The sequence below is a fragment of the Bubalus kerabau genome, chromosome 11 (assembly GCF_029407905.1).
Source record: "Bubalus kerabau isolate K-KA32 ecotype Philippines breed swamp buffalo chromosome 11, PCC_UOA_SB_1v2, whole genome shotgun sequence".
Taxonomy (NCBI): Eukaryota; Metazoa; Chordata; class Mammalia; order Artiodactyla; family Bovidae; genus Bubalus; species Bubalus kerabau.
This window is the reverse complement of record NC_073634.1, coordinates 106,030,183-106,098,742: the sequence shown is the minus strand read 5'-3', so window position 1 is coordinate 106,098,742 and position 68,560 is coordinate 106,030,183. Positions and strand designations below refer to the sequence as shown.

The window sequence follows — 68,560 nt, the reverse complement described above, 5'->3', positions numbered from 1 at the left end:
GCTGACCCTACCCTGCCCACCGTGGGTCCTGGGGTCCTCGTCTGCTCTACTGACATGTCCCATCTGCTTCCAGGGTCCCTGGAGGGCAAAGGCAGCGGCGCCCCTTCTCGGGTGGCCGTCAGGAACAGCCCGCTGGACAGGCTCGAGCCGGGCTTCCTGGGAGACCCCGAGTCTGGCCCCCAGGAGGAGCCCCCAGACGGGCCCCTGGAGCCGTGGGGCTCAGATGGGAGCTGCCCCAGCCCGGTCCTGCGGGACGAGGTGGACAGCATCTTCCCTGACTTCTTCGCCTGCTGAGACCTGGGGAACGGGACCTTTTCGGCAGCACGTGCCACACACTCGGGTGGGGTTTTATTCTGGGTTTGGGCTGCAGCTGTGGTCTAATTCCAGCGAAGGCTGGCGCAGAGCGGAGGCTGAGTATTAAAGAGGAGAGCGCTTTTCCTGGAGGAAGCAAAACTTGTGTAGCTTTTGTGCAATTGATGCGATTCGCTGGGCAGATGGCACCAGTTCCGTTCACAGTGCAGGCGTCTGCCTGGGTTTTGTTTCTGTGAGGCTCCTGGCCTGTGCGATCTCTAAATAATGGTGCTGGGGGTGGCGGGGGCAGGGGCTCCCTGGACTGAGACTCCTGTGTCCTGGGCCTGCTCCCCGAGAGGTGGGTGTGGGACGCCCTGCCCCTGTGATGCTGGTCCCGGGAGCTCCAGAGATGCCCATCAAGGAGGCCTGTCTCTGGGCCAGGAGGTGCCAGGGCAGGACGGACCTCTGTCTTCGAGGTGGGGGCCTCGGCGCTCCCCTCACAGGGCCTGTTGGGGGCCCGGGACAGAGGCTGCCTGGCTTTTAATGCTTGGACTCCTAGCTGTTCCCGTCCACCTCGGAATCTGGGAAGCACTGGGTTCCTGGGAGGAGTGCCCCTCCACTCCGGTATGGCAGGGTGACCCTGTCCGAGTCCCACTACCTTTCGGCCACCGTGAAGGTGGTGCCAGTCTCTGAGCCAGGCTGGTCAGGGGCTCACTCCTCCCTGGCCTCTGCGTGTCCCTTTCTGGAGACCCCGGGTTCTGGGCCCACTTGGAGGAACCCTATCTGAGCCCTGGGCAACCTTAACCCAGCACCCCAGGAGGGAGGCGGGGGGCCGGGGTGGGGGCTCAGCTCTTTCAGAAGCCTGATTGAGGCCCCAGGGGGACAGGTGGACCCACCCTGGGGGATAGGACCCTGCCCCAGGTGGTAGGCAGGGCTCACCTGTGCTGCCTCGATCCCACGGTTGGGGGCGGGGGGCTGAACCCGGTGCCGGGAATGGTCCCGGGTCAGGGTTGACAGCGGTGCCTGGGCTGTCATGGGAGGAGCGTGGCAGGAAGGGCAGCCGCCAAGACCCGCGCCCGCCCCGGGCCCCGGGGCCTGTCCTGTTGGCCCTGGGGCTGCATACATAAAGCTCCTGCGTTGAACGCTTTAGATGACCCACCACCCCCACCCCGGGCTGGTGGCTGGGACCTGGCCTCTCTCGCTGCAGCTGCCTGGGGGAGTGGAGAGAAAGCCCCTCCACGGTGGGGAGAACCCAGGCTGTTGCCTGGCCTGGTCAAAACTGCTGGAGCCAAGGAGCTGGGGTCCACGAAACTGCTTGCTTTCCGCCCCCTCCACTTCTCTGGCCCTCGCTGAACCAAATCAGCGAGGCTGATTGCGTGTCTTGTTGGCTGTAATTGTGTGTCTGGGGGTGAGTTTAGAAAACCAGCAAGCCGGTGATTACTAATTCTGTGAGTTGGGGAGGCCTCAGCACAATCCCGCATCTCTCAAGGTGATCCACTCTTCTTCCCCCGACCCCAGGGGGTCCTGCTTGCCTGGCCCCAGGACACAGCAGGCTCTGCCAGGCCCAGCGGGACCCCAGCACCCTGGGGCTGCACCATCTCCCAGGCCCACCCATCCCTCAGCTCGGGCCAGTGCGGCCAGGCCTCGGTGGCAGGCAGCTGGCTGTCCTTGGAGCTGACCAGCCGTCGGCCAACACCCTTGGTCCGGCTTGCCTCCCCTGCCCCTCTGTGCTGCCCACCGTGCTCCTTGAACTTGGCGGCCACCACAGATCAGTACTCGCTGGTGTTGTGGTCGAGGTGCCCAGTGCCACCTGGGACTCTCACGCCGTCTCTGGTCACAGGTCCTGCCCTGGAGCATGGCCTGCTTGGGGCCTCCCCACAGAGCTAGGAGGGGGCGGGTTCTGCTGCCCTCCAGGGTCTGGAAGGCTCCACTTACTGGGGAGGGGGCTGTGGTCCCAGGGTCCCTTGCCCACCACTAGGCTGTGACCTCTTGGCAAGGACACATCCATCCGTGAGGAGGGAACCCTCAAACTCACACTCCAGTGAACATGGGGAGCCCAGCAGCTCTCCTGTTGGGGCGCTCTCTTAGGTTGAATGACAAAGTCCGGTGGGGACCAGCTTGCGTGAGGGAGGCTTAAAGTGGCTGCCGATGGGGGAAGCTGGGAGTGGTCGATGACTGCCAGGAGCCCGAGTCATGGTCCCACGTGTGGGGCATCGGAGCTGAGCCCGCTCGGGCTTGCGGAGTGCGGTGCTGTGAGGGGGCCCCGAGCCAGCACGCTGGCACCGGAGGGGCCGTGGAGGGGCCAGAGTGCCACGAGCTGGGCTCACTGCATCCCTGCCTGTTTTCCTAGATGTGGGGCGAGGCCTGGTGGGTCACGTGAGGTCGCGCCTGGAGTGCTGGTGGTGGGTCGGGTCCCGGTCATGGTCCCCTCCTCCGGCGCTGCCCTCCCTGTCCTCCCCAGGCCTCAGGGTGTTCTCTGCAGGTGGCCAGGGCTCAGCTGGCTGCCTCTGTTTCCAGTTCAGGCAGGTCTCCTGATGAGGCCACCGTGCTTCCAGACATCAGCTCCTGACCGCTCTGCATCACAGCATCAAACTTGGGGCTCGGCTGACTTGGGACCTGGGGTTTTACACCCGATCACCCGGTTCTGTGCTCAGTGGCCTCCTCCACAGGGGCCCCATGGTGAGAGCACCCCCACTCAAACCCCCAGAAGGGGTCCCTCCTTAGCCAGGGGCTCCACAACAATCACATTGCCCAGGGCCCTGGGCAGGCCCCTTGGCAGAGTCACAACAGCTTCCCGAGATGCGAATTTTCCGCAGGAACGAAAGCTCTTGTGGAGGCCGCCTCCTGAAACAGACCTGTCTGAGGCCCCTGCACCCCTGTGTCCTTGCCCACATGGCAAACAGCTTCCTCTTTGTCCCAGGGCCTAGGTGATCTCAGCCATGTGCGGGCATTCATGTCAAGAGTGCCCAACTTGCTCAGCCACCACAGAGACCACGGAAGCCAGGGTAGCCCTGAAAATGCCAGCCCATGGGTAGCTGTTTAATACCACAGCCAGCTCTGCAGCAGCACGGGAGCCGCCCCTGGACAGGTGGTCAGAAGGAGACCAGCCTGTCTGGGGGCTGGCTGCGGGCCTTCCACGGGTGTTCGTCCAAGTGACCCTGCAGGCCTCCAGCCCGGCGGCCCTGAGGTCCAAACCCGGGGCTCCCTCAGCCCTCCACCTTGCAGGTTGGTAGGATGGAGACTCAGGTGTTCTGCATGCGTCTCATCCAGCCCTGCATGCTGGCCCCAGGCTGCCCGCTTGCCCCGGCCCGTGCGTGAGTCTGATCTTGTGTCTGCAGGCGGCTCCCCGCTAGTGGGTTGTTTTTGGAGGGGCTGGTCCACCCGCGTTGCTCATGTCCTCCCAGTAGGAGCCTTTGGTTGCCTTGGACCTTGCTGTGTCTTCCAGTGGTGTGGGTGTGAGTGTGGCAAGCGTGCAGGTGGCCGAGCCACTGACCCAGTGGACCTTAGACCAGGAAGTGAAGACCTGGCTTTTGCATAGAGACGCCTGCCACCAGGATGCATACGGCTTCCCGGGGTCCCTGGCACGGCTGTTGGAAGGGCTCTCATGTGGTGGAGTCTCATACTTTGATTTTAGATGTATTTGAAATTCACAAAAGCAGTATCACAGGGCATATCTTTTTGTGTCCAGTTATTCTGTGTGGAATATTATGTTTGTGAGATTCATCCACATTACTTTTATTTATTTATTTATTTTTTTTTTCCACATTACTTTTAAATTCATTTTCATTATGATACGACATCCCTAACGTAGAGTTTACGGTCTCAACCACTTTCTAAATATGTATATGTATTTTTAAATTGGAGGATAATTGCTTTACAATGAAGGTTGCAGTTCTAGGGTATCAGGCACACTCACGTCATTGTATAACCACCCCCACATCCATCTCCAGAACTTTCTTATCTCCCCAGAACTTTCTTATCTCCTCAGACGGACCCTGTGTCCCCACAAAAAACTGTCTCTTCTCTCTTCCCCCAGCCACTGAGCTCCACCGTCTACACTCGTCTCTATGGATTTGACTCCTCTAGGGACCTCTTGGACTGCAAGGAATTCCAGCCAGTCAATCTGAAAGGAAATCAGTCCTGAATATACATTGGAAGCACTGATGCTGAAACTGAAACTCCGATACTTTGGCCACATGATGCTCATTTGAAAAGACCCTCATGCTGGGAGAGATTAAAGGCAGGAGGAGAAGAGAATGACAGAGGATGAGATGGTTGGATATCATTACCAACTCTATGGACATGAGTCTGGGTGAACTCCGGTGATGTTGGTGATGGACAGGGAGGCCTGGCGTGCTGCAGTCCACGGGGTTTCAAAGAGTCGGACACGACTGAGCAACTGAACTGAACTGAGGGACCTCTTACAGGCCCTGGTGGCTCAGATGGTAAAGAGGCCTGTGTCAGAGTTTCTCACTTTTTATGTCTGAATGATATTTCATTGTGAATATTTTATGAATGAATATCGTTAGATGTGACATGGGCTCACCTGTCTGTCTGTGGCCATCTGGGTTGCTGCAGCCTTTTGGTTGGCATGACCACTGCTGCTATGAACCTGGGTGGGCAAATATCTTTTTGGGTTCCTGCTTTCCATTATTTGGGGTGTGTACTCAGATATGTAATAGCTGGATCAATTAAAAGCTCTTGTGTTTATTTGTGAAACGGCCATACTGCGTCCCACGGCAGCTGCACTGGTTTTCACTCCCACTGATGCATGAGGGTTCTAGTTTTCTCCACGTTGTCATCAACACTTGTTTTTATAACAGCCGCCCTAATGGGTGTGAAGTGATAGCTTGATTTCAATTTCCATAATGATTATTGATCTTGACCCTTTTTTTTAAAGTACTTATTGGCCATTTGTATGTCTTCTTGGGGAAAATGTCTATTCAAGTCCTTTGCCCATTTTTAAATGTTGTTGTTGCTGTTCAGATCAGATCAGATCAGTTGCTCAGTCGTGTCCGACTCTTTGTGACCCCATGAATTGCAGCACACCAGGCCTCCCTGTCCATCACCAACTCCCGGAGTTCACTCAGACTCACGTCCATCGAGTCAGTGATGCCATCCAGCCATCTCATTCTCTGTTGTCCCCTTCTCCTCCTGCCCCCAATCCCTCCCAGCATCAGAGTCTTTTCCAAGGAGTCAACTCTTCGCATGAGGTGGCCAAAGTACTGGAGTTTCAGCTTTAGCATCATTCCTTCCAAAGAAATCCCAGGGCTGATCTCCTTCAGAATGGACTGGTTGGATCTCCTTGCAGTCCAAGGGACTCTCAAGAGTCTTCTCCAACACCACAGTTCAAAAGCATCAATTCTTCGGCGCTCAGCCTTCTTCACAGTCCAACTCTCACATCCATACATGACCACTGGAAAAACCATAGCCTTGACTAGACGGACCTTTGCTGGCAAAGTAATGTCTCTGCTTTTGAATATGCTATCTAGGTTGGTCATAACTTTCCTTCCAAGGAGTAAGCGTCTTTTACTGAGTTGGAAAAGATCTTTATATATTCTGGATATTGGTCTCTTATCAGATACAGAATTTGCAAAAGTTGTCTCCCATTCTGTGTTGCCTTGTTAGCATAGTTCAGTTTTTTTTCTATTATCTGTGCTTTTGGTTTCATATTTAAGAAACCTTGGCGTGACCCACAGGTACAAAGCTCTCCCTGCGTTTTAGCACCCAGTGTGCAGCAGTGTGAAAGTGCTTGATGCCATGGAGCCGTCCCGTTAGAAGTGGTGGAGATGGTAAGAGGTTTACAGTTTAGCTCTTCTATTTGAGCTGTTTTGAGTTAACTTTTGCATGTATGTAAGGTAAGGGTCCACCTTTATCCTTTTGCATGTGGAGATCCAGTTTTCCCAACACTGTTTGGTGAAATGACTGTTCTTTCCCTGTTGAGTGGTCTTGGCACCCTGGTCAAAATTCATTTGACCATAGAAGTGAGGGTTTGATTCTGATCCCTCTGTTCTGCCGCATTGCTCTGTAGTCTGTCTTTATGCAGTGCCACACTGTTTTGATGACTGTAACTTTGTAGTAGGTTTTGAAATCAGCAAGTGTGAGTCTTCCACTTTGCCCTGCTTTCCAAGGTGGTTTTGGCTACTTTGCATCCCTGGAGTTCCCATAAGAATTTTTAAACGGGCTTTTCTATTTCTTGGGATCCATATGGGTTTTAAAATGGGTTTTTCTATTTCTGAAAAAAAGAAAACTTTAGGATTTTGATAGGGGTTGCAATGAACTGTTGATGGCTTGGGCGGTACTGACATCTTCACAATGTGAAGTTTTCCAATCCTCAAACCTAGGATGTGTTTCCATTTGTTTGCATCTTGAATTTCTTTCAGCGGTGGTTTTCAGCGTCCTAGTCTTTGTCTCCTTGGTTAAGTTTATTTCTAAGTATTTCACTCTTCTTGATGCTATTGTAAATGGAATTGTCTTCACAATTTCCTTTGCAAATTTTCTTTATTGTCCGTGTACAGAAACACAGTGGATTTTTATGTGTTGACTTTGTGTCCTGCAAGTTTGCTGAATTCTTTTTTTAGTACTCAACTTTTTTTTGGTAGGATCTTTAAGGCTTTTCTGCACATAAGATTATGTTATCTGCAAACAGGTAGTTTTACGTCTTCCTTTCCAGTGTGGGTGGCGTTCATGGGCGCACCCACATTCCTCTCCGTCACACAGAGCTGTGGTCAGCCCATCCTCACCGCTGAGCAGCAGTCCTGTGCTGTTGCTCGGATCATCTTGCTGTCAGTGGACGTTTGGGTTCCTTGTGGCCTTTGACTCTCGCCCATAGAAGTCCTCTGGTGTTGTTCAGTCGCTCAGTCGTGTCCAGCTCTTTGCAGCCCCACGGACTGCAGCATGCCAGGCTTCCCTTTCACCATCTTCCCGAGTTTGCTCAAATTAATATCCACTGAGTCAGTGATGCCATCTAACCATCTCATCCTCTGTCACCGCCTTCTCCTCCCGCCCTCAATCTGGAAGTCCTTTAGTGACTTACAACTCCATTTATTTGTGGACCAAAACTGAATATTTAGTGTTGCATACTAAACAAGCATTCAATGCTAAAGGAATGACTAGATAGTTAATTAAATATTTAAAGAGTATAATCGTTGGATCCTGAGCAGGTGTGCTTCTATTAAAAACTACAAAAGCTTTTCCCAGAGTGGCTGTACCATTTGGTATCCCCACCGAAAACACTCCAGAATGCTCATTTTGCATCCTTGCGGAGACGGGGTGAGTCAGCCCTTAATTTTAGCTGTTCCAGTGGGTGTGACGTCGGAGGACACCTTGGCTTGGATTAACCTCTCTGGTGACTAGTGATGGCAGGCACCTTCTCACGGGTTGGTTGGCCATTCGTCTGCCTCCTGTTGCGAAGTGTCTGTTCCCACTTGCTGCCCGATTTTAAACTGGGTGGTTTGTTTTTCGCTGTTGGCTTTGTAGCAAGGCCTTCAGAGAGGCCTCTGGAGCCTCACTCCCGGATTCCAGCTTGCGGCCCTGGGGGACGGGCGAGAGCTGACGGCCTCTATCACGGGGCCCTGTTCCTTGGAGGACGCTTCCTGGGTTAGAACTCTGGCTCAAGGTCTGTTTACCCCATCGGCACTTTCCAGGGACGGTTTCTCATCCTCCGTCCTCTGTCATTTCGGAGGAAAAGCAAAGCCAGAGTTTCCTGCGTGATGCTACCTTTGAGTTTCAGGGAGCCTGACAGTGGTTTGCATTGCTTGGAGTTTGTTGAGTGTCTAGAATCCAAGCATTGTCTTTTATCAAGTTTGGGTTTTTGTTTTTCCATTATTTCTTTACAATGTTCTGGTTGTTTCTTTGGGGTGTGTGTGTGCTGGCCTGTGTCACTCCCTTCTCTCCACAAGGCTCCAGTTCAGTGTGTATCAGGCCTTTGGACCCTGCTTGTGGTTGCTGACATGCTCTTCATTTTTTGAAAAAAAGATTTCTCTGTTTGGCTGTGCTGGGTCTTAGTTGCAGCATGCGGAATCTTTAGTTCTGAGCATGTGAACTCTTTGTTGTGGCATGGGACGTCTAAATTCCTGACCAGGGATCAAACCTAGGCCTTTCCAACTTGGCCCTCTTTCTAGCAGCCGTGTCTGCAGGGCGGTGTCTGGAGCTCAGGTGTGGCCTGGGGCGGCTGGCCTCTATTTCCTGGCCTCTCTCCCCCAACGCGGGGCTTTGCGATGCCTTCCGTGCCCTCAGGCCCGCCTACGTGGGGCCCAGCCCTCCGCACCCTGCTCCTGCTCAGCCAGGGGCCCCGTCGGGCCGGCTCTGGGTCTGGACAAAGCCCACCAGAGGGTCCTTCCTCCTGCCCTCTGCCGCCCGAGGCCGAGAAAAAAGGCTGCTCCCTTCCAGAGAGGAAAGGCGTGGGGGATCGGGGATGAAAGAGCTGCATGCCTGGGTGCCTCTTGCCCAGCTGGGTGGGAGGGCTCAGCCGTCCTTCCTTCCTGTCCTCCCCCGGCCAGCCGTGCTGTCTGACCTGCCGCACTCCACCGGCCCCCGGGGCTGCCTCCGCCCTGGAGTCTGCCCACACCCGCGCTGGACTGGCAGAGTCCCGTCCAGGAGTAACTCATGTGGCTCAGTGGACGTGGGTCCCAGGGACCCCTGCTTACAAGTCCAGAAAGCTCAGGACGTCAATGCCCTCTGCCTCTGCCGGACCCAGCCTCCAAAACTGCCGCTGGCGTCCCGTCCAACGCTCTGGGTGCTTGACTCTGGCCCAGCTGCCTTGGCGATGGGCACCTTCAGGTGGGGCCACATAGGGCCGGATGGGGGTTTGTCAGGGCTACCATTGTCTTTCTCTCCTGGAAACAAAATCTTTCACATCGTAGCAGGTAGAACGAATACAGATGCTGAGAAGAACATTCCTGTTTAAGACCCCACTGGCGCTCTGGGGCAACCGGATGTCTTTTCTACCTACTGTTCCTCAAGCCTTTTCATACTGTTCAAGGGGACGACAGAGGATGGGATGGTTGGATGGCATCACCGACTCGATGGACAAGAGTGTGAGCAAGCTCCGGGAGATGGTGATGGACAGAAAACCTGGCGTGCTGCAGTCCATGGGGTCGCAAAGAATCGGACGCGATTGAGCGACTGAACTGAACCATTGTCAAGCAACTTAGTTTTTAAAAATTGCAGTATAGTGTATTTACAGTGTTTTGGGTAGACAGCAATGTGATTCAGTTATATATATATTTTTTCAGTTTTTTTCATTATAGGTTTTTATAAGGTATTGAATATAGTTTCCCCTGCTGTACAGTAGGTCCTGGTTATTATCTGTCTTATATATGCAGCCAATATAAGTCAGTCGTGTCTGACTCTTTATGACCCCATGGACTGTAGCCCACCAGATTCTTCTGTCCATGGGATTCTCCAGGCAAGAATGCTGGAGTGGGTTGCCATGCCTTCCTCCAGGGGATCTTCCCAACCCAGGGATCAAACCCATGTCTTATATATAGTTGTTGGAGGAGGAAATGGCGACCCAGTCCAGTGTTCTTGCCCAGAATTCCCCATGGACAGAGGAGCCTGGCAGACTGCAGACCATGGAGTCTGTAGAATTGGACACGACTTAGCCACTGAACAGCAACATGCGTAGTTGTGTGTATATTTTAATCCCAAACTGCTAAATTATGTACCCCACTTTCCCCTTCAGTAACCACAAGTTTGTTTTCTATGTCTGTGAATCTATTTCTCTTTTGTAAATAAGTTCATTTATTTTTTTAGATTCCACAAGAGATACCATATGATATTTATCTTTTTCTTACTTCACTTAGTATGATAATCTCTAGGTCCATCCATCTTGCTGCAAATGGCATTATGTCATTCTTTTTAATGGCTAAATAAGTATTCCCTTGTATGTGTGTGCATCTTGTTTATCCATCCACCCGCAGGGGGACATTTAGGTCGCCTCTGTGCGTTGGCTGCTGTAAAGAGTGAGGCAGTGAACGCTGGGGTACGTGTATCTTTTCAAGTTAGAGTTTCCTCCGGATATTCACCCCTGTGCTCTGACTGTGGACTGTGGGCTCCAACTTTGCTGCCCGCTGCACCTGTTTCCTTCTACCTGGGGGTCTCTGGGTTTGTGTTGGGCAGTGGGCAGCCCCAGTCCCACACAGAGCTCCAGAGCCTGGCTCAGACAGCCAGCAGCTTGGGGACACCCTGCTCTGGGCTCAGCTCCCCTCTGAGCCTCCTTCTGGAGCAGATGCTGCTTCCCTGTGGTCCAGAGTCATGAGCCCCCACCCAAGCATCCCTCTGGGCTGCCCCAGTTCTCCCCAGACACCAGCTTTCCACACCAGCAGGCCCCAGCCACGTGGGGAGCTTCCTATGTGTCCCTTGCCATGGCCCAGCAGGCTGGAGTGGGGTTCCAGATAGGGAGCCGGAGGCCGGGCTCATGAGAATGTGGGCTTCCCCAGGCTCCAGGCCATCCAGATGGCGTCTCCTTGTCCTGCATTTGGCTCCTTAGGAAGGGACTCAAAGCTCTCCATCCCCGCCGCCTGGGGCCCGTTCCCAGGGCAGCTGACTCAGCGACTGAACAGACAGTGGTCCTGGGCAGGGTGGGTTTCCTGGTCCTCCACGCAGCCCTGGCCCCCATCCGCAAGGTTTCCAGGGCAGAGGCTGTGCGCCCCTGCAGGGGGAGGGATGGGGCCAACTCCTCCTCACCCTGGAGTGGTGCCCCCTGACCCGCCTTGCAGCTCCCCCTTGAGCTGCACTGCAGGCGGGTAGGGGTTTGGCAAGCACACGGGGGTGGTCTGGTCCCTATTCAGAGGGCAGGTTGGGGAGGCGGAGGGAACCCTGGGGTGGGGGCAGGGGCCCTGGGGGTGGCGGGGGCTGGGCCCCAGTGAGGCCAGGGCTGGTGGGAAGCGCCCCAGGCCCTGGGGAGGGGGAGGAGCCTAGTAACATTTTCTGGGAAGGAAGGACCAACTCTCTCTCTTTTTAACCGTTTATTTTGGAGCACTGGAGATTCACAGGTAGATGTGCAGAGAGCTCCGAGTCCCCTCATCCCCTCTCCTGATGCCGACCTCCCCCGCTGCCCCCACCCATGCTGGGGTGGGTACCACCCACCCTTGCAGATTCTCTGTCCTTCCTGCCCGGCAGCCATGTCCGCCGCTGCCCAGAGCCTCCGGCCCCGTGAGAGCCCTGCCCTCCTCCAGGGCCCCCCCGCCGCTGCCCCCTGAGATGGCTGCGGTTTTGTCCCTGGAGACCGAGCCCTGGAGGTTGGCTGCTTTCTCTCGACCTGACTCCCTGGAGGCCCGTCGTCTGCGTTGTCTCTGGTGTGAGGCCCGACCACACTTTGTTCGGCTGCTGGCCCGCGGGGAGCCCCGGGCTGTCACAGCTGGGGGACGCCGGGCAGAGCTGCCCAGAGGTCATGGTGTGGACATGATCTCACGTCTCTCTGGTGGATGCCCAGTGGACAGTCAACTTTTAACCCACGAAGCAACTGTGGGCTGCTCAGGACCTCCCAGTGAACTCACCAAGAGGTGGGGTGAGGGCAGGGGTCGCTGGTATCAGAGGGAAGGGAGTGAAGAGGCGCATGGGCTGGTTGACGACCTTGGGGACCCCTCCCCCCCAAACCTCGCAGACCCTCATCAGAGGGGCCTGCAGGCCCCTGCTTCTCAGAAGAGATGCTCTGGCGGGCCAGTCCCTGCAGGAGGAGGGGGTGAGCTTACGGGGGCCAGGCCGGTTCCTGCGAGGGGAGGTCAGCTGGAGGAGGAGACTTTGTGTGGTGGACAGTCCCCCCGACCCCAACAATACGTCTGCCCTCAGATCTCAGTGTCCGGAACCTGGGAATGGGATCTTGTTCAGGGAAGAGCTCTCTGCAGAAGGGATAAGGGTGAGGATCTTGAGATGAGATTGTCCTGGAGAAGGCCAGTGGTCCTCGCTCCAACAACGTGTCCTCAAAAAAGACCGAAGGAGAGAGACACGGACCCAGAGGAGGAGCAGTGCGACCAGGAGCTGAGACTGCGTGATGTGGCCACGGGCCCGGGGAGCTGGGAGATGCAGGTGGGGCCCTTCCTTGGAGCCTCCAGAGGGAGCTCAGCCTTGCTCACGCCTGGATTTCAGACTCTGGGCTCAGAACTGCAAGAAGATGAGCTGCTGCTCTTTGGGGCCTGGTTTGCGGTCCAGCATCACAGCCACCCCAGACCTGGAGGCAGGCATGTTTGCCGAGCCCCCACCACCCCAGGAGGCTCCCCGTTTTGGGGGCAGGATGAACCCCGCATGCAGGGTGAGGGATGGGCTTGGAGAGGGGGCCCCCACCGTCCCTCCAGCTTCTTCTGCCACCCGGCCAGCCCCCAGCTGAGCTCACGCACCAGAAGGCCTGGATGGGCGCCTCTACCTCGTGTAACAAGGATCTGGGAAGACAGTCAGGTTCTCAGACAGGGACTGCCTGAGGTCCCCGCCCCACCCCAGGCCCTGGGCTCCGTCCCCACCCCCCCATCCCCTTGAGTGCCTCGCTGGCCCAGGCTGCTGGCATGGAAGGGAGTGATGCCTACCCTGGTTGCTGAAGGGGACGATCTTTTCTGGGCCAAGTCCGTGTGATTTGCAGGCTTTGTGGAATCTGTCCAGGAAGCTGGATTTCAGCTCTGGGAACCGTCCTGTGGACAGAACAGTTTGGGGCCAAGTGGGGAGGGGAGGCGAGGGGAAGGAGTGGCAGGTGTGGGGCACCTGGACGAGGTGGGTACCCGCCACACGATGCCACGGGCTGCGGGCACCTCAGGGCATGGCCAGACCCGCACCTCCCCGGGGATGGGGCCGCGGGAAGCAAGGAGGGGCCCTGGGACGCGGTACCGTAGAGTGCCAGCACTTGCGTGGCTGTCCCATTCCTGAAGTTCCGCATGTGCAAGATGACGTAACGCTGGTAGTCGGCCTCCAGGATCCGCAGGCTGTTCTCCCCCAGGTCTGCACAGAAGCTCTGCTCAGAGCCTGCAGCCCCTGGGGCCCACGCCACAGACTCTCGAGGGTGCAGGGGCCGGCGGGGTCCCCTGATGCTCCAGAGCTCCCCATGCACACGCCCCCACTTGCCCTCCCGCCGCCCTTTACAGGCCAGGCCAACCCCTCTCACTTTGGGGTCGGCTGTCAGGGGGTCCCATAAACCCCTAAATCGGGGCTCACCGGGAGTGGGGCTGTCAGACAAGGGTCCACTTACAGTTGATGGTGTATTCCCCGCTCTTGCCTGTTTTGCCACAGACCACGGCCACGTCCGTGCACTCTGCATGCAACCTGGAGCCCGGGGTGATGCTCACAGCGCAACCCCACCCAACCACGCGTGACCAGCGCCCCCCACCCCTCCCCACACCTTCACCCTGAACCCCTGCCCCAGCCTCAGCACTCTGCTGCCCCCTACCCAGTGCCCCCTGCCCCACATACAGCGCCCCCTCACCCCCAGCTTGGTCAGACACCAATCCACATGGGTAGGGGCGGGGGGTGAGACTGCAGGGGGCAGGGTGGGCAGGGGCCTCCGTGCTCCCCAGTTCCAGAGGATGGGCACAGCACTCACATGAAGTGGAAACTGAGCTTGAGACCACCATCCTCCACGACCTGAATGCCCTCTATGAAGATCCTCAGGTCTCCATCTTCCTCTATCCGCTTCTTGTTGTCTGCAGCCATGGAGATGGAGTACCAGGTCCCAGAGACCTGGAGGGCAGAGGTCGCGGTGGGTGCAGGCGTCCTCACTTCTTGGTGCCTGCTCCCTCCCGGGGCCAGGTCCTGGGCATGCGGCTCCCACCTAGCATCCAGACCCCCGGGGAGAGCCCGGACCGCAGCCCCACCTTGGAAATATCATAGTTCCTCTGCACAATGCGCCGGGGGTTGAAATCCTGGGCGCAGACCAGGCCCAACCCCAGGCTCAGCAGGAGCAGCGCCATGCCCTCCAGTGGGTGGGCGCCCGGCCTGCCTGCTGCCCGCTGCCTTTATCCCCCTCCCTGTGCTGTGGTTTCCGGCCCCAGCTCTTCTGCATCCTCTGCACAGGCCTCCACTTACTGGGAACTCGGCCAAAAGCCGCCATGGCCACCCCCGTCCTCCGCAGGCAACGACTGGCTCTGGCTGCTGCCCAGATGGGGGCCTGGCTGGGTCTGAAGTCGCAAAGGGAAGTGGGGACAGGCTGGTGTCTTGGCCTGAAGCCCCGCCGGCCACAGAGGCGGGTGGCACCAGGGCCTATCGGAGCCTTCGGATGCGAGCGGCAGAGGACGGCGCCCCTTCCAGCCCAGCCTGCCTGGGTGCTCTGATTTCAGAGCACTGAGGGGTCCTGGCAGCCACGCGTGCAGGTCAGGGTCCTAAGCTTCGATGGACAGCTCCTCACTCCCCTGGTGCATCCAGGCACAAGGCGGGCTGGTGGTCAGGGTGCAGGCTGAGCTGGACCAACTGGGGCATCAGACGCTAAGTCCTATTTTAGAGAACAGACACGCTTTATGTGTTGATAGAATATTTTTTTTTATTGGGCACCTACTGTGTCCAGGCTCTAGGGTTAGAGTGAAGCACCCAGTCTCAGGAGGTGCCTCTGGTCCACGAGCCAGATTCCTGGAGGCTGGGCCGGGAGGCACTTTTTCACAGAAGTGCTCTCTGCACACCGACAGCCCCCGGGATCTGGTTGGAAGGTCACAGGCTCTGTCATGGAGGACGGCTGTGACCACAACACAGCTCTGACATGCCTCCCGGGGTCAGGGCGTCTGTGACCCCACGGGACAAGTTGAGGGGTCGGTGCTTTGGCGCTGGGGCCCTGTGACTCTGTCTAGGGTGACGCCTGCTTGAAGGGCCCTTCAGGGCTGCTGACGGGCTGGATTCTTGAGCCCAGGAGAGGAGTGTCCACGGCCTGTCCCCACCACCCTCGCCCCCGTGCCTGCTGGGGTCACCTTCCCATCGAGACGCAGCCATGGATGTTCGGCTCCAGGAACAATGACAGACATGGACACACAAGTACATACATGCAAACATGCATGTGTCAAAGCACACCCATGCACACTCATGTGTGTGTGCACACACGGCCCCATCCCATACCCCAGATGCTTTAACGCATCTGACAGATCTTATAACTTGAAGGTGTTATTTCTATAATCAGAAAGATGTACTTTAAAAATGTGCTGAAAAGCAGAAGGAGGGGTTTGCTCTCCTCAGGGAGTCCATGGCCTGGAGATGACAGAGGAGAGGGCCACCCTTCTCTGTCACAACCGTGCACAAACTACTTAAAACTCCTCTGTAAGGTCAGTCTCTAGGAAGCAGGGAGGGATGACAGAGGAAGTGAGATGCAAAAGAGAATGTAAAATAAGAAACTCCCCTGATGGTCCCATGGCCAGAACCTGCCTTGCCAGGCAGGGGACGTGGGTTTGATCCCTGGCTGGGGAACTAAGATCCCACCTGCCCTGGAGCAGCTAAGCTTGTGCGCTGCAGCTACTGAGCCCGTATGACAGACACAGCTAAGGACTCCGTGCACCGCAGAGAAAGATTCCGCACGAGCAACGAAGATCTAGCATGCCACAAGTAAGACCCGATGCAACTAAATAAATAAATATTAAAAAAAATACCCTTTAGTTTTTCAAACAGGACAAAGTCCTGTCGTCCAGCAACCATGAGGAGCCCCGGGCAGCGTCATTGTGACCCAGACTTTCTGGGGCTTACATCATCAAAGGGGGTGCTGACATCACCACCCACAGAAGGCTCAACGCCACACGAGCCCACCTCGGTGTCTGGCCTGGGACTCTACAAAGAGAGACCCAAAGAGACACTTGAAAAGCATCCAAGCAGGTGAGCTGCCTTGGCGCCTGCCTCGGGAGTGTTGTCACTGAGACGCTCTGCTGGAGACTCCCTCGCCATGGTACCCTGCCCGGTGGCATTGCCTGGGTTCACGGGGGCGGGGGTGGGGGAGGCAGTGCCCCCTCGTAGGGCAGTGGAAGCCTGGCCGGTGTCCAGCTGGAGTACAACGTGACCAGCCTTTGCTGGCTTTCAAAGTAGGAGATCAAAAGAGATAGGTAGAGTACGTTTCGTCAGACGTTTGCGATTAGCTCAGCAAATCCACGTAATCGCTATCAATTTACTGATGAGATAAAGTTCTTTCCTTCGTCTTTAAGGCCTAGTCTGTGTTGAGCACTTGCTGCACATCCCAACTCAGACCGGCCCCACTTCACGTGCTTGACAGCCACACTCGGCTACTCCTGGTCCGTGCAAGCTAAGGCCGCGTGCTGGTCAACCGGGTGCTGGCAGCGGAACCTCAGCGTCTCCATTCTGCTCAGGGCACAGCCCACAGCCCTGCAGACATGCGCACAGCGACCCCGCGGAGAACACGTGACATAAGCCCCAGCGTTGGCTAGAGCCAAAGTCTCCCTGTTAGCACCTGACAGCTTTTGTTCAGGTCGTAATCCCCGTTCCAGCATCTGCCTGGAGAAAGCTCATTTGTGCTTAGCCTGCTGTAGTCTTGGGGCAAATGGTGCATCTTACTATCGCTGGGGGAGAAAGAGGAAAAGGTCGACTTTGGGGGCAGACAGCATCCTCGTCACGGCCTGGTTTTGCTGTCCCTGCTCTCGAGGGCAGGGTCTGTCACATGTCTTCTACGAAGCCAAGGTGGACATTGCTAAGGCCCAGGGGTATCCAAGACAGCACTCCGTCCCCAGAGGAGTGGCCAGCACTCCCAGGAGACCTTAGTGGAGCAGAGGTGTCCCTGTCTCCCCGCCCTCTCCCCAGGGCTGAGCATCCTGGGACCAGACACCTGGGTTGGCGCCCCAGTGTGTCTGAATGAGTCCACCAGTCCGTCATCGGGAGGCGGCAGAAGTTTTCAACTGTTTAAAACTGACTTCTCTCTCATTCTCCTCTAGGAGACAATGAACTGTAAAAGGAAAATGCTGCTGTTGATTCTGGGTCTTTCATTGCTCCTGTTGTTTGATCATTATTCCAGGTAAATAGAAGACCTCGGGGAATCGACGCCTGCAGTGCTTGGCAGAGCTGCTCGAAACCTCCCGAGTTTTGTCCAAAGCTGTTAATAACACTTTCGAAATGAATCAGATGTTACCTCCCCTCTCTGTGGGACCAAGCCAAGTATACTTTCATTCTTTCATTTTTAAACATCCAGCACATAGTGATCAAGCCCTGGCTGGGCCCCAGGCTCTGTCCTAGGTGCTCAAGGAGCCACGGTCATAGGGGGAGAAGGTCGCAGGGGGAGAAGGCAGAGCAAACAGAGCAGAGTGTCGGGGATAACTTTAGAGACTATTTATTTGTTTGGTTACGCTGGGTCTCAGTTGCCGCACTCAGGGTCTTGGATCGTCACTGTGGCATGCAGGATCTTTAGTTTCGACAGGCAAACCCTTAGTTGTGGCAAGTAGGATCTAGTTCCCTGACCTGGGATCAAACCCAGGCCCCCTGAACTGGAACCGCAGAGTCCTAGCCACTGGACCACCAGGGAAGTCCCTGGGATAGCCTATTTTACATAAATAAGGTCACCAAGAAAAACTAAAATGAAGTCATAGCACCGAGTTGCTATTTCAGACAAATTACAAGTGGTCCCAAAGTTCCATCTTGTTCTGACATAAGCAGGACAGCGTGACCTGCCCTGTGAGCCTGTGTGAGCCTGTGAGAGCCTGTGAGAGCCTGTGTGGGCCTGTGTAGGCCTGTGGGAGCCTGTGGGAGCCTGTGAGAGCCTGTGAGAGCCTGTGTGGGCCTGTGAGAGCCTGTGAGAGCCTGTGTGGGCCTGTGGGAGCCTGTGGGAGCCTGTGTGAGCCTGTGAGAGCCTGTGAGAGCCTGTGTGGGCCTGTGTAGGCCTGTGGGAGCCTGTGTGAGCCTGTGAGAGCCTGTGAGAGCCTGTGTGGGCCTGTGAGAGCCTGTGAGAGCCTGTGTGGGCCTGTGGGAGCCTGTGGGAGCCTGTGAGAGCCTGTGAGAGCCTGTGGGGGCCTGTGTGGGCCTGTGTGAGCCTGTGTGAGCCTGTGAGAGCCTGTGTGAGCCTGTGAGAGCCTGTGAGAGCCTGTGTGGGCCTGTGGGAGCCTGTGTGGGCCTGTGGGAGCCTGTGTGAGCCTGTGAGAGCCTGTGAGAGCCTGTGTGGGCCTGTGGGAGCCTGTGTGAGCCTGTGAGAGCCTATGTGAGCCTGTGAGAGCCTGTGAGAGCCTGTGTGGGCCTGTGTGGGCCTGTGAGAGCCTGTGAGAGCCTGTGAGAGCCTGTGTGGGCCTGTGTGAGCCTGTGAGAGCCTGTGAGAGCCTGTGTGGGCCTGTGAGAGCCTGTGAGAGCCTGTGTGGGTCTGTGTGAGCCTGTGAGAGCCTGTGAGAGCCTGTGTGGGCCTGTGTGAGCCTGTGGGAGCCTGTGTGAGCCTGTGAGAGCCTGTGAGAGCCTGTGAGAGCCTGTGTGGGCCTGTGTGAGCCTGTGAGAGCCTGTGAGAGCCTGTGTGGGCCTGTGGGAGCCTGTGGGAGCCTGTGTGGGCCTGTGTGGGCCTGTGTGGGCCTGTGGGAGCCTGTGAGAGCCTATGTGAGCCTGTGAGAGCCTGTGAGAGCCTGTGTGAGCCTGTGTGGGCCTGTGAGAGCCTGTGTAGGCCTGTGTGGGCCTGTGTGGGCCTGTGTGAGCCTGTGTGAGCCTGTGAGAGCCTGTGTGAGCCTGTGTGAGCCTGTGAGAGCCTGTGAGAGCCTGTGTGGGCCTGTGTGGGCCTGTGTGGGCCTGTGGGAGCCTGTGTGAGCCTGTGAGAGCCTGTGTGAGCCTGTGAGAGCCTGTGTGAGCCTGTGTGAGCCTGTGAGAGCCTGTGAGAGCCTGTGTGGGCCTGTGTGGGCCTGTGGGAGCCTGTGTGAGCCTGTGAGAGCCTGTGTGAGCCTGTGTGAGCCTGTGAGAGCCTGTGTGAGCCTGTGAGAGCCTGTGAGAGCCTGTGTGGGCCTGTGGGAGCCTGTGTGGGCCTGTGGGAGCCTGTGTGAGCCTGTGAGAGCCTGTGAGAGCCTGTGTGGGCCTGTGGGAGCCTGTGTGAGCCTGTGAGAGCCTATGTGAGCCTGTGAGAGCCTGTGAGAGCCTGTGTGGGCCTGTGTGGGCCTGTGAGAGCCTGTGAGAGCCTGTGAGAGCCTGTGTGGGCCTGTGTGAGCCTGTGAGAGCCTGTGAGAGCCTGTGTGGGCCTGTGAGAGCCTGTGAGAGCCTGTGTGGGCCTGTGTGAGCCTGTGAGAGCCTGTGAGAGCCTGTGTGGGCCTGTGTGAGCCTGTGGGAGCCTGTGTGAGCCTGTGAGAGCCTGTGAGAGCCTGTGAGAGCCTGTGTGGGCCTGTGTGAGCCTGTGAGAGCCTGTGAGAGCCTGTGTGGGCCTGTGGGAGCCTGTGGGAGCCTGTGTGGGCCTGTGTGGGCCTGTGTGGGCCTGTGGGAGCCTGTGAGAGCCTATGTGAGCCTGTGAGAGCCTGTGAGAGCCTGTGTGAGCCTGTGTGGGCCTGTGAGAGCCTGTGTGGGCCTGTGTGGGCCTGTGTGGGCCTGTGTGAGCCTGTGTGAGCCTGTGAGAGCCTGTGTGAGCCTGTGTGAGCCTGTGAGAGCCTGTGAGAGCCTGTGTGGGCCTGTGTGGGCCTGTGTGGGCCTGTGGGAGCCTGTGTGAGCCTGTGAGAGCCTGTGAGAGCCTGTGAGAGCCTGTGTGAGCCTGTGTGAGCCTGTGAGAGCCTGTGAGAGCCTGTGTGGGCCTGTGTGGGCCTGTGGGAGCCTGTGTGAGCCTGTGAGAGCCTGTGTGAGCCTGTGAGAGCCTGTGTGAGCCTGTGTGAGCCTGTGAGAGCCTGTGAGAGCCTGTGTGGGCCTGTGTGGGCCTGTGGGAGCCTGTGTGAGCCTGTGAGAGCCTGTGTGAGCCTGTGTGAGCCTGTGAGAGCCTGTGTGAGCCTGTGAGAGCCTGTGAGAGCCTGTGAGAGCCTGTGTGGGCCTGTGTGGGCCTGTGAGAGCCTGTGTGGGCCTGTGTGGGCCTGTGGGAGCCTGTGTGAGCCTGTGAGAGCCTGTGGGAGCCTGTGGGAGCCTGTGAGAGCCTGTGTGGGCCTGTGTGGGCCTGTGTGAGCCTGTGTGAGCCTGTGAGAGCCTGTGTGAGCCTGTGAGAGCCTGTGAGAGCCTGTGTGAGCCTGTGGGAGCCTGTGAGAGCCTGTGAGAGCCTGTGTGAGCCTGTGAGAGCCTGTGAGAGCCTGTGTGGGCCTGTGTGGGCCTGTGAGAGCCTGTGTGGGCCTGTGTGGGCCTGTGTGAGCCTGTGAGAGCCTGTGTGAGCCTGTGAGAGCCTGTGTGAGCCTGTGAGAGCCTGTGTGAGCCTGTGAGAGCCTGTGTGAGCCAGGGACGCATCTGTGCCAGCTCAGTTTCTCGTGGAGAAAAATGCAAGTTCTTCCTTCATTTGTGCCCATGTCTCGTGCGCTCCTTCATGAGCAGTGCAAACTTCCCAGATGCCATTTGAAAAGCAGTCTTATCATGAAAGACAATGTCTTTAAAAACAAAACCTTTGCAAAACGCAGATCTGATAAAAAGGCTTGTATCCAAAATATGCAAAGAACTCTTAAAACTCAACAAGGAAAAGAAAAACTTTATAAAATGGGCAAAATCTCACCCAAGAAGACATAAAGATGGCAAGTAGGCATCTAAAAAGATGCTGGACATCATTTGTCATTAGATAATTGGGCTTCCCTGGTAGCTCAGCTGGTGAAGAATCTGCCTGCAATGCATGAGACCCTGGTTCGATTCCTGGGTCAGGCAGATCCCCTGCCTGGAGAAGGGATAGGCTACCCACTTCAGTATTCTTGGGCTTCCCTGGTGGCTCAGCTGGTTAAGAATCTGCCTGCAATGTGGGAGATCTGAGTTCGATCCCTGGGTTGGGAAGATCCCCTGGAGAAGGGAATGGCTATCCACTCCAGTATTCTGGCCTGGAGAATTCCATGGACTGTTTAGTCTATGGGGTCAACGCAGAGTCGGACACAACTGAACAACTTTCACTTTCAATTGCAAATTAAGACAACGACCAGGCACCACGACACGTCTATGAGCACAGCCCTATGGTATAGCCACTTTGAAGACAGCGTGATGGTTTCTTACAAAGCTAAATATGGTCTTTCCGGTGATCCAGCTTTGGTGTTCTTAAGTATCATTAATCCACGTAGTTTGAAAGCGTATGTTCACAAACAGCCCACATAAGGTTTTATAGCAGCTTTATTCACAATGTCTAAAATCTGGAAGCAATCCAGATGTCCTGCAGTAGATGAATGGGTAAATAAACTGTGGTGCATCCAGATAAATGAATAGGATTCAACGATGAAAAGAAACAAGCTATCAAGCCAGGAAAAGATACAGAGGAAGTATCAGTACACATTGGTAAGGGAAAGAAGCCAGAAGCCAATCTGAAAAGACTACCTACTGTATGATTCCAACCACATGAAATTCTGGAAAAGGCAAAACTGCAGAGACAGTAAAGGGATCAGGGGTTTGGGGGTTTGGGGAGGAGTGGCTGGACAAGCGCCGAAGATCTGGGGGCAGTGGAACTGCTTATGGTGGACCTGTGGCACTACACCTTTTTCAAAACCCTTAGAATTTTCTAATGAAGAGTGAATTTTAACCTAGACAAATTGAACTCTCATTTAGGAAGTCGAGGGAATCCCAGGAAAGATTGCTGTATGTGACCAAAGTCATCGAACTGTATCAAACATGCCAGAAGTAAGCTCCCTGAGGGCTGAGGAAGGTGCTGAGAGAAGTCACCTTGGAAACCAGTGGAGTCTGTAGTTTGTTGTTTCTTAGCTGCTCAGTCGTGTCTGACTCCTTGTGACCCCATGGACTGCAGCACGCCAGGCTTCCCTGTCCTTCACCAACTCCTGGAATCTGCTTGAATTCATGTCCATTGAGTTGGTGGTGCCATCCAAGCATCTTATCCTCAGTTGCCCCCTTATCTTCCTGCCATCAATCTTTTCCAGCATCAGGATCTTTTCCAATGAGTTGGCTCAGCTCTTTGGAGTCTGTAAACATAAGGGGAAGACAGCCACGCAGGGGACTGTCTCCAGTGGATAACATCACTTCCCCACAGGAGGGCAGGATGGCAGCTCTGATGCCAGTGTGCATGCATCTGGGGACGGAACAGTTGAATGAGTGGACGGTGAGTGACCGTGCGTGGGTAATCAGGGGACAGTTAGGTGATCCCTGCGGTGATGCATTAAAGCTGGAGACACCAGTCTGCACTGATGTGTAGCTTCGTGGAGCAGGGGAGAGTTACCTGGGGAAGTATTTCCAGATACATGCCTGTGTGCCAGTTGGCACAACTACACACACGCCTTCCGTGCTTGCCCAGCTGAGAGGACCTGGAAATGAGGAGCCCACAGGAGCAGCGAGCACTCCCAGCCCCAGACCTTGGTTTCTAATATTATTCTACAAAACAAAGCAAAACCCCAAGCCAGGCTTCCTTGGAGATATGTGGCTGTTTCTAGGACGGGGGACAGAACGTATACAGGATGAGCCTGGAGCAAAGGGACAAAACAGCCTGTGAAAGAGCTTCCAGCGGATAAAGTGGGAAGAACCTGAGCAAGAAAAGAAAGTTGTATTGGGTTATATCCCAAAGCATAAAGCAGATCTTCCTGAGTGCACATTGATATAAATAAAGGACTGAATCAACAAGTACATAGATGACAGAGAAGAGACAACACCCCGTTCATAAGAATCCCGAGTAATCGATGGAGACATTGCCCCGCAGGAGGCGGAATGTGTGGGCTGCCATAGCGATTCCCTATAAAGATTACAGTGTGGATTTTAAGTGAAGTCACTCAGTCGTGTCCGACTCTTTGCAACCCCATGGACCAGGCTCCTCCGTCCATGGAGTTTTCCAGGCAAGAGTACTGGAGTGGGTTGCCATTTCCTTCTCCAGGAGATCTTCCCAACCCAGGGATTGAACCCGGGTTTCCCACATTGTAGGCAGATGCTTTACCGTCTGAGCCACCAGGGAACTCCTCAAAGAAGGCTTAGCGTTGAAGAATTGATATCTTTGAACTGTGGTGCTGGAGAAGACTCTTGAGAGTCCCTTGGACTGCAAGGAGATCCAACCAGTCCATCCTAAAGGAAATCAACCCTGAATATTCACTGGAAGGATTGATGCTGAAGCTGAAGCTCCAATACTTTGGCCACCTGATGCGAAGAACTGACTCATTGGAAAAGACCCTGATGCTGGGAAAGACTAAAGACAGGGGGAGAAGGGGAGTACAGAGGATGAGATGATTGGATGGCATCACCGATTCGAAGGACATGAATTTGAGCAAGCTCCGGTTGTTGGTGATGGACAGGGGAGCCTGCCTGCTATGGTCCACGGGGTTGCAAGAGTTGGACATGACGGAGTGACTTCTTCTTTTCTGCCCTCTGTTAGTGCATTAGCTGTGTGTACCATGGGTATAAGTGCAAGGACTCTGGTGTTGATCCAGGAAGAGGCAGGACACCGGATGGTGGTCCCGCACCACTTGCTTCACTGGGCAGAGACCTGGAGACAGTGGTGGGGGGCGCCTCCAGTAGACAGCGGGGGAGGGCTGCCTTCTGTCTGGACACAGCTCTAACCTGCTGCTAGTTTTCCCAACCACACGCTCCTCCCTGCCTTCCTCCCTGGCCGTCATCTCCTTCCCCTGCACATCTCTCCCTTCCAAACCCAGGAAGATGTCTCCTCCCCAGCTGGCTGTCCCTGGTCCCAAATCAGGGCTGGACGTGCTGCGTTCAGCAGTACACTCCAAGCTCTGTGGCTCCCCTTGGCACCAACCCCTGGGGCTTCTTTAGAGCCATCTCTCTGCCCCAGGTGCCCGGGGGGTGGAGTCCAGGGCTGCGGGTCCACTGCTGTTGGACCAGCGCCTAACAGCACTTCAAGGGCTCTGCAGATACTTGTTGAATGAATGCTTGACTCATAATAACTTGGTGTTCCCTTCACATCCAGGAAAAATCAAGAAGAAGAACTTCAGCTCTCAGACTGGTTCAACCCCAGGTAAAGATGAAAATGTCTGCCTGTGAACACATCCACACACACACCCATGCACACATGCACAACAGAGGCACACACTTGCACACACGCACACAGACCCAGACCCAGACACACAGGAATTCAATCTGCGGTAATGAGGTCTTTTCTTTTTCCCCAGTCACCAAATTACAGCCATCCTGGGAGGTCCCAGTCGCTGGAGTTCATGCTGACCCGCTCCACTTGTTGGAAGCTTCCTGATTTATTGAAAATTCGATGAGCGGCTTCTCCTGATTTTGGCCTCAGCTCTCAGAGAAGAGTCCTGTCCCCTGTTGTGATTCTGGGGTACCTTGCTTCCTGATTACGTGTCATCATCCATTAGCCAATTCCCTCCTGGTTTTAGATTGTTTACCTTGCAGCTCTTGCCAGGAACGCTCCAGTGACTAACTTTGTACATATTAATACACATTCTGACATTGTCTGGTGAGTTCATCTGTGGGGTAGATTCCCAAAAGAGTCATTAAGTCAAACAAGGCAGATATTTAAATTTTTGTTTACATTATGCCTCTTTAAAAATTGAAAAAAAATTTCCACGGCATGCTCACGGCCCAGACCGCAGGAGCCACGGTGTCCGGCACGCAGAAAGGGACTCTACAAGTCTTACCTGTTATCACTGGTGCAGCCTCTGCTGCTGTCCTTGTAAAGGTACCCGTTCCACCGGTTTCTCTTTTGTTCAACAGAAGACGCCCCGATGTGATCACGACCACAAGCTGGCTTGCTCCTGTTGTCTGGGAAGGCACTTTCAGCAGAAAGGCGCTGGAAAAACACTACAGAAGGCAGAATTTCACAACAGGCTTGGCCGTCTTTGCTACTGGCAGGTAGGGGTCGCCAAGCCTGTGCCACACTTTATTTTGAAAAAATGCACACCACTGTCCATGGACCTCCCACCTCCAAAGGGCCACTCATTGGCCTCTGTAACCACTGTTTGTGGATGGCCTGTGCAAAGCAGGACATTGTTTTTCTCTCCTTCCTTGTTGTTATTCTTGTTCAGTCGCCAAGTCCCGCCTGAGTCTTTGCAACCCCATGGACTGTAGCCTGCCCGGCTGCTCTGTCCATAGGATTTCCCAGGCAAGAATACTGCAGTGGGTTGCCATTTCCTTCTCCGGGGAATCTTCCTGACTAGGGATTGAACCTGAGTCTCCTGCATTGCAGGCAGATTCTTTACTGTGGGAGCCCTCTGTGAAGTCTTTCTCCTCCCTTAGCTGGATCATTAATATCACTTAGCTGTCTTTCCACTAATATCCAGTTAGCTCTCACACTCTTTTTTTCCAACAGTCGTTCCAAAACTTCAGAGGCTTTTCTCAGACTCCCCAGCCCACTACCTCCCCCTTCTGTAACCATTGCAGCTGAAATACAGGCCCGACCTCCTGCCTTCCTCCATGGGAATTCTGCAGCGTCGACCTGATGCCCCCCCATGTGGATAGTGTTTGGTGATGCCCTTCCGAAAACGTTTAGGGAGGCGAGCGTCCTCCTCTGCACTGTGTTTCGCAGGCTTGCAGATCCGTACCTGGAGCTGTTCTTGAACTCGGCAAATAAGTACTTCCTGACCGGCTACAGAGTGATCTTCTACATTATGATGGACACCTTCATCAAGCTGCCCCAGATCAAGTGGGAGCCCCTCCGACAGTTCAAAGTGTTCATCGTCACTGAGAGCAGATGGTGGGACAACGACCTCGTGCGCATGAAGAGCTTGGCCAAGCACATTATCTGGGACATCCAGGGCGAGGTCGACTTCCTTTTCAGCATGACCGTCACCCAGATCTTCCAGAACAATGTGGGCGTGGAGGTCCTGGGCGAGTTGGTGGCTCAGCTCCATGGCTGGTGGTACTTCCAGGACCGTGCGAGTTTCCCCTACGAGAGGAGGCCCAAGTCGGCAGCTTACATCCCGTCTGGCCAGGGTGATTTCTACTACGATGGTGCATTCGTGGGCGGCACACCCCTGGAGGTCCTGAACCTCGCGGAAGAGTACCTGAATGGCGTCATCCACGACCTCGGACTCAGGTTGAACAGCTCCTACGAAAAACACCTCAACAAATACTTTTTCCTCCGGAAGCCCGCCAAGCTCTTATCCCCAGAGTACAACTGGGACACCGACTTCTACCCGCCGCCCCAGGTACAGTACATCAAGGTGGCCCAGCAGTCCAAAAGGAGACACTGACTCCCCGGGACCACAGGCCCCGCCAGCAATGGTTCCCCCTGATAGGTGGGATGTCTTCATATGTCCCAGGTTTGAAAGACACAGATGTTTATACTCACCCACAAGACATTTTTCTCCCTGCAATTTTGGGCCATCCAATTTGGCCACTGCAGGATAAAGAATAAAAGGTTGCTTATTGAATGTTTAACACATGGTGATGTTAATATCTATACATTGTAGATAACCTGGACATAATTGGAGGCATAAAATGATTTTTTTTTAATGGAGAAAAGCTCTAGTTCAGAAAAAAAAAAATATATATATATACATGGACACAGAAGGGCAAAGGATGATGTGTGGAGGAGAAAATGAAACTTCATGGCTCGCAAGTCCATCAGGGGCGTTGCTTTTCAGGCTGAGGAGGCATATTGCTGTGTTTAAGCACCTGGAACCGTCTCACCCTATCTAGCTTGTGACTAGACATGCATGAACTAGAGACTTCCTACCAAATACATGTCTTTCTCTTATTGTTTACACAGAGAAGTGTCAAGTTCATTTCTAAAATCTTTCGGCATTTTACTTATTTTTGAGAAGACAGGGGCTGAGCACAGGGGTGGAGGCAGATGTCTGCCAGGTGCAGGGACGGTACCACTGGCCCGAGTCCTCGAGCAGCTGCAGGGCAGCGGGGAGATGCGATTCTGTGGCGCTCCCTTTGCACATTCGAAAGGGCTCGACATGGGCAGCTCGGAGCGCCATGAGGCTCAGGATGGGAAACCAGCCCCCATGGGTGGTGGGAATGGGGACTGACGTGGCTAGCAGAGGTTTGTTCTTGGCAGTGAGCGTGAGGGCCGGAGAATCCCATATCCTAAGGAGGCAGCCGTCTTCCTCCTCCTTCTCTTGGCTGCACTGCGAGGCACATGGGATTTTAGGCTCCCAACCAGGGATTAAACCTGCACCTTCTGCGTGGAAAGTGTGGCGTCTTGACCTCCAGATGGCCAGGGGCGTCCCCACAGCCATTCTTCTTAATGAACCCTCTTTCCTGGGAGAGGACGCAGGCTGCGTAAGTGTGAAGGCCAGTATTGTCCTCCCCCAAATTCTCACATGGAGTCCTAGTCCCCAGGACCTCAGACCATAACCAATACGGAGAAAAGGCCTTTACAGAGATGACTGAGGCAAAATGAGGTCACTAGGAAGGGTCCTCATCCAGTAGGACCAGTGACCCTACTGGAAGGGGATTGGGGCACTGACGTGCCTAGGACAGAGGGAAGGTGAAGCGAGGACACGCCCGGGAGAGAGGCCTCCTCCATCTTGGACGTCCAGCCCTCAGAGCTGGGAGAAGGGCTCTTCTGTCCTTTAAGCCCCCATCTGTGGCAAAGTAACACAGTGCACGATCCGAAAGTCGTCACAACTGAAACACTAAAATCTTCAGAAGACTGACACTCACCTCCTGGAGTGGAAGCCAGAGGCCACGGAAAGGTAGGCGGCATGAGGCGCACACTCGCTGATGTCCAGCCCTGGAGCGAGAAGCCCTGTCCGTACCCTTGGTATGTCTACAACCCCGCCCTGGACGCCACTCATCAGGAAGGTTTCCCTAAAGAACACGTGTCAAGGTTAGCTCATCCTATAGGGCTTCCCTCGTGGTGCAGTGGTAAAGAGCCCGCCTGCCAGTGCAGGAGAAGTTCAGTCCCTGGGTGGGGAAGATCCCCTGAAGGAGAGCATGGTAACCCACCCCAGCATTCTTGCCTGGAGAATCCCATGGACAGAGGAGCTACCGTCCATCGTTCGAAAAGACTTGGACATGACTTGGCAACTCAACAACAACGACAAGCTCCTTCTACTTTTTCTGTCTCAGTTGTCACCTTTGGCTAAATCATGATGCTGTTTTCAGTGACTCATCCTTTCTTATATCACAGAGCAGCTCTTGATTTTAAAAAAAAATCTATAATATTATTTCAAAACAGAGTATGATATTCCATTAGCCACAAGCCCTACCTCACAAAGATCACTATCAGCTCTCCTAGGTCATACCTAGAGAGGGGAGGGTGTGATTTAGCTACTGTGCTGAAACCAACAAACAAACAAAAACTAACTTTTTTCCCCCCCTAACAATTTATGGAGAAGGCCAGGGGGTTTACTGAGAAGGGTTCTAAACTTCTACCTTGAAAGATATTGTGGGATCAATATGAAAGCACTGTGAATTCCTTGGTAATGAAAGATTTTTAATGCCTAGAATTTCCAGGTTCAAGAACAAACTTGTTTAAAGGACTCATGCAAACAGGTCACCCCTGAATGACATTTTCCATTTCCATCCCCCCAGCAAAAGTATGCTTCCCCACATTGTGAGTGCTGAGTTAAATTTTTTAAAAATTTTGCTAATTTGATAAGCAAACATAGAATCTTTTTCTTTGATTGCTTGGGACATCAAAGCCTATTTTATTTTATTTTTTTAATTTTTAAGCTATAGTTGCTTTATTCTAAAAATTAAAAAAAAATTTTTGGGGGGGTTATACCACAAGGCATGTTGGGGTCTCATTTCCCCAACCAGGTATGGAACCCGAGCCCTCTGCAGGAAGCCTGGTGCCTTAGCCACTGGACCACTAGGGACCACTGTCAAACCTCATTTTAAACTATAGTTATGAGCCATTATGCTGAGCACCGAAGAATTGATGCTTTTGAACTGTGGTGTTGGAGAAGACTCTTGAGAGTCCCTTGGACTGCAAGGAGATCCAACCAGTCCATTCTGAAGGAGATCAGCCCTGGGATTTCTTTGGAAGGAATGATGCTAAAGCTCAAACTCCAGTACTTTGGCCACCTCATGCGAAGAGTTGACTTATTGGAAAAGACTCTGATGCTGGGAGGAATTGGGGGCAGGAGGAGAAGGGGACGACGGAGGATGAGATGGCTGGATGGCATCACTGACTCGATGCACGTGAGTCTGGGTGAACTCCGGGAGTTGGTGATGGACAGGGAGGCCTGGCGTGCTGCAATTCATCGGGTCGCAAAGAGTCAGACACGACTGAGCGACTGAACTGAACTGAACTGAACTGAATGAGCCATTTGACCTGCAGGAGGAAATGGCAACCCACTCCAGTATTCTTACTTGGAGAATCCTGTGGACAGAGGAGCCTGGTAGGCTGGAATCCATGGGGTTTCAAAGAGTTGGACACGACCGAGGCGACTTAGCACCCATCAGTCATTTGATTTGTGCGTGTACAAATGACCAATTTTTGGCTCACTTTTCTAACATGGTGTTCCTTTTCCGCTTTCAGTGAGTTTGTGATGTGATGTAAACCCTTTGTCAAATGTACTGAAAATACTCATTTCAAGTTGTCATTCCTGTTTCAGTTTTGTTGATGGTGCTTTTGGGGTTCCAAAGTTTGTTTTCATAATTATATTGATATTTGTATCCATAGGGTAGGTATCTCATCCCTTAGTTATAGATAATATAGAGCTTTCAAGATTTCTTTTCATTCAGAATTAATTTTAAGATAATGTGCAGAGTTAGATATATAACCTTATTTTTTTCCCTCAAGATATCTTGGTCATTTCTCACACACTTCTTGTTGAATGGAGTCTTCCTGCCAATGTAGGAGAAGCAGGAGGTGAGGGTTGGATCCCTGGGTCAGGAAGATCTCCTGCATTACTCTTCTATCTAAGAAGAGTAATGAGGAAGAGTAAAGAGGAAGATCAACTTGCATTACTCTTCTATCTAAAATATTTCAAAACTTTTATTCCTTCCTGTGTAGGAGTAGGAAATGGCAACGTGATCCAGTATTTTTGCCTGGAAAATCCCAGAGGCGCCTGGCGGGTTACAGTAGCCCATGGGGTGGCCAAGAGTCAGACGCCACTGAGTGACCGAGTCAAGCGTGCGTGCACACACACACACACACACACACACACACACACACGTGTTGAACAAATAATACTTTTTAAGATGGGCCACTTGCATAACATATTAAGTTACTGTACTGACTTGTGTTCATTTATTGACTTTATGTCCAGTTTTACTGATTCTTCATCCTGTCTCCCAGCTAAAGCCATGCATTTTCGGCCATTTTAGTTCCCTATTAGTTATGATTGAATGGTAGATCAACTTGCATTACTCTTCTATCTAAAATAGTTCAAAACGTTTATTCCTTCCTGTGGCTTTTAGATTCAGGTATACAATTCGAGGGAAATATCCCACTGAAATATTGATTAAATTGCTTGAACTGTATAAGTTAGCTTAAACTAATTAAATATTTATGACATTGAAGACTTTGCAAGAATATCAAGCTTGTATTTATTCAGGTCATTTTTCTAAGAATTTTTTTAGCATGATTTTAACGTGCTGCCTGTCTTTTTCTTGCTGGGTTGCTGGTCCATAAGAAAGTTACCACGCTCTGAGCACCTGTTCACCACCCTACCCCTTGCATGAAAGGCAGGTGGGGTCTGCACAGGTGGCCGGCGGAGTCCCTGCCGCGGTGCTGTCCTAGCGCAGTGACCGTGGTGGGAGCCGCCCTCCTGAGGTGTGACCTCCCAGGAGGCCTTGCTGTTGCAGAGGGTGGAGGCAGGATCCGGCCACGCCTGCCTCTGGCATTTCCATGCGGTTAGTGCTGAGGCCCTGACCCGGCTTCCTAGGAGCCGGCCTTGCAGGCAGGTGGCCGCTGGCTCGCCTGGGATGAGGAGGGACATTCTGTCTGGGTGCTTGGAGAGGGGAGGGCGAGGCGGCCTCGGCTCCCTTCTCCGGCAGGTGCACAGGCCCGGGCTCACCTGACTCTTCTGGGAGCCTGGGCTGGCACTGTGGTCACTCAGCACCCCTCTGGGCTGGGCAGGGACGGGGGTGTGGGCTCCTGGAGTCCGGAGCCCGATGGAAGTGCGGGCCGGACGGCCAGTGCCAGCCCTGCCCCGCCCAGGGTCACTTGAAGGACCCAGATGGTGGCTCCATTTGCCAGACAGCAACGCTGTGTCTACTTTGGTGGGGACTTGGGGGCTGCCTGCCACCCCTCCCAACACCCAGAGTGTTTTCAAGCCTGTGGGCCAGACTGGGACAGGCTGCAGCCTCTGAGCTGTTGGTTGGCAGGACCTGGTGGCCCGCGGCGAGGGAGGGGTGGGCTCGGGGTCGGGGAGGTTCCTGGCGGGGCAGAGGGGTTCAGAAAGCCCCTCGGCCAGCCCGGGTGTGGGGGAGGGGAGGGGGGGCGAGGACAGTGGGCAGGAGAGACCCGGCAGGAAGATCTGGGGTGTGGGGGCCGAGCTAGGCTTCCTGTGGGGAGCACGGGGCTGTGGAGGGTCGAGAACAAGGTCAGACTCTAGGGCCTCCATCCGTTTGTTCTGAAGACCACCCATCAATCAAGCCCAGGGCACACAGCCACCGCGACCACCTTGTCTTCTGATGTCCAGCCCCAGGTCCGGCCACGGCCCCCTGCCCCGAGATGACCCACAACACCCCACGACCCCACCTACTGCTCGGCTCTCCCTCCCCTTCCCATCTGTGCCTGCAACGCTCCCTCCTCCAGGCAGCCTCCCTGGCCGAGCTCCCCTGCTCTGGGGTCCCCCTTCCCAATAAATTAGAGACTGAGCCTCAGTGGCCCCGGGTAATCCGCACAAGGGCTGAGGAATGTCTGTCTTGTTCTACCTGCATCCTGAACTCCCAGAGTGGGGCTGGCCCTCCTGCTTGTTGATCAACTAAATGATGTGCAGGGGAGGGGTACAGGGGAGAGGCTGTCTCCCACTGCCTCCTCCAGGCTGTGTGACCTTGGCCTTGTTTCTGAACCTCTCTGAGCCTCGGAGTCCGAACCTGCAGGATGGACATGGACATCTGCCCACCCACCATGTTGCAGGGCCTTCGTGAGGTCTGGCAGATAAGAGATTCGTGTCGGTGCCCAATAGAGGCAGGCCATGTTTCCAGCTGCTCTGGTCTTGCTAATGGGAGAGGACCTCCCCCCTTCCTCCTGTCCCTGTTCTTGGGGGCGCAGGGGAAGTGGCTGGAGGGCAGCACTCACCGTCCAGGTTGAAGGCGGAGGCTTCCTGCGGCTAGAACCTGGAGATGTACTCAAGATACTGCCCCAGCCACTCAAGGTCCCTGGCATTGTGCTGGCTGAATTCAGAGGGGCCAGTGCTTGGAGGCGGGGACTGGGGGCCTTTCTCAGACGAGACTCCTCCTCTCGGCTCCCTGCCAGGCCCTGCGGTTGCTGCCATGGCCGCGGCCCTGTCCCCTTGCCTGAGTGTTGCCTCTAAAGCAGGACTTCTCTCTGCATGGCTGGCGTGGGGTCTGTCAGGACTGGCCCCTCCAGGCCACTCCGGAGTGCATCAGGCCTCCTTGGAAGGTTACATCAGGCCTGGGCCCCTCTGGTGAGGACCCCGGAGGGTCCCCCCGCCCCACCTGGCCAGTCTTCAGCTCAGCCAGGCCCCTGCCCAGCACAGCCTGGCCCCCTGCCCAGCACAGCCCACACCCTACTCCATCCCCAGGGCCCTGTCTTCCCTCCGAGGCGCTTCCACCTTCTAAGCCCAGTGTGACTCCATGGCGTCCATGTGCATGGCTGCTCTGTCCTGCGCAGGGCAGCGGGCTGCAAGATGTTGTCCTTCAGCCCTGACCCGGGGCAGCCGGCACCTACCCAGGAGTGCCGCCAGGCTGGTGGTCCCGCCGCTTCCTGGCCACGGCTGTAGGCGATGAGGCTGCTGTAGTGGGGCTGACGGAGCGCAGGAGCCTGGGGCTGCCTCCCTGGACTGCGGGGACCCTCAGCAGGTGCCCAGCTGGTTCTGCCCCATGGGCCGTGAGATGCCACCCTGAGGACGTCTCTTCCTGCCCCTAGGGCCAGCCTTGGGCATGGAGGCCCCTGCTCCCCACCCCACCCCCCTGCAGGATCCAGGCTGGAGTGGTGGGCTACTCACCGGGGCCTTGGGACTGGCCTCAGGGCCCTGTGGGATGGACGGTGACCTTCAGTCCTTTGCTCACCCCCTCTCTGGGAAAGACAAGAGACCTTACCTGGAGTCACCCTCCCAGCATGGTGCTGGCCTAGGTTCTGGGGTTCCTGCATCCCCCAGGTTCTCGGACCCCCGGGCTTTGGAGGTCTCCCAGCCAGAGAAGGGGGCTGGCCCATGGCTGCCGGCATGGGGCGTGAGGGGCTTTGGCCCCCACTCTGTCCTTGGCTGGCAGTTCCAGGTCTTGGGGTGGGGGCTGGGGCCTGGCTGTGCCCGGTCACCTGGGCTTTGAGCTGAACTTAGGCTGCCCACTCTGTGCCCCCCTACCCAGGGGGTCTTCAGTTTCTCATGGGGGAGGGGCCGTGTGCCGACAGACTCGGGGACTGCAGGGCGGCTGCGTGGTGTCTATGGCTGTGACTGTCATCCAGGCCGCGGTACATCCTTGCGGTCAGCACAGATCCTGGCCCCTGAGATCCGTCTCCCCAGTTGACCCGCCAGGGCTGGAAACACAGCCTACCCAGGGCTCCCCAGCCACAGGGGCACTGGGCGGGGGTGGGGGTTGTGGGCTGCCCCGCAGGAGGAGGCTGTGTGTGCGTTTCCCACCGGCCCCTCCTCATAAAGCTTTGGAGGTTCTGAAGTTTGGCCTTCGACTTTGAACCACATGTCCCTCTGGTTCTGATCTCTGGCCTGTCCCTTGGGAGGCCCCGAGAGCTGCAGGGAACACGTTCATGTCCAGAGCAAGATGAGCTCCGTGTCCTCGTCTTGGGTCCAGATGGCATGGAGAGCGAGAGCAAGTCTTGAGGGTCAGCTGGGGAGACCAGGTGTGCGTGGCTGGCGGCCAGCTGGTTGGTCAGACAGCAACCTCCTGCCTGCAGGGGTGTGGGCACAGGGCGGGTGAGGCTCCTTGGCCACGTGGCGCCCGGAGCCCCCAGTCTTGGCTCTTGGGGTCTAATCTCAGGGGCCAAGTGCTCAGACTTTCCCCTGTGAGCGCGGCTGTGGATCGAGCTCAGCCAGTGGATCTGCTGGGCTCTTTAATAGGAAGCAACACCCAAGACTTAAATCCTTTCTGAAAAAGATGCACAAGCTGAAAATTTAAAGAACTCTGCTGAAACAGCGAATACATCGCTAAAGAATGGCCTCTCTGAAGGCCAAAGGGAGGGGCCCCAGGCTGGAAACAGCTAGATCTGGAAAGTAGGGGGAATAGGGGCTTTCATCCAGGCGTGGGTGGGCAGGGGTGCTCCCCAGACCCCCTCCCTTCCTTCCTCCCTCCCCCTCCTCCCTCCTCAATCTGTCCCTGCTCACGTGAGTCAGAGACACCCATGAGATTCTGAGCTGGGCACCCCACCCGCATGGCTCACAGGTGGCGGTCACCGTGTTTGCCCAGCCTTAGCAGACCCAGGACAGTCACGAGGCTAAGGCATCAGAGGCTAAGTGAAAAAGGGCTATAGCTGACGCATCCAGTTAACATGGGGCTGGCATGTCCTGGAGAGCGGCCTTGCCCCACCGCAGGTGACTGACAGGATGCTAACCCGATTCACCTGTAACAGTTACAGAGGCTCTGAGTCCTCCTACATTTGCAGTTTGCTAGGTTTACTGTGGTGTTGGAGAAGACTCCTGAGAGTCCCTTGGACTGCAAGGAGATCCAACCAGTCCATTCTGAAGGAGATCAGCCCTGGGTGTTCTTTGGAAGGAATGATGCTGAAGCTGAAACTCCAGTACTTTGGCTACCTCATGCAAAGAGCTGATTCATTGGAAAAGACTCTGATGCTGGGAGGAATTGGGGGCAGGAGGAGAAGGGGACGACAGAGGATGAGATGGCTGGATGGCATCACTGACTCAATGGACGTGAGTCTGAGTGAACTCCGGGAGTTGGTGATGGACAGGGAGGCCTGGTGTGCTGCAATTCATGGGGTCGCAAAGAGTCAGACACAACTGAGAGACTGAACTGAGGTTAAGATGCAGGCAGGCAGGGGACTTCCCTGGTGGTCCAGTGGTTAAGAATCTGCCTTCCAGGCTAGGGGATGGGGTTTGATCCCTGGTCAGGGAACAAAGATCCCACATCTAAGCCTGCACGACGCAGCTACTGAGCTCATGCATTCTAGAGACTGAGCTCCGCAATGAGAGAAGTTCTCATACTGCAACTAGAGAGAAAGCCTGCGTGCTGAACTGCAACGAAGAGCCAGCACAGCCAAAAAATGAAAACAAAATACATATATACACATAAAAGAAAGATGTAGGTGGTAAAAGCAGGATGGTTGAGCCTCTGGGATGAAACTTCCCACCAAGGTTTGTGTCCAGTTTGGACCAATTAATTCCAGGGTGTGGTCAGATAATACTAAGTGGCCTCGGATGACACCGAGCGGCTGTCCTGGGGACATGCAGGAGTGTCTTCCCTCTTGAGGGGCAAATAGGCATTAAATCCAGATTCAAAGCGAGAAAACCTTCGAGAGCTGTGTGTCTTTAGGTTCAAAAGGACCAGCTCAGTCTGGTGAACCTCAGTGTCCTGTGGATGTCCGCTTGCTCCTGAGAAGTCATTGATCTCTCTCTTTGATCAGGACGATGGGAAGACTGTGAGCACCCTGGAGGCGGGGCCGCCCCCGTGTGTCTGGTGACTCGTGGATGAAGGCCGGCGCCCTGAAGCCCCTGAGGCCTGGGGAGGAGGCTGTCCATCGCTCTGGATGTTCAGAAGTTACAGCAGTGAAGTCACAAAATAGACCTCAGTTTTTTTTTAAGATAATGAGTCATGAAAAGCAGCACTACGCGGCTGTCTGCAGGAGTGTGGGTCACGGGGCCCGGGAGTTCTGAAGCGGGAGGGTGTTCCCAGGTCACAGACCCCCACCACCTCCTGCAGGCCGGGAAGCTCAGAGGCATAGGGGCTTTTTCTTGGAGCAGCTTTGGTAATTAAGTGGGACACAGATAGTAACACGGGCTTCCCTGGTGGTGCAGTGGTAAAGAACCCGCCTGCCAATGCAAGAGACGCGGGTTCAAGCCCTGGGTCGGGAAGATCCCCTGGAGGAGGAAATGGCTATCCACTCCAGTATTCTTGTCTGGAGAATTCTGTGGACAGAAGGAGCCTGGAGGGCTATAGTCCATGGGTCACAGAGTCAGATACGACTGAGTGTGACTGAGCACTCGCGTATGTATATAAACATGAGTATACACTGTGTTATGTGTGAATTATTCTTATTATCTAAAAAATCCCCACGTTGCTGTATACCTCTTTTCCATTCAGTTCAGTTCAGTTCAGTCGCCTAGTCGTGTCCGACTCTTTGCGACCCCATGGACCGCACAGCCTGCCAGGCCTCTCTGTCCATCACCAACTCCTGGAGTCCACCCAAACCCATGTCCGTTTTGTCGGTGACGCCATCCAACCATCTCATCCTCTGTCATCCACTTCTCCTCCTGCCCTCAATCTTTCCCAGTATCAGGGTCCTTTCAAATGAGTCAGCTCTCCGCATCATGTGGCCAAAGTATTGGAGTTTCAGCTTCAACATCAGTCCTTCCAATAAACACCCAGGACTGATCTCCTTTAGGATGGACTGGCTGGATCTCCTTGCTGTGTGTGCAGAACAAGTCCCCTTCCAACCATGACCTCTTTTGCCCAGCTCCTGTATCTTGGGGAAATCTCTTTATTTCATTTTAGCACAGAAAAGATCAGTGCGTTTTGGGTACATGAAGTTTGATACCGACCGTAGTCGCTGGATTCATAAAAGGGCATAATTTGATCCATGAGCAACTTGAGTTTTCATATCAATATTTATTAGATTAAGAGACAGCCATTTTCCACTTCCTGTCCTTGGTCGAGTTTGGGTGTTGACTGAACACTCCAAGTTAACTGGCAGATGTCTCTACCGAGTCCCTACCTGGTTCCTGAAAGTTTCAAAAAGCCGCAGTGATGTGTGTGGGCCCCCAGATGTCACAAGACTGTGATGCAGACGCCCTGGATCCCAGCCCTGCCATCATCCTCTGAGCCAGACCACTCCCCACCCTGTCCCGGGCCTTCTCCACCCCCTGCCCGTCGTCCAGGAAAGACTCAGAAGGGAGAGCACAGGTTTACGCCTTTATTGCTGAAGGAGGAGCGGCCCCGAGCAGGAGGCCCCAGGAGGGGCCTGGAGGGGCCTGGGTCCCAGGAGGGGTGATTGTGGTCCCGGTCCCTCCTGGTCCCCTGATGGGGGAGGCGGGGGTGACGTCGTCTGTCCCCAGAGGGGCCAAGGCTCCCGGGCCCTGAAATGGACATGGGGCTCCCCTGTGATTCCTGGGGCACCTGCCAGACCCTTGCCAGCCTCTCCGTGGCTGGGGGTTCAGGATGGCCCCTCCTCGGGAGAAGGACCCCCCTAGTCTCCCCCTTAGGTGCCCACTTCCTGAGCCTCCACCTTGGCCCTTAGGTCTGCCAGGAAGGAGGTGGAGGAGGTCAGCGTGTGAGTGAGGCCAGGACACAGGTCACCCCACAAGAGCGGGCATGCAGCCAGCCGGCTCTGTAGTCTCCAGAAGGGACCCCAGCTTCCAGCCATTCCTACGGGGGGACCCCAGGGCCTAATGGGGGATCCTGGGCCCCACCAAGACCCCCCACCCCATGTGTGTGCCCAGGACGTGGGGCAGGGCAGGCAGCTTACCCCAGAGGCGCTGTCAGGGGCTCACCTAGACGTGGCACTGCTCTGTGGGGGAGGGAGAGTCGTGGGGGGGTGGTCAGGATGGGACTGGACACCCTGGGACAGAGGGAGCTGGGGAGGGGAGGGGGCCACCTTGGGGCCCTGCACCCCGTCTCCATCCTCCCGGGAGGCCTGGGGAGCTGGGGGTCACCATGGGAGGAGGTTGTCCTGGGCCGGGTGGCTTCCTGCCCCGGGAGCAGGGTGGGGCCTGGGTGCTCACCCTCCAGCTGGGTCGGGTTGAAGGAGAGCCGGATGTGCATAGGCAGGGCCTTGAGGGCTTTGTCAAATTTCTCCAGGGCCTCGTCGTCCACCTCCGGGGTCCTGACTGTGGGGCCGGGACGGGGTCAGCCCCTGCTGCCCAGGGTGGTCTGCAGGTCTGCCCTTGGCCTCCAGCACACCTGCCCTTCCCCCTTGGCCCAGTTCCCTCCCCTTCCTCCCAGGGCAATGCAGTGGGTCTGCAGGGTCACAGGGGGAAAGCCTGCCCCCCACCTCTGGCTGTCCGGGTCCCTTCCTCCCCCTGGGCCAGCTGACACAGCCAGGAGCCTCCACTCTCCGATGCCCACGCCCGCCTGGCACGGGGGCCCTGAAAACGCCCAGGGGCACTGCTACGGCACGGAAAACGTCACCTGCCATTTGTTTTCAGGACGTGACAGTTGAAAGATGGCTTTGTGCCTGAGTTCTTATTTGGTGAAATAATTGAAACTCCCCCATAACAAAGGCTGTTAGATTCATAGTGACTGCCGGCTCCATCGTGATGGTCACATCAGAGTGCTGCAGCCCACCTGTCTCCCAGCCTGTTTGTCTGGCCCCCGTCCCCAGTCACCCACAGGCCCAGAGGACACCGGCTCCCGGTATGTGACCACTCTCTCCTGGCGGGACTCGGGGCCCCCCCATCCCTCCTCCTCCTGGGAATCAAGCTCCCTGCTCCCATCGTCCCCCCCCCCGCCCCGTTGCAGCGAGGACCACACAGCTGGTCTCCCTGGGCAGCCAGGGTTGGCACCCACCCAGGCACTGGCAGGCCAGGCTTTGCTCGGGCTCAGCACTGTTCTCCATGCAGAAGAGCAGGTACTTTTTGTAGTCGGTGTCCAGCACAAGGACTTTGTTCTCGTTCAAGGCTGGAAGAGATCAAGACGGGAGGAAAGTGAGTTCCAGCAGGAGGGGGGGTTGCTGGTCAGCCCCCAGCACCCCCCATGACCAGTGGGGCTCCCCCGGGGTCACCACTCAGCGAGGACGGGGTGGGGAGGGCATCTGGCATCCCCCAGCCCCAAAATGGTGCGGCCCCTTCCCTGCTGCCACTGCCAGGCACATGGGGCCCAGGAAGCCCTCACTCTGGAAGCCCAACTCTGGATCTGCCAGGGACCCTCCACCACCTTCTGGACTTGGGAACACTCACCACTCAGTCTGAGGCTGCCCTCCCCCAGGAACCAGAGTGGTCAAGAAATAGGGCTTCCCCCGATCTCGGGTGGGGCTGGACACTGCCCAGCAAGGGAAGAGGGGTGCGTCCTGAGGACAGGGGCATTGTTGGGGGGTAGCGCTGAGTGGGGGCAGCTGGGGCTCACCCTGACCGAGACCAGCGGGTGGCCCTGGCTGCCCTGCAGTGTCTGGGCAGCTTGGGGGCAGGACCAGCATCCAAACCCTGTGCAGCCGGATGGCACTGGAGACCCTGGGCTGGGCACCCTGGCATCTGTCAGTGCAGGGCCTCCAGTCAGAGTGAGTCCTGAGGGGGCCAAGGCGGAAGGGCAGGCCCTGATGGAACCCCAACCCCACCTCGAAGCTTTCTCATCTCGGATTTAGGACGAACAAGTGAATGAGTGAGGGCGGACAGAGTTCGTCTCCAGGAGATGAAGGAGCCGTGGGGTGGGCTGGGGTCGTGGGGCACCTGGACCACTGGAGCGGGCAGCGGCTCTTGGTTACCCCTGGGAGGGCACAGGTACCTCCTGAGCTCAGCCTGAGGGCCCCAAGCACCACCCCACCCTCAGCAAAGAGAGCTCGGGTGTCACCCTGGGGGGTCAGACCCGTCCAGCCGGGACCTGCCCATGGCCACCGGCCCCAAGGCCCCAGGCAGGTGGCAGGGAGGCCAGGGAAGCGGGTGTCACGGCAGTGTCTTCATCACCACCAGCCCCTTAGCATCCCGGGGCCCGACGCCAGCCCCCTGCACCTGCCCACAGTCCCCGGGGGGTGGTGGGCTTCCCCCAGGGACCTGGCACTCACCGTCGATCTTGAACACGGCAGGGATCTTGGTTTTTTCTGCAATGATCTTCTTCTGAGCACACTCACCATTCTCCCTGAAAGACAGCTTCTTTCTGAGCCATGGGCATGGACCATTTTCATCAGGATGAACTGAGGGCCAGGGGCAGAAGCCGGCCCCAGGAGGGGCTGGAGGCGGGTGGCGTGGGCATAGGGGCTGGCTGGCCAACCGGCCTTGGCTGCACTCACTGTCACCTCTCGGGCCACAGATGACCGGGTGGATGGGCCAGGAGAAGTCAGATGGAGCCAGGGAGAAGAGGTCGGGGAGAGCCTTGACCACAGGCACCCCCAAAAGGCAGTCCTGGGGTTCAGGTCCCCATCTCTGCCCCCACACCCACCCAGCTCTCTCCTGCACTCTGACCCCCGTCTGAGGGTGGACAGGGCTGGTAGTGGGAACTGCCTGGGCCCCGAGGACCCCGGTCTGCAGCTGCCCAGCGGCCTTCACACGGGCCTCTCCCCACCCCACTTTGTTTCCATGACATCTTGTTCATTTTAGATATTGAGGTGTTCAGACTAGAAATGATGAAAATGTCTCTCTGTTGCTCAAGTGCATTTGTAATCCTCAAACTAACAGCGAATTCAGAATACCTGCCTTATTGTATGTATCTTTCCCATGCATTTCCACTTCAGTGGATTTTATCTCCCCTTCCAAGTTAACAAAAATGATGTTTTATGTTCATTTGTTTGATGATGTTCTGAAACATCAAATTAATAAAAGTTGAAAAAAAAAGAAAGAAAAAGCCCTGGATAGGCAGCCTTCGGTGGACCTCCAGGGATACCAGGAAACTCCGAGCCCCGTTCCCCGGCCCTGGGGCCCTGGTCCCTCCTGCACCCCACCCTGGGGGGGTCCATAGCCCTGGGGAGTGGGGGTTCCATGTTTTGGGGGGGACGCCCACCATTTCTGCAGCAGGATCTCCAGGTCGCCCTCAGGGGTGGGCTTCAGCTCCTCCACATACACTCTCAGGGGGGCACTCTGGGCGTCCAGCAGGGAGATGTCGCTGGCCGCCATGGCCAAGGAGTACCAAGTCCCCGCCACCTGGGGAGGGACCTTGAGCTGCACTCCAGGGGCGGGAAGGGGCCCCCAGCCCCACAGTGGGCTCTCTGTCCCACCCTGGCCTGGGCAGCCCTGAGATGCTCCCCCCAACTCTGCACCCTGAGGAATGCTCTCCCCAGACTCACTCTGAGCCCAAAGAGGGACCCAGATGAGCCCCCGCACACATGGCAATGTTTGGATCTTGGGGAGACATGGCTGGAGGTGGGGAAAATTTGAGGGGCAGAGTGACTCTTTTAGGGGCTGAACTGTGTCCCATTAACCCCCAGAACCTCAACACATGACTGGAGACACGGCCTTTAACGAGATGACAAAGGTCACGTGAGGCTGTGTGGGCGGGCGTGGATCCAGCAGGCCTGGTGACCTCACAGGAAGAGGAAATCAGGGCACACAGAGGACGCAGGGAGAAGACGGCCGTCTGCTCCCCGGAGAGCAGCCGTAGGAGAAGGCAGCCCGGCCGACACCCGGATTGCGGGCTTCCAGCCTCCAGAATGCAAGACACTAAACACCTGGTTGAAGCTGCCCCTGCGGGGGATTTGTCAGGCGGCCCTAGCTGACTGATGGGAACCCCAGACGTCACAGCCTCCCTTGGTCTCTGAGGCCCAGCTCCCCTGCCCACCCTGCAACTCACCACCCACCCGGCCACCCTCGAACCTTCTGGATGTCCAGGCCCTTCATGGTCTGGGTGACGATGATGGCCTGGGTGCCACAGGCAAGGGCCAGGCCCAGGGCAAGCAGGAGGCACTTCATGGCTGCAGCCGGGGTCACGCTTCTGAGCTCTGCAGGGAGTGGAGGGCTGAGACAGAGGGCTCGGGGCCTTATACAGGAGGAGGGCCAGCCAGCCAGCCCAGGCCGGGCCCCCAGCCACGCAGTTCCCCGAATCCCCCCGGCCCATCCTCGGGCCCTGGGGTTGCTTCCTCTATGAGGACAATAGGAGGCCTTCTTCCATCCGAGGCCAAGCAGGAAGGCCCCCTCTGGGCCTGGACGGTTCCTGGTAGGCCCTAGAAGTGGGGACGGAGGGGGGGTGTCTGGGCTCTGGGTCCAGGCTGGCTGCCAGCGCCAGGAACACTTCCGGGGTCAGCCTCTTAGACAAGGACAAGTCAGAGCCAGCACTGGGGGCAGGTGTGTCCTGGAGGGTGGCTTCTGCCTTGGGCACCGGCTCCTCCAAACCATGTGACCGTGGCCTTGGGTAAAGGGATCTCTGCAGTCACCGCACCCTCTGCAGGCTGGGGCGAGGGTGACATGGGGTTCAGGTCGAGCTCCGAGGGGGGAACCTGGTCAGTATCGAGGGCTCTGCAAGCACCCGCTGCCCACTTAGGGCAGCAAAAATGGCAACAACAATGACTACAGTCATAATAACCCCCAGGATGGGACAGTGACCTGAGCCCTGCGGCGGGGGCAGGACTGAGGGGCACGAGGGCTCCGTGCAGGCACGTGGGATGGGAAGGCCTACAGGACCCAACCTCCCACCTCCCACCTCTCACATTTTAAATCTCCCAGGGCACTGCCCTCCACACTGCTCAGACTACAGCGAGCTGCCTTCAGACCTCAGGAGCGGTGGGAATGCCGGTGCTGGGTGTGTCGCTGAGTATGGAGGGGGCCCGAGCAGGGAGGGTGCAGGACAGTCCTCCTGGCTGAGTCCACATGGGCATCAGTACCCAGCGGGCTGTGGGTGCCCTGTGCCACTGGCAAAGGGGGTACAAAAGCCTTCAATTGACATTCTAAGCAACTAAACCGCTCATCTCAGGGGTCGGGTGGGCGTACTGGGGTAGGGGAACGGGAGCAAGGTGGGGGTGTCTCCTGATAGTGGGGCCTGGTGGGTTGGCTCCTGTTCCCCACCTAGACTGTAGGGTCTTTCCAGGGGGCCCGCTGGCCTGGTTGGCATCTTGGGTGGAGGCTCAGGGATCTCCTAGACTAGCTCTGGCTTGCCCTCTGGCCTCTGGTTTCCTTCCCGGAGAGACTGTTGGTGACTGTACCAGAAAGAGCCCACCCACGGGAGCAGACCCCCGGCCACCCCCAGACATCCCTTTCCTGTGATAGAAAGAGGAGGCTTGGCCAGCTTTGGTCCTTGCCCTGATCTGTATTAGCACCTTTAATTCTTGCAACAAGCCTCGAAGCTCAGTGTTTCATGAAGAACCTGGGTTTTACGATAAATCCCAGGTTCCGTGTTTGGCGATGAACTGCAAGCTGTGATGGGGTTGAAGGGTGTCGCTCCAGAACTCACGTCCACCAGGAACTTCAGGATGGAATCTTGTTTGGAATCTAGGTCTTTACAGATGTGGGCTGTTCAGGTGATGCTGGAATAGGGGCTAATCTTATGTCCGGTGTCCTTGTGAGAGAAAACGGGGACACGGAGGGGACATGGGGAGAATGCCAGTGAACACGGAGGCAGAGACTGGACTGAGGCGTCTACGAGATTGGGCCCAAGGGTGCGGCACCAGGAGCTGGAGGCGGCGGCGGCGGGGCAAGGATCCCTCCCTGGAGCCTCTGGAGGGAGCTCGGCCATTCGACGTCCGGACTGGGACTTCTGATCTCTGAGGGGACAGGGGCACCCCTGCAGTGAGGAGCCTTCCCCATAGGTGGCCCCCCGAACACCAGCACGGGTGGTTTGGACACGTGTCAGATGCGAGAGGCTGTGCCCCCCAGCACCGCTCTGCTCTCAGAACTGGGTGATGCAGGGCGGAGGGAGGTCAGCCAGGGAGAAACAGCGCCCCGTTCCCCAGCAAGCTTAGGAAATCAGGGTGCCACCAACTTCGGGATGTCCGAGCTGCAGGGTCTCCCAAATTCCTGTGAACCGTGACCACAAACCATGCCCTTCAGGGCGAAGCTATTCATAACTTCCAGGAACCTTCAGCTTCCAGAGAATACCATCCAGAGAGAGAGACAGAAATAAAGCACCTCTGGCCTGGGGCAGCTGGCACTGACCACTATGGGAGGGAGACTGGACAATCTTTTCCAAGCGCTGCCCCAGAGAGTGGGACCTGGGAGGAGACCTGGACCCCCATCAGCTCTCAGCATCTCCCCCTCCTGCCAAAACCCCTGCTCTTCAGAAGCAGGTCAAGTCCTGGGCCTGTAAGTGCAGAAGCAAGAAATCACTTCTCAGAATGAAACTGTGGGGCTGGGCAGGGTCAGTGGGCATTCACACAGTCTAGGATGCTGTGCTGCTTGGGGCCCCCACCCTGGCCCCAGGAAGCCGGTATGAGCGTCACTGCTCGGCGCTGTGTGCCCCCACGCATGTCTAATAAAAGGGACAACCCAGAAGAAACGGACACTTTCCTAGGCATGTACAAACCCAAGACTGAGCCAGGAAGAAATAGAAAATATGGACAGACCAGTTACCAGTAATGAAATTGAATCAATAATTTTTAAACAATTCCCTCAAAAGGAGTCCAGGACCAGAGGGCTTCACAGCTGTATCTACCGAACTTCTTTTTCCGGTTGTGCTGGGACTTCGTTGCTGTCTGTGGGCTTTCTCTGGCTGTGGCCCGTGGGCACACAGTGGGTGCAGCTCAGTGGTTGCAGCATGGGGGCTTGTCGCCCTGCAGCATGTGGGAGCTTATTAAAGGTTCCCCGACCAGGGAGCAAACCCACATCCTCTGCACTGGAAGGCGGATTCTCAACCACCGGCTCACCAGGGAAGTCCCCAGACCTTTAAAGAAGAGTTAATACCTATCCTACTCAAACTATTCCAAAAAATCAAAGAGGAGGAAATGCTTCTAAACTCTCTCTATGAGGCCAGCATCACCCTGATACTAAAATCAGACAAAAACTTTACAAAAAAAAAAAACCTTAGGTCAATATCATTGATGAATATAAATGCAAAAATACCCACCAAAATATTAGCAAAGTGAATTCAAAAATACATTGAAAGCTCATGATCAAGTGAGATTTATCCCAGGGATACAAAGATATCTGCAAATCAATCAATGGGATATACCACATTAGCAAATTGAAGAATGGAAATCATTAACAAATTGAAGAATAAAAATCATTAATGAATTGAAAAATAAAAATCATCTCAATAGATGCAGGAAAACCTTTTGACAAAATTCAACATACTTTTATGATAAAAACTCTCAACAAAGTGGGTATAGAGGGAATAAACCTCCATATAATAAAGGCCACATATGACAAGCCCATAGTAAACATCATAATTAATGGTGAAAAACTGAAAGCATTTCCTCTAAGATCAGAAAAATAAGACAAGGAAGTCCACTCTTGCCACTTTTATTCAATATAGTATTGGGAATCCTAGTCACAGTACTCAGACAAAAAGAAATAAAAGAAATCCAGACTGGAAAGGAAGTAAAACCACCACTGTTTGCAGGTGACTTGACAGCTTGTCATACCATACCATGTCATTTTCTTAAGAAAATCCTTAAGATGTCACCAAAAAGCTAATAAGTGAATTCAGTAAAATAGCAGGATACAAAATTAATACATAGAAATCTGTTGCTTCTCTATACACTAACAATGAGCTATCAGAAACAGAAACTAAGAAAATTATCTCATTCACAATTGTATCAGAAGGAATAAAATACCGAGGAATGACTCTAACCAAGGAGGTATAAGACCTGTACTCAGAAAACTGCGATAGAAGATGATATAGAGGGGAAAATATATCATGCTCACAGATTGAAAGAGTTAATATTGTTAAAGTGACTATACTGCCCAATGACTATTTCTGTAGCTTTACAGATTCAATGCAATCCTTATCAAAATACCAGCATCATTTTTCACAGAACTAGAACAAATAATTCTAAAAATTGTGTGGAGACACTAAAGACCAAACAGCAGAACATAATCTTGAGAAAGAAGAACAGAGCTGGAGGTATCAGGCTCTATGACTTCAGACTATAGCTCAAAGCTACAGTCACCAAAGCAGTATGGTCCTGACATGAAAACAGACACAGAGATCAATGGAACAGAATAGAGTCAAAAAATGAACTCAACTATAATGGTTGATTAATCGACAACAAAGGAGGCAAAAATACACAATGAGGAAGACAGTCTCTTCAATAAATGGTGCTGGGAAAACTCTTCAGTTCAGTCATTCAGTCATGTCTGATTCTTTGTGACCCCATGAACTGCATGCAGCATGCCAGGCCTCCCTGTCCATCACCAACTCCCAGAGTTTACCCAAGCTCATGTCCATTGAGTCGGTGATGCCATCCAACCATCTCATCCTCTGTTATCCCCTTCTCCTCCTGCCCTCAATCTTTCCCAGCATCAGGGTCTTTTCAAATGAGTCAGCTCTTCACATCAGGTGGCCAAAGTATTGGAGTTTCAGCTTCAACATCAGTCCTTCCAATGAACACTCTGGACTGATCTCCTTTAGGATGGACTGGTTGGATCTGCTTGCAGTCCAAGGGACTCTCAAGAGTCTTCTCCACTACAGTTCAAAATCATCAATTCTTTGGTGCTCAGCTTTCTTTATAGCCCAACTCTCACATCCATACATGACCACTGGAAAAACCATAGCCTTGACTAGACGGACCTTTGTTGACAAAGTAATGTCTCTGCTTTTCAATATGCTATCTAGTTTGGTCATAACTTTCCTTCCCAGGAGTAAGTGTCTTTTAATTTCATGGCTGCAAACACCATCTGCAGTGATTTTGGAGCCCCCCAAAAATAAGTCAGCCACTGTTGCCACAATTTCCCCATCTATTTGCCATGAAGTGATGGGACTGGACACCATGATCTTAGTTTCCTGAATGTTGAGCTTTAAGCCAACTTTTTCACTCTCCTCTTTCACTTTCATCAAGGGGCTCTTAAATTCTTCTTCCCTTTCTGCCATAAGGGTGGTGTCATCTGCATATCTGAGGTTATTGATATTTCTCCCGGCAATCTTAATTCCAGCTTGTGCTTCTTCCAGCCCAGCATTTCTCATGATGTACTCTGCATATAAGTTAAATAAGCAGGGTGACAATATACAGCCTTGACGCACTCCTTTTCCTATTTGGAACCAGTCTGCTGTTCCATGTCCAGTTCTAACTGTTGCTTCCTGACTTGCATATAGGTTTCTTAAGAGACAGGTCAGGTGGTCTGGTATTCCCATCTCTTTCAGAATTTTTCAGAGTTTATTGTGATCCACACAGTCAAAGGCTTTGGCATAGTTAATAAAGCAGAAATAGATGTTTTTCTGGAACTCTCTTGCTTTTTCCATGATCCAGCGGATGTTGGCAATTTGATCTCTGGTTCCTCTGCCTTTTCTAAAACCAGCTTGAACATCAGGAAGTTCACGGTTCACATATTGCTGAAGCCTGGCTTGGAGAATTTTGAGCATTACTTTACTAGTGTGTGAGATGAGTGCAATTGTGCGGTAGTTTGAGCATTCTTTGGCATTATCTTTCTTTGGGATTGGAATGAAAACTGACCTTTTCCAGTCCTGTGGCCACTGCTGATTTTTCCAGATTTGCTGACATATTGAGTGCAACACTTTCACAGCATCATCTTTCAGGATTTGAAATAGCTCAAGTGGGATTCCATCACCTCCACTCGCTTTGTTCGTAAGGAAAACTCTTCAGCTGCATGCAAAAGAATACAACAAGACTACTTTCTAACAATGAATACAAAAATAAACTCAAAATGGATTAAAGACTTACATGTAAACTTGAAACTAAAAGTCCTAGAAGAAAATGTAGGCAGTGCGTTCCTTTTAAGGAAGAGGAAACATTTGAGATGGACCTGAAGCACCGACAAGAATTTAACAAGAGGGACTAGAACGAGCGAAGCTAGAGGCAAGAAGGATAATGTGTATTTAAGAAACATGAAATAACCCTGTATACATTTTGTGTAGATTAGGAGTGAACAAATTAAAATTTTAACTAGGTTTACATTTTTGGAAATCTCAAAAAGTCAGAGAAACATTTTACTTAATTCACAAGACAATAAGGAGCCTTTGGAGATTTTTGAGAAGATTATCTTAGTAAAGATATTTAAGATTCATTAGATGAAATATTAAGAACACAAACAGGAATTAGGAGGCCATTGCCCTTGTCTCTCTGGGTCTGACTTCCAGCAGCAATGTGCATGAGGGGAGTTTGGGGCTAACGAGCCATGACCAGGCCCACACCAAGACAGATTCCATTCACAAGCGTCGGGGCTCGGGATCCTTGTTGATGACGAAGCCCCGGGTGGTGCTGCACATGCTAAAGCCTGAGCAGCTAAGCAGCAGGTGAGATCCTGGTCCTGAGTGTGGCGGAAGAAGTGGCTAAGAGGGCACAGATGAGACAGGCGTGTTACCTGGACTGCAATACCTGAGTGCAGATGACTCGGCTCTGAGCCTCGCTTAATGGAAGCATCCAAAACACTGGCTGTTTCCTGGGCAACTGTGCTAATTCTCAGAATAGCCTCCTGAAGTTCACCGAAACACACGTGCCTCAACACACATGGTTTGGACTGGATCTAACAAGTCGGGACTAGGCTGAGCGACTTAGAGAGTCATCACTCCTTCTGTGTCTCCTAATTTCTTAAAAGCACGGTGGGGCTGCTGAGAGAAAACACATAAAAAAAGGGAGATGAGATAGAGTTGCTCCAGGTCAGGGCTATGAGCTCATTCATCTCCCAGCAGGGTCCATGTTTGTGGACAGAATAGACACAGGAGTGCGTGAGTTAGGAGGAAGCATGATTGAGTTTTGATGAAGCTTTGTTTACAGGACTGTAGTTCAAATAAATCAGGAAAAATATGGTCAGCGATGTCCTGGGGCAGGGAGGAGTCACCGCCCTTGCCAATGTCCTAGTGAAACTGAGCAGGACCCCATGGGGCCTCCCCAAAACAGGCTTTCCCCCACCCCATGTCCTCCGCCTGCCTCTTGTCTGTAAAAAAGCTTTAGCCTCCTAAGCTTTCCCGCACTTCCAAAGAGTACATTTAATCAGAGAAGTGAGAAAATACAGAAGAAAAGGAAACAGTCAAACAAGTAAATACAGTAATGACTTAGCCATTAACCAAAGTCCAGGACATTTAATTCCTCCTCAAGGGCTATGGCAACCCACTCCAGTATTCTTGCCTGGAGAATCCCATGGACAGAGGAGCCTTTGGGCTACAGTCCACGGGGTCACAAGAGTGAGACACGACTTAGCGACTAAACAAGGGCTATGGAGAATATCCTGAGCCATGTCCCGTGAGTTTTTCTGCAGATACTGAGACCCCCCCCCACCACCAGGTGGAAAAAGGTAACTATATGCTGCCCACAGACCAGGTGGACCCCAGATCAGGTGGAACTAGAAGGCTGACCACGGTGACTCCCGATGACCTCAACGTTAACCAGTAAGAAGAATGTCCACAAGCTGATCAGATACCCTGTAGCCCACATAACCTGTAGCCCACTCCTGTCTTTGAAAAACCCTTCCCTGAAAGCCTTGAGGGAGTTTGGGTCTTCTGAGCACTTGGACTCCTTGCTTGGCACCTGCAGTAAAGTAAACGTGAAAGTGAAGTCGCTCAGTCGTGTCCGACTCTTTGCGACCCCATGGACTGCAGCCTATCAGGTTCCTCCGTCCATGGGATTTTCCAGGCAAGAGTGCTGGAGTGGATTGCCATTTCCTTCTCCAGGGGATATTCCCGACCCAGGAAACACTGCCCTTTTCTTCACCACGACCCTGGCGTCAGGAGACTGGCTTTACTGCGTGTGAGTGAGAGCATCCAAGTTTGGTTTAGTAACCCTAATAATAAAGATTCTTTTTTAAAGACTGCAAAATATGTTTCTCTGACTTTTCTACCAGTACTGGGAACAAAGGTGAGCCCAGGGCCAGACCCCCCCGTCTGCCCTGCAGGGTCTATGGCCCTAACCCCAGAAGCATGGCCAGGGGCAGGACGGGTATCTCAGATGAGACAGTCCTAATGCAAGGTCTGCTCGGTGTCTCTTTGAGGGAAACGCGCATTCTGAAGCCAGATTCTCTGCCTTCTCCTTGGGAAATTCAGCAAAGGATAACACGAAGCTCAGAAGAGAGAATGGGGGAAAAGACTGGTGCCACAGAGCAAGAAATGTGGTTGTGGATCAGCTCTGCATGACCAGAATTTACAAATACACCCACTTCACAGAAAGTCTTGAGTGCTGCTAAGAATATGTCTGGTTGGACGATATGTTAAATTCTGGAAAACAGCTATTTTCTAAGCCATTCTCCAGAGCAAAATCATTTAAAAGTAAAAAGCAATACATGAACCGTGAACTTCCAGATGTTCAAGCTGGTTTTAGAAAAGGAAGAGGAACCAGAGACCAAATTGCCAACATCTTCTGGATCATAGAAAAAGCAAGAGAGTTCCAGAAAAACATCTATTTCTGCTTTATTGACTATGCCAAAGCTTTTGACTGTGTGGATCACACTAGACTGTAGAAAATTCTGAAAGAGATGGGAATACCAGACCACCTGACCTGCCCCTTGAGAAATCTGTATGCAGGTCAGGAAGCAACAGTTAGAACTGGACATGGAACAACAGACTGCTTCCAAATAGGGAAAGGAGTACTGCAAGGCTGTGTACTGTCACCCTGCTTATTTAACTTATATGCAGAGTACATCATGAGAAATGCTGGGCTGGAAGAAGCACAAGCTGGAATCAAGATTGCTGGGAGAAATATCAATAACCTCACGTATGCAGATGACACCACCCTTATGGCAGAAAGTGAAGAAGAATTAAAGAGCCCCTTGAAGGAGATGAGTGAAAAAGTTGGCTTAAAGCTCAACATTCAGGAAACTAAGATCATGGTATCTAGTCTCACCACTTCATGGCAAATAGATAGGGAAATAGTGGAAACAGTGGCTGACTTAATCTTTTTTTGGCTCCAACATCACTGCAGATGGTGATTGCAGCCATGAAATTAAAAGACGCTTATTCCTTGGAAGGAGAGTTATGACCAACCTAGACAGCATATTAAAAAGCAGAGACATTACTTTGCCAACAAAGGTCCATCTAGTCAAGGCTATGGTTTTTCCAGTAGTCATGTATGGATGTGAGAGTTGGACTATAAAGAAAGCTGAACGCCGAAGAATGGATGCTTTTGAACTGTGGTGTTGGAGAAGACTCTTGAGAGTCCCTTGGACTGCAAGGAGATCCAACCAGTCCATCCTAAAGGAGATCAGTCCTGAGTGTTCATTGGAAGGACTGATGTTGAAGCTGAAACTCCAATAGTTTGGCCACCTGATGCGAAGAGCTGACTAATTAGAAAAGACCCTGATGCTGGGAAAGATTGAAGGTGGGAGGAGAAGGGGACGACAGAGATGAAATGGTTGGATGACATCACCGACTCAATGGATACGAGCTTCGGTAAACTCTGGGAGTTGGTGATGGACAGAGAGGCCTGGCATGCTGCAGTCCATGGGGTCGTAAAGAGTTGGATATGACTGAGCGACTGAACTGAACTAAACTGAATAATGCAATTATTAAAAGCATAATTATTTTAATAACTATGGAACATTTATATAGCAGTGGAGGTGTCTTTAGTTTAATAGCTCCTGCAGTAATTCCTTCTGTGGAAAGAACCAGAGGCTGGTGATAAAGAATATGGCACTTCTTTAAATTGACATCCATATGTTATTATTTCTAATATGTTTGACTCGAGCTCTGTCACTTGGAAGATAAATACATCTCATTTGAGTTTGATCAGCTGGTGCTTAGAAAGAAAAGACACAATAGTATAAGAAAGCTTGCCTAGAATGTAAGTGGAAAATGTACCCCAGGGCACAAGTAGAAAATCATATCAGCACTGGATAACAATCCATCTTGACTAACTATTTTTTCCCCAGCAATGCAAGGATCATCTGATGTTATAAAACGTATTAATGCAATTTACAACCTCAATAGGTTAAAGAAAAACGATTTGGTTATCTCAAAGCAGAAAACATGTTGGTTAGAGTTTAACAGCAATTCTTGGTTAAAAGCAAGCCAAAACAAAACCTTTTATTTAAATAGAAACAGAAGGGGCTTTCTTTAACCTAATGGAGTGTATAAAACCACAATTTCCAGCAAAAATCATTCTTAAAAGTGCTGCCATCCTTAACTTTGTTCCTTTTTTCCCCCTGAATTTTTTCTCTGTTGTTGGTTTTGAGAAATTTGCTATTCGTGTCCTGGTGTAGTTATCTTTAGCTTCCCAGGTGGCTCAGTGCTAAAGAATCTGCCTACCAATGTAGGAGATGCAAGAGATGCAGGTTCGATCCCTGGTTTGGGAAGATTCCCTGGAGAAGGGCATGGCAACCCACTCCAGTCTTCTTGCCTGGAGAATTCCATGGACAGAGGAGCCTGGCAGGCCACAGTCCTTGGGGTTGCAAAGAGTCGGACACAACAGAGCACATATGCACACACAAGGAATAAAGCCAAAGGACAGGGTGTGCAGTCAAGGTTGTCCAGGTGTATTGTACTCACAAGGTTGGTGAACACGTGGGGACTTGGGGAGAGTGTTACACCTGGCACGGACGTTTCTCAACCCTTCCCATTCCTTGCCCTACACAGCTCTCCCACCTGGCTCTTCCTTAGGTATAATCTTTATAAATCGCCCGTGATCGAGTGAGTAAAATGTTCCTCAGAGCTCTGTGAGCTGCTCTAGCAGATTAATCAAACCCGAGGAGGGGGTCACTGGAACCTTCATCTTCAGCCCGGAGTGGAGTGGTCAGAGTGCCGGTAAGAGCTCCAGTTGGCATCTGCAGTGGGATCTGGGAGCAGTCTTGTAGGACCGGGCCCTTCACCTGTGGGGTCTGGAGTGTGGGCTGTCTTGGTGACCGGTCCATGGGCGCAGGGAAGAGGTGCATCCTGGTGTTGGGTGGAGTGTTGTGTCAAACCCGATCGGTTGGTTACACAGTGCAGACCATCACTGACTGGTTTTACTCTGTCCCCTCGGTCACCTGCTCGAAGGGGCTGGGTGTTCAGCCCCAGCTCGAATCGTAGGTCTGTCCTCTCTCCTCTCAGCTCATCAGCTTTGCTTCTTGTGCTTGGAAGCTCTGACGTTGGGTGTGTACACATTTGGGGAGAAGCGGGGAGAGATGAGGCTTCCCCGGTGGCTCAGACAGTAAACACTCTGCCTGCAAATGTGGGAGACCCGGGTTCGATCCCTGGCCTGGGAAGATGCCCTGGAGAAGGGAATGGCCACCCACTCCAGTATTCTTGATTGGAGAATCCCATGGACAGAGGAGCCTGGAGAGGTGGCAAAGAGTTGGACACGACTGAGCAACTAACATTTTGAGAAATACCAGGGGGAGATGGGTTCACACGATCTTGTCCAGATTGAAAGTCTGGCCACTATGGTCTTTTGGGAAAGTTTCCTATTAAACTCTGCCAGAGTTGGCTCTGCTTGCTTTCAATTGACTATGTTTTTCTTGTTTTTTAATTAATTTTTAGTTGATTTACACTGTTGTGTTAGTTTCTGCTGTAAGCAAAGTGAATCAGTTATACACATGCATATATCCACTCTTTTTAAGATTCTTTTCCCATACAGGCAATTGTATTGAGTAGAGTTCCCTGTGCTGCACAGTAGGTCCTTATTAGTTATCTATTTTATATATAGTAGTGTGGCTACGTCAGTCCCAATCTCCCAGTTTATCCCTCCCCTCTCCCCCTGGTAACTATGTTTGTTTTTTTACATCTGTGACTCTATTTCTATCTTGTAAATAAGTTCATTTGTACTGTATTTTTTTAGATTCCACAAATAAGCGATATCATAGGATATTTGTCTTTTGCTGTCTGACTTCACCTTGTATGATCATCTCTAGGTCTATCCATGTTGCTGTAAATGGCATTAATTCGTTATTTTTTGTGGCTGAATAATATCCTACTGTATGCATGTACCACGTTTTCTTCTTTAAACAAAGCCTTTTATTTTGTACTGGGGGATAGCCGATTAACAGCACTGTTATGGTCTTAGGTGAACAGTGAAGGGACTCAGCCATACATATACAAGTATCCATTCTCCTCCAAGCTCCCCTCCCATCCGGGCTGCCACATAACACCGAGCGGAGTTCCCAGTGCTATGCAGTAGGTCCTTGTTGGTTATCCATTTTAAATACAGCACAGTGCGTACCACAGCTTCTTTATCCATTCGACGGTCGATGGTCACTTGGACTACTGTGTTGCTGGCAGGAGGTACCCACTGGGGAGCTGTCACACCATCTTGGGCTGGCCCAGACGTCTGGGGAGATGGAGGCCCCGCTGGGTGGTGGTGAAGGTGGAGAAGGCGGGGTCACAGGACGGGGGTGCTGGGGCAGCCATGCTGGCCGCTGGTGGTCACGGAGCACTTCCTGTGCGGATGCTGCTCCGGGAGCAGGATGGCTGATTTCTCCCTCCATCCTCACCCAGGGCCCACGGGGTCGCACCTTCTGCGTGCCCCATTTTACAGGTAGGGGACAGACGAGGGCAGTGACGGCGGGACACCGAGCAGGCTGGCCTGCAGCCCCTGCCAGCACCTGGCCGGGATGGCCGCTGCCCTGGGCGGTCACAGAAAGGTGCTTCCGTCCTTCCCATCACCCAGGGGCCAGGTCTTGGCCTTCGTCCTCTTTTCCTGCCTGGGAGCTTTCCCTCTGGAGGGGTTTGATGTCAGCTGAGAGCCGGGGTGTGGAGCCGAATGGCCTGGGGCCAGGTCCAGCCCTGAGCGGGTGTCAGGGCTGGGGATTACGTGGCTGGATGGTCCGCCCAACCCCGTCCTCCTGCCTCTTACAGAGAGAAAGAAGCATCCTCAGTACTGTGCAGGGGCTTAGGAAGCCGAAACGGGAACGTTTCTTGCTCCGGTTTCTCTCTTGGGGGGCGTGGATCAGCCTGGCCATGGCTCCCATGGGGAGGGGGCCCTGAGCTCCAAGAGGGCGGGGACAGCGGCCCTGCCTCTTTGATGCTGTCCCTGTGGATGCGCCCACAGAGCAGGCCGCGGCCCCTCCCCGCCCTGGAGCTCTGCCACCCCCACCTCTGGGGAGGGCAGGAGGGGCCAAGAAATCTATTTTGTTAAGAAACATAAATGAAAATGTATGATATCTAGGGTGAACAGCCCTACCAGCAAATAAGGTTTCGCAACCCTGCGATAGTAGAGGAGGGTGAGGTAAAGGGAAATTGCATCCGACAGCCCCCGGGACAGAAGAGGCTGCACCGGGGGTGGGGGGCGGGCAGACATCACCCTTCCCGGTTGGTCCTGCCGTCACCCTTTGAGCCGTCCCCGCCTCCACACCCTGCCCGTCGTCCAGGAAAGACTCAGAAGGGAGAGCACAGGTTTACGCCTTTATTGTTGAAGGAGGAGCGGCCCTGAGCAGGAGGCCCCAGGAGGGGCCTGGAGGGGCCTGGGTCCCAGGAGGGGTGACCTCGGTCCCGGTCCCTCCTGGTCCCCTGATGGGGGAGGTGGGGGTGACGTCATCTGTCCCCAGAGGGGCCAAGGCTCCCGGGTCCTGAAATGGACATGGGGCTCCCCTGTGATTCCTGGGGCACCTGTCAGATCCTTGCCAGCCTCTCCGTGGCTGGGGGTTCAGGACGGCCCCTCCTCGGGAGAAGGACCCCCCTACCCTCCCCCTTAGGTGCCCACTTCCTGGGCCTTCACCTTGGCCCTTAGGTCTGCCAGGAAGGAGATAGAGGAGGTCAGCGTGTGAGTGAGGCCAGGACACCGGTCACCCCACAAGAGTGGGCATGCAGCCAGCTGGCTCTGCAGTTGCCAGGAGGGACCCCAGCTTCCAGCCATTCCCAAGGTGGGATCCCGGGCCTAATGGGGGATCCTGGGCCCCACCAAGAGCCCCTACCCCATGTGTGTGCCCAGGATGTGGGGCAGGGCAGGCAGCTTACCCCAGAGGTGCCGGCAGGGGTTCACCTAGACGTGGCACTGCTCTGTGGGGGAGGGAGAGCCGTGGGGGGGTGGTCAGGATGGGACTGGACACCCCAGGACAGAGGGAGCTGGGGAGGGGGCCCCCACAGGGTGCTGCACCCCAACCCCTCCTCCTGGGAGGCCTGGGGAAGGAAGAGGGGCGGCCGAGCTCACCCGCCCCCTGGCGCAGGTCCAGGACCATCTGCACAGGCTCCAGCAGCGATGCCAGGGCCCCGGCGAATTTCCCCATGGCCTCATCATCCATCTCCGGGTCCTGGCTGTGGGGCAGGGCGTCAGGCCCTGAAGCAGCCCCAGCCCCGAAAGCCCAGAGACTCTGAGGGCTCCACCTGGGCGCGAGCCCAGGAAGAAGGCACCAGTGTGCTGGGGCTTGAGGAGCTTGGTCCTGCCCCGCCTCCCAGGGTGGTCTGAAAGCCTCGGGCCCCTGCCCGACCCGCTCAGCCCCGTTCCTCTCCGCTTCCTCCCCGGGGCAGTGCAGGGGAGTCTGCACCTTCACGGGAGGAAAGGCTCCCCGCTGCCCCACTAGCCTGCCCTCCCTGCCCCACCCCTAGTGGGTTGACAGGACCAGGAGCCGCGACTGCCCGGTGCCCACGGCCCCCCTGGGAGCAAGGGCAGTATCACTGCTATATTTCCTTCGGCCAGAAGGTCGCCCTTTAAAGTTGCCTTCATATCTGAAAGTGTTCTGAAGTCATTAAAAATCTCCTCCTAGAAGACTGCTGGATTAATATTAGCCTGTTCTGCCCACTGGGCAGCGAGGCCCCTCCTCCTGGGGAGAGACCACTGAGCCTTTTGCCTCAGCCCGCTCGCCCGTCCCAGACCTTGTCCCAAGCACTCCGCCCCCTACGTGTCACCTACATCTGACCACCAGTGTCTGGCGCCAAGGCTGGGACCTTGGCTTGCGTGTCCCGTGGGGGCCAGCGAGGCAGACCCCTCCCCTTCCTGCCACAAGGGGCCGTGAAGTTTGGGGATCTCGAGTGCCCCTTATTCACAGTTCCACCAAGGGTCCCTTCTCGGTGAGGCGCAGCTCCTCCGGACACGCTCTGCAGGGTCTCCACGTACCCAGACACTGGCACATCACGCTGCCCTCATCGGTGGGCATGGGGCCCTCCATGCAGAAGATCATGTAGCTGCTGTAGTCTGTGTCCAGCACAGAAACCTTCCTTTCCCCGTGATCTGGAAAAGGGGCCGGAATGGAGCCTGAAATCTCTTCTGATTCCCTCCACCACAACTGCCGGGGGGGGCCCAGAGCATCCCCTGGGAGTGCTGTTTCCCAAGGCAGCCACTGGGCAGGCAGTACCCTCTCCGGACACCCAGTGAACGCCCTCTCTACCAGGTGCAGAAAGCCCACCCCTGGCAGCACTAGTCTGACGGACCCCCAGCCAGGACACTTCCGACGCATCATCCAGCTGAGACCACCCCGTCCGCGCTGGGGCCGAGACCAGCAACAGCTCTGACACATTGATGCTACGGCAAAGCCGCTCTGTGTGCCCGCCGCCCGCTTGGGCAGACTCTGCTTCCCGTGTCCAGCACGTGGCGTCCATTCAGTCAGTTATTCGTCGACACCCCCAGGCACTAAATCGCAGGTGGGCCCCCTCCCTGGAGGTAGGTGCCCAGGTCCCTGAGCAATCAACAAATAATTCAGGATGGAACTTGAGTCCGGGGTGATACATGGACTGCAAAGAGTAGAAGACAGAAGGGAGAGTATTTCAAGAAGAAGGGTGGCGATGACTCTGTCTTTCAGAGGTGGGGGGACCTGGGGGAGCGTGGGGAGACCCTGCATCCTTGGGGTCCTCATCCCGGCTTGATTGGGAGCAGACAATGATGAGTGCAGACACCTTCCCAGGCAGACCCGAGGTCCTGCAGGTGAGGAGCAGGGGGTCCCCACCACACCCACTGCCTTTCAGAAAGAGGATGGGGGGGCCTTCCCTGGTGGTTCAGTGGCAAAGAATCCACCTGCCAATGCAGGAGACACGGGTTCGATCCCTGGTCCATGAAGATCCCACAGGCTGCAGAGCAACTAAGCCCAGCACTATAACTATTAAGCTGCGCTCTAGAGCCCAAGAGCCACAACCACCGAGCCCACGGGCTGCGATGACGGCAGCCGCGTGCCCTAGAGCCCGTGCTCTGCAACGAGAGAAGCCCCAGAACCGCAACTGGAGAGCAGCCCCGGCTCACCACAACTAGAGAAAAGCCCGTGCCACGAGGAAGACCCGGTGCGCCCCCAAATAAATAAATAAATGAAATATATATGAAAAAGAGGCCGTGACAAGCAGCAGAGGCGAGAGGCCCTGTGGATCGGAGAGAGGGCAGCTGGGCCCTGGCAGAGGGGCTGGATCTGGGGGCCCAGGGTGTGTCCCAGGGAGGCTGCCAGGGCTGGGGCAGGGGATGAGGCCTGGAATGTTCCAGAAGCAGGTTCCAGATCGGAGAGGCAAACGCACAGTGCACCCGCCCACTGGTCTGCTTTGTCTTGGAGATTTTTAAGGAGCCGCAGGGCCAGTTAGTGAACAGGGAGGTGGCCACGTGTCTACCCACCAAACCCACCCCGCGGTGCACAGGACGCCTGCCCCCTGCCCTCCACCTTCGCCAAGCAGGCGGTGCCAACGGGGCAGGAGGGCGTGGGGGCCTCAGGCCTCGTCACCCCAAGAATGACCTCTGTGGGGGCAGGAAGCAGGGCCTGGCCTAGGCCACAGACTCGAGCCGACTCCTGCTGCCAGGACGGTGAGCACCTCAGAGCGTTGGGCGGGGCCCTGTGTGGACCGGGGCTGCCCCAAGGGCACGCGGGGCCCGGGCTGGGGCACTCAGAGTTGACCGTAAAGACAGCAGGGTCCTCGGTCTTCTGGGCCATGAGGGTCTTCTCCACACACTCATGGTTTTCCCTGAAAAGCCAGGTGGTTGCGGGGGAAGGGGTCATCCCTGAGCCCTGCAGAGGGACAGGAGCTGGGCTCCGGGAAGTGTCCACAGGGCAGGCGGGCACCTGGGCTGGCCCTCCATGGACCCCAGCAGGCGACCCAGGAGATGGATAGCGGGGCAGGCAGAGCTGACCGGAATCCAGAAGGCCAGTGGCCTGAGGCCCAGGGCACAGGTCAGCTCAACACTAACCCCGTCCCCGTGGGGCTTGGACAACGCGCTTCCGAGGATGCTGGGCCCCTGAGGGCTCAGAATTCCTCAAGTCTCCGCCCCCCTTCTCTGGGGCAGACAGGACTCCTGGCAGCAGCTGCCCAGGCCCTGATACCCAGCGTCCTGCACACGGGCCTCTCCCCACACCGACCCCAGGGCCACTTTATGTGATGGCCTTTTTGCCCCACAGCCCTGGGCCAGGCTCTGAGGAGATGGGGACCTCTGAGCCCTGTTCCCCGTCCCTGGGGCCTTGGTCCCACCTACACCCCACCCCCGGGGGGGTCCACAGCCCTGGGGACGGGGAGTTCCACGTTGGGGGGGGGACACCCACCGTTTCTGCAGCAGGATCTCCAGGTCGCCCTCGGGGGTGGGCTTCAGCTCCTCCACGTACACTCTCAGGGGGCCGCTCTCGGCGTCCAGGAGAAGCATGTCGCTGGCCGCCATGGCCACCGTGTGCCACATCCCTGCCACCTGGGGAGGGACCTTGAGCTGCACTCTGGGGGCGGGAAGGGGGCCCCAGCCCCACAGTGGGCCCTCTGTCCCACCCCAGCCAGGCCTGGCTGTCTCCTACATGGCCAGGGTTCTCAGGAAGTATGATACACATGGGTTCCGGGTGCACTTGGGGACCACCTGCTGTGAGCGGACACACGGGTTGGGGGGGAGGTTCTTGAATATCTGGAACAACCCCTGTCTTTGCCTGCCCCCCTGCCCCCTCACTGTCCTAAGTCAGCCCCCATTCAGGGTGTGGACCCTCTGAGGACGAGTCCATCCTGGGATGGAGGGGGGAAATGGGAGAGTCTGGAGACCAGGTGGCTGAAGACAAGTCCAAAGTCTGCAGGACCAGGTGGCGCCCCCAGGACCAGCCTCCTCTGGTCCCGCATTAGACTTCTGCAGTCCAGGCTTTCCTGCCCCCTCTCAGCCCTGGACCCCAGCACCTGGTGCCCACCCTCCACCCCAGACCCCATACCTTTCTAATGTCCAGGTCTTCTGCCATCTGGGGGATGTAGGCAGCCTGGATGCCACAGGCGAGGGCCAGGCCCAGGGCGAGCAGGAAGCACTTCATGGCTGCTGGCAGGGTCACACTTCTAAGCTCAGGAGAGACGGGAAGTCTGAAGCAGCGGGCTTGGGGGCTTACATAGGAGGAGGGCCAGCCGGCCAGCCCGGGCTGGGCCCCCCACCCCCGCCTCGTGGTGCCCCAAATCACCCATGACTCATCCTTGGGGCCACAAGGGCATTATCTTCCAGGACAGCACAAGGCCCTCCCTCTGGACTGTGTCACTGCCTTCCGTCCGAGGCCAAGCAGGTAGGCCCCCCGTGTCCTGGGCCCCGACGGTCCCTGACAGGCCCTAGTCGGGGAGGGTCTGGGCTTCAGTTCCAGGCTGGCTGCCAGCATCGGAAACACTTCCTGGGTCAGGTTCTTGGACCGTGATGGGCAGGTGAGAGCCAGCACCGAAGACATGGTGTCCTGGAGGGTGGGTCCATGGGTCAGCCAGCGAACAGAGAGCCCCGTGCCCGCCAGGACCCAGGGACATGGCCAGGGAGTGGCCGTCTGCGCGCACAAAGGGCTCGTGTCACCGCACTCCTCACGGGTCCCCTGCGTGAGCTGTCCCTGTGGGTGTGTGCCTGGTTCGCACAGCTGCCTGAGTGTGCATGGCCTGGCCATGCGTGCTCCGTGAGAGGGTGGCCCAAGTGACCCCCCCCACACACGTCTTGCTCCCAGTCATCATCCGTGGGAAAGGCCAACATCCCGGTCGAGGTTCGAGTGGTCCAGGGGCACATTCCAGGGGGCAGTGCCAGCTCCCGTGGTCAGAACACACGGGGTGCCCAGATGGCTCTGGCCCAACCCTCACACTGGAACCTTGCCCTCTTCCGGTGCCACCCTCTCAGGCCAGCTCTAAGTGACTGCAGCGTGGGCAGCCGCCTCCTTCGCCCCCACCCCCAGCCCATCCGGGACCTAGGCCTGCTTCCATCTCTTCTGCAACGGTGGCACCTTGCACGGTCTCGAGCCCCCTCTTTGCGCAGGGCCTGCTTCAGGAAGCGCTGGAGCGGGGGGCCCACTGCCCCTAAATGAGAGCATGTCCCGGAGATGAGAAGCAGAGACTGAGGCAGGCGAGGTTGCCGGAAGGTTTATGCAGGGGGGCAGGCATGGGGGACACGTGGGGGCAGGAGAAGAGACTGGAGGGGGCTGGCACCCCAGGGGATGCAGACAGGCTGGGCTTCCTGGGCACAGAGCGGGGCGTGGGGTGGACCTGCTGAAGTTCAGGGGAGGGGGCTGAGGACCCAGGAGTCCAAGTCCCTAGGTGGAGCAGCTCGCTGAGGCTGAAAGCTGCCCCCCTGAACCCCTACACCTGGGCTCCTGGAGCTACGTGGGGAGGGGCCTTTGGGACCACAGTCCAAACGCAAGAGACGGGGGCGTGAGGGTGGAAGCAGACTAGGGGCCTCCGCCCTACAGGTGCCTCCAGGAGCCGAGAGGAGCCGGGCCCAGATTCTCCGCCAGAGCCTCCAAAGGTACTGCACGGCCCACACGTGGTCATCAGCCTCCCAAGCCCCAGACTAAGAGGCAGAGTGTGCTGTCTGAGGCACTGGTCTAAGGCAGTCTGTTCCTGCAGCCCTGGGAGCTTCCTAGTGGCAGGTTAAAACAACACACACGTTCTTACAGTCTGGATGGATGAATGAATGAGTGGATGGATGGATAGAGAGGCTGAAGGAGGGATGGATGGACGGACAGACAGATGGATAGATGAGAAATGAGTGAATGGAGGATGTGTGAGTAGATGGAGGGATGGATAGAGAGGCTGATGGAAGGATGGATGGTTGGATGAATGGATGAGTGGATGTGTGAGTGGATGGATGGATAGAGAGGCTGACGGAGGGATGGATGGTTGGATAAATGGATGAGTGGATGTGTGAGTGGATGGATGGATGGAGAGGCTGACAGAAGGATGGATGGACAGGCAGATGGACAGATGGAGAGATGCGTGAATGGAGGATGGGTGGTTGCATGGGTGTGTAAATGGATGGATAGATGGATGGATTAGTGGCTGGATGAGTCTGTAGGTGGGTGGATGGAGGGAGGGTAGGAGGGATAGTGTGCGTGGGTGATTGGATGGAAGGTAGGTGGATGGATAGATGTGTGGGTGTGTGGACAGCTTGCTTAACTCATATCGGATGGGCCATTTGGCTTCTCTGTATCATGATCCCTCTGACTTTCAAGGTGCTTTCATGTCCAATGTCACTTCTGCCTCCCCCACAGGCAGCAAGAATGAGGCGCACAGTGCCAAGGACCTGACCTCGATACACCGTTGTTAGTGACCAAGGCTGACCTTGAGCCAGGTCAGCCAGAAGCTGGCTCGGGGACACGGCATCACTTCCTCCTTCCAGGGACCCCCAAGGCCTGGCGTGGGGCCATCCTCCTGAGCCCAGGGTGCGCCCCAGGCCTGCCAGATTCTGCAGACCCCCAGGCCATTTCTCACAATGGGTCCTTGTGTCTCTCTGGCTTGATTTTTGGCTCCATCTGGAACTTGCCAAAAACCCCGAGTGAAGGCAGAGTGGTAGCTGAGTCTCCTAGTCAACCGAGGGAGGCAGGAAAGAAAGAGCCCCAGCTCCCCGGGCTGCGGGCAGTGGTTACGGCTTTGAGGTGGTGCCAATATATACTCACACACAGTCAAAAAGTGGGACTCGGAGTCCTGAACACGCGCCATGTCGTCCCCCAGCATCCCTACCCCACCAGATGGACTCGATACACACCACGAGCCCGGCAAAGGGACATTTTCTTCCCCTGCAACTCATGTTTTAGGGTGATCAACACCGGAGCCTCCTCCTTCAGGAGTCAGAGTATTCTACTGTTCCTTTTACTATAGGAAGATGAAGATTGAGGCGCAACTCTTGAGTTAAAGAGAAAATGGAAGAATATGAGAAAATCCAAAGGAGAGCACAGCCCATCAGAACCTGAGGGACCCCTTTAAAGCAGTGCTCCCAGGAGAACTTGTCCTAAAAATAATCTTAATAGATAAGAAGAATGAAAATGAATTAATTAGCCATACTGCTGAAAAATTAGGGAGTAAACACAAAATAGACACAGGAAAGTAAGGAAGGAGCTGCTGCTGCCAAGTCGCTTCAGTCGTGTCCAACTCTGTGCGACTCCATAGACCACAGCCCACCAGGCTCCCCCGTCCCTGGGATTCTCCAGGCAAGAACACTGGAGTGGGTTGCCATTTCCTTCTCCAATGCATGCAAGTGGAAGGAGAGGCAAATATAAAAGCAGAAGCTACTGAATTAGAGAATCGAAGGATGAGGACTTCCCTGGTGGTCCAGTGGTTAAGAATCCGCCTGCCAGTGCAGGGGACACGGGTTCCATCCCGGGTCTGGGGAGATTCCACAGCTCAAGGGGTAACTAAGCCCGGGGGCCACAACTACCGAACCCCACAAGCCAAGAGCCCACGAACCGCAACGAAGAGCAGCCCCACACCCCATAACTAGAGAGAGCCGGTGTGCAGCAGCAGAGACCCAGCCCAGCCATAAATAAACAAGTAAACAGGACGGAAGTGTGCTATACCTGACCAAGTGGTAATTCTTCAGAACTATCCATGAAATAGATATACCTTTAGGTAGCAATCTTAAAAAGGAGAAAAACACATAAAATAATAAATGCTATTGTGAAAGTGACCACAAAAGGAGAAGAAACTGAAAACCATTAGAAAGAAAAGGTTTGCTTAACTCCATGGGGGAAAATGAAAACGTCCATTAAGAAGGTAATTTTCTAGAAAAATGCAAATTACTCAACCTGACAGTGAAAAAGCTACATTCAGTTCAGTTCTGTCGCTCAGTCGTGTCCAACTCTTTGCGACCCCATGAATCGCAGCACTCCAGGCCTCCCTGTCCATCACCAACTCCGGGAGTTCACTCAGACTCATGTCCATCGAGTCAGTGATGCCATCCAGCCATCTCATCCTCTGACATCCCCTTCTCCTCCTGCCCCCAATCCCTCCCAGCATCAGAGTCTTTTCCAATGAGTCAACTCTTCACATGAGCTGGCCAAAGTACTGGAGTTTCAGCTTTAACATCATTCCTTCCAAAGAAATCCCAGGGCTGATCTCCTTCAGAATGGACTGGTTGGATCTCCTTGCAGTCCAAGGGACTCTCAAGAGTCTTCTCCAACACCACAGTTCAAAAGCATCAATTCCTCAGTGCTCAGCTTTCTTCACAGTCCAACTCTCACATCCATACATAACCACTGGAAAAACCATAGCCTTGACTAGACGGACCTTTGTTGGCAAAGTAATGTCTCTGCTTTTGAATATGCTATCTAGGTTGGTCATAACTTTTTTCCAAGGAGTAAGCGTCTTTTGATTTCATGGCTGCAGTCACCATCTGCAGTGATTTTGAAGCCCAGAAAAATAAAGTCCGACACTGTTTCCACTGTTTCCCCATCTATTTCCCATGAAGTGATGGGACCGGATGCCATGATCTTCGTTTTCTGAATGTTGAGCTTTAAGCCAACTTTTTCACTCTCCTCTTTCACTGTCATCAAGAGGCTTTTGAGTTCCTCTTCACTTTCTGCCATAAGGGTGGTGTCATCTGCATATCTGAGGTTATTGATATTTCTCCTGGCAATCTTGATTCCAGCTTGTGCTTCTTCCATCCCAGCGTTTCTCATGATGTACTCTGCGTAGAAGTTAAATAAGCAGGGTGACAATATACAGCCTTGACATACTCCTTTTCCTATTTGGAACCAGTCTGTTGTTCCACGTCCAATTCTAACTGTTGCTTCCTGACCTGCATACAGGCTTCTCAAGAGGCAGGTCAGGTGGTCTGGGATTCCCATCTCTTTCAGAATTTTCCACAGTTTATTGTGATCCACACAGTCAAAGGCTTTGGCATAGTCAATAAAGCAGAAATAGATGTTTTTCTGGAACTCTCTTGCTTTTTCAATGATCCAGCAGATGTTGGCAATTTGATGTCTGGTTCCTCTTCCTTTTCTAAAACCAGCTTGAACATCTGGAAGTTCACAGTTCACGTACTGCTGAAGCCTGGCTTGGAGAATTTTGAGCATTACTTTACTAGTGTGAGATGAGTGCAATTGTGCGGTAGTTTGAGCATTCTTTGGCATTGCCTTTCTTTGGGATTGGAATGAAAACTGACCTTTTCCAGTCCTGTGGCCACTGCTGAGTTTTCCAAATTTGCTGGCATATTGAGTGCAGCACTTTCACAGCATCATCTTTCAGGATTTGAAATAGCTCCACTGGAATTCCATCACCTCCACTAGCTTTGTTCGTAGTGATGCTTTCTAAGGCCCACTTGACTTCACATTCCAGGATGTCTGGCTCTAGGTGAGTGATCACACCATCGTGATTATCTGGGTCATGAAGATCTTTTTTGTACAGTTCTTCTGTGTATTCTTGCCACCTCCTCTTAATATCTTCTGCTTCTGTTAGGTCCATACCATTTCTGTCCTTTATCGAGCCCATCTTTGCATGAGATATTCCCTTGGTATCTCTAATGTTCTTGAAGAGATCTCTGGTCTTTCCCATCCTGTTGTTTTCCTCTATTTCTTTGCATTGATCACTGAGGAAGGCTTTCTTATCTCTTCTTGCTATTCTTTGGAACTCTGCATTCAGATGCTTATATATTTCCTTTTCTCCTTTGCTTTTCGCTTCTCTTCTTTTCACAGCTATTTGTAAGGCCTCCCCAGACAGCCATTTTGCTTTTTTGCATTTCTTTTCCAAGCACGGGTGGCTGCGAAGGCACACAAGCGTGACTGAGAGGAGCTGCCCCACATCCGAGGCCAGGGCCGGCGGCCAGGAGGAGCAACGCCACACAAGGAGCGGTGGCTGCGCGGGCGCAGGAGGGCCTAGAGGAGCTATTCCACATTCAAGGTCAGGAGGGGTGGCGGGGAGGAGATACCCCTCGTCCAAGGTAAGGAGCAGCGGCTGCGCTTTGCTGGCGCAGCCGTGAAGAGATACCCCACGTCCAGGGTAAGAGAAACCCAAGTAAGACGGTAGGTGTTGCAAGAGGGCATCAGAGGGCAGACACACTAAAACCATACTCACAGAAAACTAGTCAATCTAATCACACTAGGACCACAGCCTTGTCTAACTCAGTGAAACTAAGCCATGCCCGTGGGGCAACCCAAGACGGGCGGGTCATGGTGGAGAGATCTGACAGAATGTGGTCCACTGGAGAAGGAAATGGCAAACCACTTCAGTATTCTTGCCTTGAGAACCCCATGAACAGTATGAAAGGCTACATTAATGGACTAATTTTCAAGAAAATCTAGAAAAAAAGTTATTAAAGAGTTACTTCCCCCTCAAAAAAAACACCAGTTTAGGACAGTTTTACAGGAAAAATTTAGCACAATTTTAAGGAGCAGTTAGTTAGAATTCTAGAAAATTAGGGGAAATTTTCATCATTTTTATGAAGGTAAGACTTTCAAACCCTAACAAGAAATTTACAGATGTCTCTTTTTAGTATCTAAAAATACTAAAATATTGTCAAACAGAACAAAGCAACACTTTTAAAGGGTATTACACAGAGATTCATTCTAGGATGGTAAGAAGTTTTCATATATGTAAATCTACTGATAAAAATCATCATAGCAATATGAGTAGATTATAAGAAAAATCATAAAATCATTTATATTGATACTATCAAGATTTATCATTTCAAAATTATTTTTAATAATAAAGTTTTATATTTTAAAATAAATAATGTAGTATCAATCCTTTCATTAAATAATTAATATTTAATCATTATTAATAATTGTTTTAATAATTAATCATCTAATTAAAATATTAGAGGATAATTACTTTACAATATTGTGATGGTTTTTGCCATACATCAACAAGAATTAGCCACAGGTATACATGTGTTCCCCCCCCAAATTTAATGTGTGGGTGCTCATTCGCTCAGTCATGTCCACCTCTTTGTGGCCCCATGGACTGTAGCCCGCCAGGATCCCCTTTGCATGGGATTCTCCAGGCAAGAATACTGGAGTGGGTTGCCATTTCCTACTCCCGGGGATCTTCTCGACCCAGCGAGAGAGTCTCTTGTGCCCACATCTCTTGTAGCTCTGCACTGGCATCAGCTTCTTTACCACTGGGCCCCTTGAAAAGCCCTATAATAAATGTACTAATTATTATGAAGACTCAAAGTGAAAAATATTTACGCTCCTGAGAACTCAACAAAAAAACATAGCAAAGGAAAGATATAATTGTGGATAAAGCATTCCAAAAAGATTTCAGTTCTCCCCAAATCAATCTGTAAATGCAATTACATCAAACTATCAACCATATTTCTTACCAGACCATTTGATTCTCAAGTGTATTGGAAGATATGAATAAGAATAACCAGTAACATTCTGATAAAAGTAGACTAATTAGGATTAACAGATGTTCAAGTTAGCTAAAACAGCATGACGTGTGCGTGCTAAGACGCCTCAGTCGTGTCCAGCTCTCTGCGACCCTATGGCTTGCTGTTTTCTATTGTAGTCTCACATTTTATTTTATTATTTTATTTTTGCTGCACAACCTGTGGGATCTTAGTTCCCTGACCAGTGAATAAATCCACATCCCCTGCATTGGAAGCGTGGAGTCTTAACCACTGGACCACCAGGGAAGTCCCTGAAAGTGAAAGTGTCAGTTGCTCAGTCGTGTCCGACTGTTTGCGACCCCGTGGACTGTAGCCCGCGAGGCTCCTCTGTCCATGGGATTCTCCAGGCAAGAATTCTGGAATGGGTTGCCACTTCCTCCTCCAGGGGATCTTCCCTACCCAGGGATTGAACCTGTGTCTCCTGCGTGGCAGGCGAATTCTTTACCATCTGAACCACCAGGGAAGCCCAGGGAAGTCCCTGGTCTTCAGACATCAACTGATTCAAAAGTTGGGTCACGTGAAAAATCCGCTCACCAAAGGCTCAGTCCTCTCCCCACTGTCCGGCCACTTCTTCCCCGCCAGGAAGCAGGTCCCGTAGTGTCCGTGCTTCCCTGGAGAGCGTCTTTCTCCAGACACACCTGTGTGTTCTGTCCTCTCTCCCCAGACAGTCAGCACACAGGGCATTTGAGCGTCTGCTTTCCCTTTGCTTCATCAACAGTGATCCTGGAAATCGCTCCATATCCCTTTAGCGAACTTAAGGGAAGAGCTCATAACAGACCTCATCACACACACGGAAATCGTTGCTGCTCTTGACCTTCACTATTGGAGGCGTCTTCTGGGTCTGACAGTAGCCCGGGGGCTAGCTGGGCTGTTGGATGCTAGGGACAACTCTGAAGGAGCAGGACCTGTGGTCCCCCCGCCATCTCCTCCACCTGCCTTTTCTCTGTAGAAAACTTCAGCCAGGAACGTTTCATCAGGACAAAATACTAGTTCAGTCATTAAGCAAAGTCAAGGGCCTTTCGTTCCTCTTCAAGGGCTGTAGATGATATTCTGAGCCATATCCTGGGAGCTGTCTTGTAGATACTGAAACCT

The 68,560-nt window shown here is 54.1% G+C and overlaps 4 protein-coding genes across 7 annotated transcripts in view; 2 read left to right on the top strand and 2 right to left on the bottom strand.

The window, feature by feature from the left end:
• The window catches only part of SOHLH1 (spermatogenesis and oogenesis specific basic helix-loop-helix 1), a 14,815-nt gene extending 4,634 nt beyond the window's left edge, over window positions 1-10,181 (top strand). For 3 of the 4 annotated variants that reach the window (XM_055539226.1, XM_055539228.1, XM_055539225.1), the window contains one exon: window positions 74-446. In XM_055539226.1, the coding sequence (XP_055395201.1) occupies window positions 74-294 (221 nt within the window). In that variant the 3' untranslated portion in view covers window positions 295-446. Of the gene's footprint in view, window positions 1-73; window positions 447-9,155 lie in introns of those variants that run through there. The other variant, XM_055539227.1, reaches the window with a different exon arrangement.
• A 6,945-nt stretch (window positions 10,182-17,126) lies between these two features.
• GLT6D1 (glycosyltransferase 6 domain containing 1) lies at window positions 17,127-26,384 on the top strand. The gene is made up of 4 exons (XM_055539224.1): window positions 17,127-17,200; window positions 24,146-24,193; window positions 24,907-25,044; window positions 25,718-26,384. Exons 1-4 carry the CDS (start codon window positions 17,127-17,129, stop codon window positions 26,382-26,384), a joined length of 927 nt encoding a protein of 308 aa, XP_055395199.1.
• Window positions 26,385-37,609: 11,225 nt separating this feature from the next.
• LOC129623875 (beta-lactoglobulin) lies at window positions 37,610-41,960 on the bottom strand. Its single transcript, XM_055541778.1, has 6 exons — window positions 41,865-41,960; window positions 41,056-41,195; window positions 40,124-40,197; window positions 38,917-39,027; window positions 38,133-38,237; window positions 37,610-37,650 (listed from the first exon to the last, which is right to left on the bottom strand). Exons 1-6 carry the CDS (start codon window positions 41,958-41,960, stop codon window positions 37,610-37,612), a joined length of 567 nt encoding a protein of 188 aa, XP_055397753.1.
• Window positions 41,961-55,681: 13,721 nt separating this feature from the next.
• Window positions 55,682-60,164, bottom strand: LOC129623874 (beta-lactoglobulin-2-like). Its single transcript, XM_055541777.1, has 6 exons — window positions 60,069-60,164; window positions 59,433-59,572; window positions 58,781-58,860; window positions 57,044-57,157; window positions 56,141-56,266; window positions 55,682-55,722 (listed from the first exon to the last, which is right to left on the bottom strand). Exons 1-6 carry the CDS (start codon window positions 60,162-60,164, stop codon window positions 55,682-55,684), a joined length of 597 nt encoding a protein of 198 aa, XP_055397752.1.
• Between the last annotated feature and the right edge of the window lie 8,396 nt (window positions 60,165-68,560).

Bases quoted from the DNA above. Each gene is read 5' to 3' on its own strand.
- LOC129623874 (XM_055541777.1), bottom strand. From the start codon at position 60,164: ATGAAGTGCTTCCTGCTCGCCCTGGGCCTGGCCCTCGCCTGTGGCATC. The intron at 58,861-59,432 runs GTGGGTGTCCCC...CTGGCTTTTCAG, and splicing joins GAGATCCTGCTGCAGAAACG to GGAAAACCATGAGTGTGTGG. The intron at 55,723-56,140 runs GTGAGCTCGGCC...CCTTCCTGGCAG, and splicing joins GGACCTGCGCCAGGGGGCGG to ACCTAAGGGCCAAGGTGAAG.
- GLT6D1 (XM_055539224.1), top strand. From the start codon at position 17,127: ATGAACTGTAAAAGGAAAATGCTGCTGTTGATTCTGGGTCTTTCATTG. The intron at 17,201-24,145 runs GTAAATAGAAGA...CTTCACATCCAG, and splicing joins TTGTTTGATCATTATTCCAG to GAAAAATCAAGAAGAAGAAC. The intron at 25,045-25,717 runs GTAGGGGTCGCC...TGTGTTTCGCAG, and splicing joins GCCGTCTTTGCTACTGGCAG to GCTTGCAGATCCGTACCTGG.
- LOC129623875 (XM_055541778.1), bottom strand. From the start codon at position 41,960: ATGAAGTGCCTCCTGCTTGCCCTGGGCCTGGCCCTTGCCTGTGGCACC. The intron at 41,196-41,864 runs GTTCGAGGGTGG...GTCCCTCCCCAG, and splicing joins AGGGCCTGGACATCCAGAAG to GTGGCGGGGACTTGGTACTC. The intron at 38,238-38,916 runs GTGGGTGCCAAC...CCGGCCCCACAG, and splicing joins CCTGGCCTGCCAGTGCCTGG to TCAGGACCCCGGAGGTGGAC.